This window comes from Podarcis liolepis (genome assembly GCF_965112155.1).
Source record: "Podarcis liolepis genome assembly, chromosome: 6".
NCBI lineage: Eukaryota > Metazoa > Chordata > Lepidosauria > Squamata > Lacertidae > Podarcis > Podarcis liolepis.
In genome coordinates this window covers 8,955,864-9,027,456 of record NC_139559.1, presented here as the reverse complement: position 1 = coordinate 9,027,456, position 71,593 = coordinate 8,955,864, and the positions used below count along the sequence as shown (strand labels likewise).

Genomic DNA, 71,593 nt, shown 5'->3' with positions numbered 1-71,593 from the left:
CCCAGACCCTGGGGATGTTGGTGGAACTCCAACTCCCATCAGCCCCAGCCAGTATGGCAAATGGTCAGGGATTATGGGTATCGTAGTCCGTCAGAACTGGAGGGCTCCACGTTCTGGGATGGATGACCCAGAGCCACCCTGGCTTGTAGCTGCGAATATTCTCCATCGAATATCCATCCATTCATTTGATTCTAGGATCCATCCATCTACAGGCCATTTCTCCTTCCTTCTGTTGCATTGAGGCAAGGTGTCTTAGGGGCAAATCATATGTGTGTGTGTGTGTGACCTGTTTTAGCTTGACTTGGTCTGCAAATGCATCCTTATAGCAGAACATTTTCCCCCTTCCTTTGGCTTCAATGGGTATTTCCAGAAGCGCTTCTTTAAATTTTCGCAAAATAAACTGATATCATATTTAGCTGATATCAAATAAATCATATCAATGGAAACTGGCAGACTTAAGACAGCCAAGGCCATGATATTATTGAGTCTGCCTTTCATATGATTCTGTTGAATAACATCTTAGTATTCCCCGCCCAGAGGACAGCTGAATTAGATGACACTAGAAAAACTTTCAAATACCAAATTCTTATTCATTTATTTACATTATTAATGGAAATCTGTAATTATTCCCTTGAAAGTTTATTGTTTATTGCTCTTTTGCAGCTTTAATTCATGGTGGCTTGTCTTGTACGGGATTACTGCTATTTTTTAAGGCTGTTGGTTTTTCTTTTGTGCAAAGATTGGTTATGAACAGAATTACTCTTCTGATTCCCTTTTTCCCCTAGTACGTATTTCCATGCAATTGGAAAAACCCCCAACCCCAAATAAATAAAGGCTGCTGGTTAAAGACTTATAACGTTTTAATTCTCATCTGTTGTTGTTGTTTTTCTCACAGGTGGTTTAGATGGATTTACTGACATCTTGTTCTGATCACTTGCAATTAACTCAGATTTATTTTGATCGCAGGAGTGTGCTTGCCTCCAAGTGTCCTTGCTTTGAGGCACCCGCTCCGCTGCCAAGATTTCTGTTTCCCTTTCCGCGTCACACAACCAACTTACAAAGTATACAGAGGGGTGTAGCCAATGCTAGCCCTACTCCAAGGAGACCCACTTAAATAAATGAACAAGACTGACTTAGGCCCATCTGTTCCAGTAGGTCTACTCTTGAGTAAAGCTTAGCTGGGTACAACCCATATATTTTAAAACCAGGGTACATGCTATGTGTGTATCTATGTACTTGTATTGCAATGTATTTCTGTGTACCCCAAAACTATGGGGCAGTTTAAAGACCCGCAGATACAATCCAACACAGAGTTAAGCCCGGTCTTAAACCCACTAGCTTGAATCCAGGTTTACCAGTGAGTAGATTTCCTGAAATCGGTGGGACTTAGTTAGTCATATTTAAGTCTCTTTCTGTTCACTGCGGCGGCTGCAAGCATCACTAAATCTGGATCTGGGGCATTAAAATCAATGTATTTTTTGCTTTGTTTTGTTTTTGCAGTGTAATCCTATGCACACTTACCTGCCAGTAAGAACCATCGAACCTAGTGGGGATTACTTCTGAGTAAACATATATAGGGTTGAGCTGCAAATGTGCTTAGCCCAGCACCGAGCCGTCCTTTTGTGTCACCTCCGAAACAGATGGTTACAGAACAATGCGCAATGCTTGGGCAAGATGCTAAGATCTGAAATGCAAGAATACATTACGCAGGGCTCCTCAAACCAGAACGGCAAATCTTCGAGACTGGATTACTGCAATGCGCCGTTTGGGGGGCCTTCCTTTGCCTTTGATCTGGAAGCTGCAGTCGGGGCAGAATGCTGCAGCACGATTGCTGACGGGAGTGAGGCCTTGTCGGCATAGAACGCCTGTGGCCCACAGATTGGCACTGGCTGCCGATTTGCTACCAGGTCAATTTTGACATGTTACCGTTAGCCTTTAACAACTCGGGGCCAGTTTACCTAGGAGATCACTTTGCCACTTGCCCACACAGCCACTTCAGTCGGTGGAATTGGCAGCACTATAGGTGCCAGGCCATTTCATGTTTGTAAGAACTCATAGAATCATAGAATCATAGAATCATAGAGTTGGAAGAGACCACAAGGGCCATCGAGTCCAACCCCCTGCCAAGCAGGAAACCCCATCAGAGCACTCCTGACATATGGTTGTCAAGCCTCTGCTTAAAGACCTCCAAAGTAGGAGACTCCACCACACTCCTTGGCAGCAAATTCCACTGTCAAACAGCTCTTACTGTCAGGAAGTTCTTCCTAATGTTTAGGTGGAATCTTCTTTCTTGTAGTTTGGATCCATTGCTCCGTGTCCGCTTCTCTGGAGCAGCAGAAAACAACCTTTCTTCCTCCTCTATGTGACATCCTTTTATATATTTCAACATGGCTGTCATATCACCCCTTAACCTCCTCTTCTCCAGGCTAAACATGCCCAGCTCCCTTAGCCGTTCCTCATAAGGCATCGTTTCCAGGCCTCGATCGTTCAGTGAACTTTGGAACTCCCTGTCTATAGAGATCCAGCAGGCGCTTATTCTTTTTGGAGCCTGCTAAAAACATTCCCGTTCAGACAAGCCGACTCTGGTGCTTAGAAACTTGAGGTCATTGTAATCCGTTTCAGTATTTTAACTTTTGCAGACTTGTGATTTCTCTCTCAAGTTTATTGTTTTATCTTTTCGTAACCACTTTGAGGGTTTTTACAATCAAGCGGTTTATACGTTTTATGAGATAAATGAACAATAAATGAATATTCAATATGGGGGGGGGAGAGCCCTCCTTTCAGTTGGTGCAAATGATTACTTGTTGAAATTTGCTGGCAGGGGCCGGGTGTGAGGAGGGAAACTGGTTTAAATAGTCTGGGTTAGAAAAATTCAAGGTCCGGGAGGTCTGTCAGTGGATGTCGACGGTGGAACCTTCTTGAAGAGGTGCAGTGCATCTCTGAGTGCCCCAGGCTGGGAGCAAACAGCCTTCCATCCCAGAAGGATGGGCAGAATGTGGAGTCACTGGCTTGGCCTCATCCAACAAGCCCGTTCCTATGCTGTTTCATGTGGTTAATGCCCATCCCACCCCCTACCGCCCTCCCTGTTCAGGCAAACTAATTTTCCTGAAGTTAAATTAAAATGTCAGAGCCACTAATTAATGATATCAAACTGCTATACTGATTTATTTTTATTTTATTTTCCAAGGGGGAAGGAAGCATCCTTCGAAGTTTGTGGTCCTCTCCTGCGTCAAATATCGCCATCTGCTGGCTCCATTGCTGGTAGGGCATGGGCTGGCTATTGCCTTCCAAAATTGGAGGGTTTTGCAGATAAAAATTCACGCTTAAGGTACCACAGGCCTCTTGGGAAGATTCACATTATGTGGGGGCCTTGTCCTGTCCATGGCATCATTTTGTCCCCCTTTGGCGGATTGATTTACCGTATGTTTTGCTCTATAAGACTCACTTTTTCCCTCCTAAAAAGTAAGGGGAAATGTGTGTGCGTCTTATGGAGCGAATGCAGGCTGCGCAGCTATCCCAGAAGCCAGAACAACAAGAGGGATTGCTGCTTTCACTGCGCAGCGATCCCTCTTGCTGTTCTGGCTTCTGAGATACAGTTTTTTCCCCCTTGTTTTCTTCCTCCAAAAACTAGGTTGCGTCTTGTGGTCTCGTGCATCTTATAGAGCGAAAAATGCGGTAATTATTGGAGAAAGAAAGAAAGAAAGACCACAATGGTTTTCCTCCATTCAGTTCAGGCCACAGATTTAAACAGGACACCCTGCATTTTTTTTCATATCCAGTACATCAGCTTGATTATTTGTACCAATAAGCAAAGAAATCCAAATGATACATTGCTAGTTTTGACTCACTGTGAGATTCAGAGAGGCAGTGTAGCATAGCAGCTGGATTGTCATATTAGGACCTGGAGTAACAGGGTTCAACTCCCCACTTAGCCATGAAGCTCACTGTCTCTCAGCCTAACCTACCTCTCAGGGTTGTTGTGAGAATAGAAATGGAGACCCATGCATGCCGTCTTGAGCTCACCGGGATAGGAATGTAATAACAAATAAGTACATAAAATTCAAATACTCTGCAGATGCTTCAATGTGCACCTGGAGCTCCTATCTGTGCAGAGTCCCCATTCACTTCAATAGACGGTGCAATGCGGCATGGGTCTTCGACAGCTCTACCTTCCATTGAGATGCATGGGGGAGCCTTTCGCACCCCCGCAGAACTCTGAATTCAAGCCAAGAGAATACAGTGCAGCAAAATATAACTGTCTGTACTCCCATTGAAATCAACGGGTCTTTATTAACAGCGCAAGACCATTCTGTGTTGGTTACCAAAGGGACTTAGATTCCGCTGCCTTTTGCTGGATTAGGTTCTGGAAAACAGCAGCGCTAGCTGGAGTAGCATAAAATAATGCCATATATGTGGTTTCTGGCTCAATCCAGCAGCTGGAATGGGGGGTTGCATGCATATCACCCCAACATGGACCAGCTGTTCAGGAAGAGGAAGCTGAGCTTGCATTCAGATGTTACCTGTGTCACTTTCCTCTAAACTGTAGAGTCTACAGAGATGTTCAGGGCTCTTGCCAATGATTGGTTTGGGGACTGTGTGTGTGTGTGTGTGTGTGTGTGTGTGTGTATGTATTGCAGTCCATAGACCCACAAGCCAGTTTCAAAACAAGATACAGTTAAGACAACCAAACAACAGGCAAAAGAGAACGAGGTAGTCATTTTGTTAAGTCTAGAGCGTGACGGTCTTTGTTTCTTGCGACCTCCAAAAGAAACTTTGCCACGGTCAGTGCAATATCATTTGACCTATCCTCCAGAAGGTATTTAATATGGGAGGCTTCAGTTTTTCCCAGCAAATTTGCTAGTAAAGGTTTGATCAGTTGATCTCTTGCTTGCTTGCTCATATTGAAAAAATAATAACGAACAAATTCCTTTGCCCCACAAATAACCCAGAGATGCGTTTTAAATAAAAGCACACATTCTACTCATGTAAAAACACCAGGCAGGCCCCACAAATAACCCAGAGATGCATTTTAAATAAAAGGACACATTCTACTCATGTAAAAACACGCTGATTCCCTGACTGTCCGTGGGCAGGATTTAGAAGGCGATTGGGCCGGATCCAGCCCCCAGGCCTTAGTTTGCCTACCCATGATTTAGAACTTCCGATGGAAATACATTTAATCTAGCTGGAAAATAAACGTCGATAGGTGGGTATGAACAAATTCCTAAGCTATGAGGCTAACTTTCTATATGTATGCTGTATAGCTTTCCCCAGCTGCTATATGCGCAGCCATCTTGCCTGGGGCCAATGTGTACAGGATCAGAGCGTGCTTATTACCCATCCAAATATGTGATGAATGCAAAGCAACGTGTTGCACTATCCTTGCGCAGGACACCTGGGAACACCTGTCCAGAAGTGTGCGCACTGAAGGCTGCTACTAAAACAGACGTCAAGTGCTTTCGCATAATAGGCTCGATCCTGATAATCCAGCACATGCACGCTAAGTTGAAAAATCCTATCACCTTTTTTTATGCTTTATATCTCATCTTTCCTCAGTCCTGATACTAGGTCATGGAGCAACATGAAATCAGTTATAAGTAACAAGACAGGGCATGACTGGGTTGCGCATGGTAGTGCACTAAATCCCCACAGGTTGCAGTCAGATTTAAGCATGCACTGCTATCTTTGGATTTTGCCCAAAGCTGTAAGAAGTAAAAGTATATATATTTAATTCCGACATTTAAAAAGATGCCTATCACTTCAGATTTGGGGTTCAGGGGTTAGAGCGATAACTTTAAAATATTATGCGGCACATCACCAGATATAGCTAGACTCAGAGCAGGGTATATGCCCAAATTGCAGATCTTGAAAGCTTCTGCCTAGCTAAAATTTGAGATCAAATACGAAGATTTAATCTTTTCCTTGTTTTTGTGGGGTGGGGAATACTCAGGCCCTGGAATAACTCGAGAGGAATGGCGTTATAGAAGCACCAATAACTCCTCTGTGTGGTCTCATTGCCCAGACTTGACATGCAGATGGAATAAAGGAGGTGATTAATTTTTACTTTGTAATTTTAAAAATTGATTTATTAACAAGTGCAACAGAAGTGCAAACAGGGGTGGGGGTGGGGGTGGGGAGGATCAACAACCTAAACCACAAAGCATCACTGCCTGAAAGGCCAAAAGTAAAATGACACAGCGCAGCTCCAAAGGGAAAATAAAGGTGCCTGATTTTAACAGTTCCAGTTATTCAAGGTTTGGCCAAAGATATCACAGGTTGTGTCCAGACAGCTGTTTGTTGTGGGATCAGCGCTGCTCAGGTGCACAAGTATTTCCCCAGCATCCACACGGCACCATCGTCATCAAAATGCCAGCCCATAGTTTCCCCCAATTTAACCCGGATTTACTCCTTCCAGGGAAACCCTGTTTCCAAGGTCCTGTTTGCAATATCTCAATAGCCCCTTTGCAAATTCAGCTGCCATACGGAAGCACCCTTACTTTTCAAAGGGAGAAGAATGCAAAGGAACACCACTGGTCCATCTAACTCAGCATTGTCTACCCTGACACGCAGAAGCTCCCCAGGGGTTCTGGGCACCCCATTCCAAAGTGGAGATGCCAGGGATTGAATTTGGGACATTCTGCATCCAAGCAGTTTCTCTGCCATTGAGCTACAGCCCCTGCAAAGCTAATTCAGGGGCATAGCCCCAACAGTGCAGATTCCCCTTTGAAACAAAGATATCCAAGGGCACCTCTTTCAATCTATTTTTAATGGTGCTTGTATGCTCTGGCTGAACACACAAGAATATCCAAGGTGAAGGTGAAACAGGGGTTTCAATTCATCCGGCTCATTTTGATTGATGGAAAAGGGGCTCAGCTAAACTGAAATTCTGTATGAAAGTGGTGGACTGATTTCAGTCCTGCTTTTGATCTACCTTTATCTTTCTTTCTTTTTACAACTTAAAGGTAAAGGTACCCCTGACCGTTAGGTCCAGTCGCGAATGACTCTGGGGTTGCGAGCTTATCTCACTCTATAGGCCGAGGGAGCCGGCGTTTGTCCGCAGACAGCTTCCGGGTCATGTGGCCAGCATGACTAAGCTGCTTCTGGCGAACCAGAGCAGCGCACGGAAACGCCGTTTACCTTCCCGCCGGAGTGGTACCTATTTATCTACTTGCACTTGACGTGCTTTCGAACTGCTCGGTGGGCAGGAGCTGGGACCAAACAATGGGAGCTCACCCCGTCATGGGGATTTGAACTGCCGACCTTCCAATTGGCAAGCCCTAGGCTCCGTGGTTTAGACCACAGCACCACCCGTGTCCGTTTTTACAACTTAAATTCCTGCAATTCAGCCCTGGGCTCCTGTGAGAGGAAGGGCAGGATGTGCATGTGATAAATAAACAAATATTTGCCAGACTAATTTATTCCATGCAAATGGAGCTGCAGCAAATTGTTGTTGCATGGAGAGGTTTCTGGGTACTCCATTCCACTCCCATTCTCCAGTCATCATCTATTACACACACACCCAGCCGTCAATTAACACTCTGAGACCCTCAGGGTCCCATCCAACGCTGCAATTATGATTAATCTATGATTAAGGAATCCTGATGACCACTGAGCATGCTCACTCCAGTCATCGGGCTCCTGTTTAGCCATGGCCTCTTCTCCAACACTCCATTCCGTCCTACACTCCCTTATTACAGTTTTCCATTCCCAGCTCTCTACTCAGCAGCCAGTCAACATGCCACTGAGCATGTCTGTTTGGAATACTATCCATCCTTCCAAAAAACTGAGCCCAACCTTTTGGAACAACACGACAACAATGGGGAACACAAAGCCTTGTTTGCAGCTGCAATTTGTGCTGAGAATGATCATCTGCTGCTGATGGATTCAGGTGAGTCCGGGTGATGCAAATACATTTCAGAAAGCTTTGGGGTCCCAGGGGGGTAGATGGCCATGTGTAGGGAGAGGCTAGCTCAGTTCCAGTCGTTTGCTGCCACCTTTGCATCTCCCCAAATGTCAAATGTGTAGGAATGGGTTAAACACTAGGAGAGGATATATTGTTTAGGCGTTAAACTTCCTTGCTTACATGAGTGAGATCAGCAGAGTACCATCCTAAACATGGAAGCTAAGACAAGGTTGATTTAGCCTTATAGGAACAATAATCCAGGTTGCTTTAAGGCAGATGGGATTTTCCTACTATTACCCCTTTTCTACCCCTTTAAAACAACAACCACACAGACATTGTTTTGTGAAGAAATAAAAGTAGGATTTACTTACATAACCTAGGTCTTGAAGGAGCAATTACAGTAGCAAAATGAAGGCAGGTTTATAACTACTATCCAAGCTCCAGAAGTGCAGAATTTAAGTTCAAAAATGATATCTGAGCTGCATAGCACAGACATGCACGTGTGGTCAGTTTGGAAGCATGATGAAGAAGGAAGAGGCTGCCCTGGCAGGAAGGAAGTATGTTGTGTTACAGCTTCCTGCCAGGGCAGACAAAGGGAGTGACCTCACAGAGTTCTCTCTAGCAAATTTTGTAGGAAAGCTCTGTGAGCCTCAGCCTCTTTACGTTGCTTGCCTGGCAAAACATGAATTCTTGGTCTGACTGCAATAATGCCCCACAAAATGCATCTTTACATTTGAGGCACAGGTGTTTTAAAAATGTGATTTCCATCTGTGGGGTAGGGATAATTGTTGGGGATTCTGCCAAGGTCCTAAAGTGGTGTAGGGAACATATTTCAGCCAAAGGCCTACTTAGAGATAAACTCCAATAGGAAGATAAACAAATAGCTTCCATGTTAAAAGTCACATCTCAAACATGAAGTTTGGGGTTCAAAATGGAACCTGAGAGACTTGGGGGCGAGTTGCCCAGCCAGCCAGGAACTACCCAAACCCCTTGTACAAGCCAACCTTTCCTTCCTTAGCATTGCACCAATTCTGTTGAATTCCAGTTGATGAGCTGGACGTGTTAAGAAGAAAACAACCATCAAAACCATCTCCGAACTGAATCATGCCAATGTCAATTTCCTCTTCTCAAGCATCGTCTACCTGAATGTGAATTCACAGGAAGAAAAGATTTTGCCACTGTCCCTTCTGGTGCCACTCAGCCTAGGGGAAAAAAGGGGCAGATATTTCGCTGGGATCCCAAATCTATGACATTTCCACTTGAAACATATTTTGTATGATTATCTTAAGGCTGGGTCTTCACACACTCAACCCAAGCAAATTTCTTCATATCACTGGTTACAAACAAAACAAAACAAAATAAAACCAGAAGCCAGCTGTATAAACCTGGGTTAAGAAGGACCCCCACCTCACTTTCCCAATTAAATTGGCTGTAAGACATAACTACTTCAAGTTCCTGGTCCTCAAGAACTGGGCCTGCATTGGCAAAACCATAGAAAAGACTGGTTGATCAGTCTGATAATCTCATTACATGCTCTGTACTAGAATTACCCCGAAGTCCCACTCACAGGCAATTGTGGGATTTTTGCCCTTTGCAAAAATTCCCTCTATTTGCATGGCTGCATACATGCTGATATCAGGTTTTTTCCTGTAGATGTGAGAATTTTTCAAGTGCTCTAGAGCACTTTGGTGACAGATGTATGTCCAGGGAAACATAACTTTAGGACAGAGGGTGGGGGGCTTTGCTCAATCCAAGACGCCACATTCCTATCTGGGGAAGAAGAAGAAGAAGAGTTTGGATTTGATATCCCGCTTTATCACTACCCGAAGGAGCCTCAAAGTGGCTAACATTCTCCTTTCCCTTCCTCCCCCACAATTAACACTCTGTGAGGTGAGTGGGGCTGAGAGACTTCAGAGAAGTGTGACTAGCCCAAAGTCACCCAGCAGCTGCATGTGGAAGAGCGGGGAATCGAACCCGGTTCACCAGATTACGAGTCTATCGCTCTTAACCACTACACCACACTGGCTTAACCACTACACAACCTTGCAGAGGCCACAAGGCAGTAGTGGGTGGGGCCAGAGGCAAAAGTGGGTGGAGCTATAAATATAAATTTTATCTTTGCACAATTGTCTGGTTTCTACACACACACCCAAGCACTCCTCTCTGTCCTCTGGCCAGGCAGACAAGAGACACCATCGGAGTTGAAAGGCACAATCCAGCCAGGCAAAAAAAAATACAAAACAAGGAGGGTGTGAAGCAGATGTCATAAACTGGCAGAATGACAGGGAGGAGGACAGGGTTCCTGGTGAGAGATGTAGCCAGGACTGGGACACACCAAGACAGGCAGGGAATGGGGAAGGAGTGGTTAGTGTTGGTGTAGCACCCTGCTTGTGGTTAACGCTTAGCTGGAATGAAATATTCAACGCAGCAATAGAGAATTTAAAATAATTATTTATTTGTCAGACAAATAAATGAGAGGCACAGTGGTATATGGTTACCAAGCTCTGGCCTGGCCTCCTGCCATTATGGCCAGCACTTATATTCCCTTAATCCAGCCCCCTTTGCTCCTCCTTGGGCTGCCTCTGTCCAATCAGCCTGGTTGGATTTCCTATTGGCTGATTGCTATATCCAATCCTAAAAGATACACCCACATCCTCCTGTCCTTATATGGAACACAAACAGCTATATATTGTTACATCTATAAATGACAAATAAGTAGTAATATATCTTACATGTGTCTCAACAAGGAATCTTAATTACCAGCTCACCTCTTGCCCTCCCTGCCCTATTGCCTTCTAAAACAAATGGTTAATCTTAAATTTTTATCTTAAACATATGTCAAGGATCTTGAGTTTCACATCAACATTGAAAGATATCCTTCATTTGAAGGTTTCTAAACAAATGTCTGACAGCTAATATATCAGGACAGCATTTGATGGCGTCTTCCTGTCTGGCAGGGGGGCTAAACTGCTGGCTGACTTAATTCCAGGATAAATACAACTCTTCTAGCATTTGTTAAATCCTTTGCATAATTACATTTAAGCCAATATATTTAAGCTAATATATTTCATACATTATCATAGGTAACCTTTTAAAAGGAATAAGGCCTTTTTAAAGTAGAGAGAGAAAGAAAAAAAAGAACTCAGTTTAAAACAGTTTCAGAAGAAGGCTCTTCAGTTTACATCCCCCCCCTTCAGCAAGCTGCTTTTCCCATTATCTGTTTAAGGAAGAAACAGCTTTAAAAAGACTTCCCAGCTAGATGCTTTAAAAAGACTTCCCAGCTAGATGCTTTAAAAAGACTTCCCAAAAAGCCTCTCTTTCTCTGTCAGCTAGATGTTTTTTCTCCCATTTGCCTCTGGCCTTAGAAAATACAGCTCAAGGTTTAAAAGAGGCCCATGGTATCATTTTACTATTTGCCCATTCCTAATTATATTTATCTCTGCCTTTGTTATCTTCTGTAACATGTAGGGTCAGTGTCATTACTCAGTCTGTAATTTCAGCTTTTACGACTTTGAGAATTGTTTTCTGCTATAAATCAAGGGGGGGCCCCTTGTCTTAGGAGAATGGCCAAGGTTTTCTCTGCCTGGCATGAAACATTTGAAAATCTTTTAGGCTCTCTCTAATATACAAGTCCTGATCAAACATTAATAAAATGCAGGCTTATGCCTGATGCCTCATTCCCCCCTTTCAAGCTCAAGGACCTTCGTCCCAAGTGTCCTTGATAGCTTGACCTTCATCATATTCCTGAGGTAAAGCTCTGTATAGGGCCATGATATGAGGTAGAGTTTCATTTGAAACCATCTTGCTAATTGTACTTCTAAAACATGAAATGATACATGGCATCATACATAAAACCATTACCACTACTGTCAAGAAAAACAAGCAAGACAATAGTATCCCTTTGAGTCCTGTGACATTAGGTAACCAATTGGTGAGCCATCCCATATCCCATCCTTCCCATGTTTGTACTGGGACATGTGCTATATTCTCCATCTTTGTGGCCAACACACGGATTGCCTCACCATTATCTGAAATGTTAAAGCAACAGGCATTCCCTGTCAAGTTCAAGACTCCACATAGGCCTCCCTGCTTGGCAAGTACATAATCCATTCCCATTTTCAGCTGCAAAATGGCGGCTCTACTTTCATCCAATTGTTGTGCAATAAGTCTCAAACTCCGGGCCGTTGCATTGGTTACAAGTTCCACTACTGCTTGCAATCGAATTATTCTGTTTAGATTATAAATAGGATCCCGTGCCCCTTGTATGAGCTCACCAGGATTCCAGGAGGCAGGATCATAATAGGCTATAATGCGTTCTGGTGGCCAATCATCAGTACCGCTCCAACTTTGGGTACTTCCTCCTGCTATATGAGAAATATCAGCGTTTCTTCGTGTACGCTTGGCCAAATTAGTAGGCATAATCCACATTGGTGGTAATACCCATCCCAGGAAACAAGTCCCACTCCATTTGGAGGGGAGTTTCTTGTATGCCCATTCTCCACATATCCACCACAACCATCGTGTCTGAGGTCTTTGGTACGTGGAGTACAGAAGGCGAAATAGCAAAAGAGGTAGAGAGTTCACAGTGCAGTATGTTAGATTGCCTTTTTCTGTCACAGTTATGTTCCATACCACTTTCCATGCATGAATAAAAGGAGGTGCACAGGGCAAGGCATCCCGAGTTCGATAGGTAGTATCGTGTGCCCAGGTATTCTTAATATTATCCCAAGTATAGTGACAATGAGAAGAGCCTATCATGGTAGAATCAGCTGCATCTGATGATTTATGTACACAGAATTCCCCTTGTACAGGTATAACTCGTAATGGTTTAGTTGAGTTCCATCCGGGAAAATTCTGTACTTCTGTCTGGTGTGGTATTTCGCTTACCATACCAATGGCATCTAATGGTATCGGTAATAAGGGCATACCTCCCTCTGAATCATCTGGCCCGAGAGAGCAAACAAGGCAATTGGTCCTATTTGCAACATTGGCTACCATTTCAGCTAAACCTACCCATATATTGTGGTCATGGTGGAATCCATATTTAGTCAATTTGGCCAGATTCAAGGACCCTTCCCCTTCCCAAGGGATCAGGATTAATAATAGAATCATGTTGATGTCTAGCATATGCATTCCTTCCACAAAAGATTACCTTATAGTGATAGCAAATAAATATTAGTCCCAATATAATTCCCCCAGTGACAGAAATGGGGAACCACCAAGACCAAAACATATATCCCGAGGATCCCCAATGAGTAATATCTCTGATAATTGTTCCACAAGGGGGTGGGCAGTCAATTAATTGTATAAGAGAATCTTTCCTTTCACAATCGCTGGTTCAGATGCTCCTCAAGCTTCAGGCGTGCGCAGGTCAGCCAGCTTCCAGGTTGTGGCTGCAGCAGGCCGGTCGTCTAATGTTGCCCGTGACGTAGCCCGTTCCCGGTAGGGCTAGATACAGGGGTTTTTGGAGAGAGTCAGTTTAAGAGGATTAGAGGGGTCACCTTTGCACGTCCAACTGCCTTCGGACTTCTTCAAACGAGAGTGATGAATCCAGGGGGTCACCTCAGCTACCTTCACCGCTGTTGGAGTAGAGAGCAAGACGGTGTAAGGTCCACGCCACTTAGGTGCAAGTGGATCACGTTTCCACTCTTTCACCCATACGCTATCGCCAGCCTGGAACTGATGAATCGGCTCGGCAATGCTGCACGGCGTGCGCTCGAGGACCCACCTGTTAAGAGAAACAAAAACACGGGAGAGAGATTGCACTTGTCCCTGTGTCACATGGTCTCCTATTTGTTTAAGATCAGCTGGAATATCCTGAACAAAGGAGGGCGGTCTCCCATACAGGAGCTCAAAAGGTGACAACTTAAGTCTTTTTGTGGGTGCACACCGAACACGAAACAGTGTTATGGGTAACACATCACTGCTGTGGCTAGCATCACCATCTTTTCCTTCTGCCACTTCTTCTTCTCTTGTTTCTCAGCCTCATCCCTATTCCGATAAACTCGGCGTGCAATGGCCATAATTTGGCTCATCAGCATCCCTTCCCATCCTTCTGATTTCTGAATTTTCTTACGAATGTCAGAAGCGCACTGGGCCACAAATGTAGCAGTAATCATTCTGCTGTTTTCAGGGGCTTCAGGGTCAAAAGGAGTCCATATACGATAGGCTTCTTGCAGCCTCTCTAAAAAGTCTCCTGGACTCTCATTTGGTTTCTGTTCTACTTCTGAGACTTTAGACATATTAGTGGGCTTCTGGCATGCCCTGCGGATACCTTGCACAAGCGTCTGGCGGTAGGTGGTAAGTCTGGCCAGGTGAATTACATTGTTTGGATCCCAATTAGGATCTTCCAAGGGAAAGTTGTCTTGGAGATGACGGTCAATATTAAAAATATTTCCCACTCTGGCCTGCTCACGCAAATATATCTGTGCCTTTTCAATTATGTCTCTCCTTTCCTCAGTGGTGAACAGAGTATTCAGGAGCTGGCGGCAATCTGTCCAAGTAGGACTATGAGTATTTATTATTGAAGTCACCAAGTCCATCATAGCCTGAGGTTTTTCTGCGAAAGATGGGGTGTGTGTTTTCCAATTCATCAGATCCGTAGTTGTGAATGGAATGTACTGGAGGGTCGAAGTTCGAGGTGGCCGTGGTCCGAGTTGCCCGTTAACCAGCACAGGCTCCTCAAGTGCATCAAATACTCTTCTGAGAGGGGCTACTACGTGATCTTTCTCTTCGCTTTGCTCTAAGGGCCTCAAATCATAGGGGATGGTATTTGTCCCAAGGCGTTCTTTTAGCAGCTTTATACGCCTGGCTGTATTGCTTGCTGACCGATTAAGGTCTCCCTGTAACTTCTGTAATAATTCTCTAGGATTTGGATGTACAGGAGTTTGGGGTAGGCAATCAGTTGTTTCCTTAAAAGAGACTGTAGATGGAGTTCTACTGGGACTCACAGATGGAATAACCACTTCTGCTTGGGCTTTATTATAGGCCTCCAATGCCTCCTGAAGATATTTATCATAATCTATCAAGGAATCAAGTTCTGTGACTCCAGCCCCATTATTCATTCCACTTTCTTGCCTTGGGGTTACAACTGGTGGAGGGTTTGGATTAGGCTCCCTTCGATGTGGAGCATAAGGTGGAGGTGGAAGCAGCTCTTCCTCTGGTCCCTCAAAAATGGGTTTGAGTTTATTTGGCAAGATTCCTTTTCTAGCTTCGGCTTTTACAGCCAATAATTTGCATCGTTGGACTTTGCATTCCCTTATCCATGGAGGATTTTTATTTAATGTGCTCAGCCAGGAATCTATATATGAAAATTGTTCTGGGCACCCTCCAATTTCTTTGGCGATGTTGGACCAAAGTTTGCTTACTAAATTTATATCAAAGGTTCCTTGAGATGGCCATTCAGTATTTTGCTTCGGCCACTCTAATTCACATAACGTTCTCAGGCGCTCTGGCATCATTTTGACTCCATATGCCCCTGAGAAGGCTTTCTTAAAATTATTTAACATACATTCAAGAGGTGTATTTTCCCCTTTTGAACCCCCAACTCCCATTGTATGGCCCTGTGAAGTATCCACTCAGTCACTCACACACACGCTTCGTGGGTTTCCTTGCCCAGATGGAGTCGCCTCACTGGGAACCGAAGTACTACCCACTCCACACTCAGGTCAGCTACAGATTGCTCTGTACTTTCTCACACATACAATGCGCTGGATACTTCACCACACACTACCTCCCAACTTTCCCTTTTCCCCCACCAGACCACCATCTGATGTATCCAACCACCTAGCGTACTCAGTTCCCACTTACTGAGACGCAGAAGTTTGATCAAGACTTCTCTTCCTCCCAATTAATTGGAGGGCCAAAAATCCCTTTGTGCACTTACCCCTGGTTGGTTCCGTTTCCCCCCGGTCCGTCGCCGCCAGTGAGCAGGGTATCAGACAGACGAGACTTCTGCGTTCCCCCTGGAAAAATTTACCAGTGCGCGCTTGGGTAAGCAGTTTAGAGATCCTCTCTCTTGTACCCTGCTCAGTAGAGCGAAGGGGCTGCGTTCCAGCAGACCACTTATCCGAGTCACGGCACCATAAAATGTAGCACCCTGCTTGTGGTTAACGCTTAGCTGGAATGAAATATTCAACGCAGCAATAGAGAATTTAAAATAATTATTTATTTGTCAGACAAATAAATGAGAGGCACAGTGGTATATGGTTACCAAGCTCTGGCCTGGCCTCCTGCCATTATGGCCAGCACTTATATTCCCTTAATCCAGCCCCCTTTGCTCCTCCTTGGGCTGCCTCTGTCCAATCAGCCTGGTTGGATTTCCTATTGGCTGATTGCTATATCCAATCCTAAAAGATACACCCACATCCTCCTGTCCTTATATGGAACACAAACAGCTATATATTGTTACATCTATAAATGACAAATAAGTAGTAATATATCTTACATGTGTCTCAACAAGGAATCTTAATTACCAGCTCACCTCTTGCCCTCCCTGCCCTATTGCCTTCTAAAACAAATGGTTAATCTTAAATTTTTATCTTAAACATATGTCAAGGATCTTGAGTTTCACATCAACATTGAAAGATATCCTTCATTTGAAGGTTTCTAAACAAATGTCTGACAGCTAATATATCAGGACAGCATTTGATGGCGTCTTCCTGTCTGGCAGGGGGGCTAAACTGCTGGCTGACTTAATTCCAGGATAAATACAACTCTTCTAGCATTTGTTAAATCCTTTGCATAATTACATTTAAGCCAATATATTTAAGCTAATATATTTCATACATTATCATAGGTAACCTTTTAAAAGGAATAAGGCCTTTTTAAAGTAGAGAGAGAAAGAAAAAAAAGAACTCAGTTTAAAACAGTTTCAGAAGAAGGCTCTTCAGTTTACATCCCCCCCCTTCAGCAAGCTGCTTTTCCCATTATCTGTTTAAGGAAGAAACAGCTTTAAAAAGACTTCCCAGCTAGATGCTTTAAAAAGACTTCCCAGCTAGATGCTTTAAAAAGACTTCCCAAAAAGCCTCTCTTTCTCTGTCAGCTAGATGTTTTTTCTCCCATTTGCCTCTGGCCTTAGAAAATACAGCTCAAGGTTTAAAAGAGGCCCATGGTATCATTTTACTATTTGCCCATTCCTAATTATATTTATCTCTGCCTTTGTTATCTTCTGTAACATGTAGGGTCAGTGTCATTACTCAGTCTGTAATTTCAGCTTTTACGACTTTGAGAATTGTTTTCTGCTATAAATCAAGGGGGGGCCCCTTGTCTTAGGAGAATGGCCAAGGTTTTCTCTGCCTGGCATGAAACATTTGAAAATCTTTTAGGCTCTCTCTAATATACAAGTCCTGATCAAACATTAATAAAATGCAGGCTTATGCCTGATGCCTCATTGGCAGTACTACTACTACTATTACTACGACTACTACTACTACTAATTGATTATTTATACCCCACCCATCTGACTGAGTTTCCCCAGCCACTCTGGGCGACTTGCAATCGAGTGTTAAAAACAATACAGCATTAAGTATTAAAAACTTCCCTAAACAGGGCTGCCTTCAGATGTCTTTTAAAGATAAGATAGCTGCTTATTTCCTTCACATCTGAAGGGAGGGCGTTCCACAGGGTGGGCGCCACCACCGAGAAGGCCCTCTGTCTGGTTCCCTGTAACCTCACTTCTCGCAATGAGGAAACTGCCAGAAGGCCCTCGGCGCTGGATCTCAGTGTCTGGGCTGAACGATGGGAGTGGAGACTCTCCTTCAGGTATACGGGACCGAGGCCATTTAGGGGTGATGGAGGATGGCGAGGGGATTGGGGTCAGTGCACAGGAACCAGAGCAGCAGGACCCACCACCAGAGCCAGAGGTGCTCCTGTCTCCCTGAACATGGTGCGCTCTGAGGCGTAGGAAGCAGCAGGAGGTTCACTCTAGGGGGCAGACAAGGGCTCACAGCCCAGCTCCCTAGCTGGCCAGGTGGGCTTGCTACACTAGTGGCCAAAATTGTGGAAACCTTTTGGGAAAAGTGTATTTCTGAGGTTTGATGGCTCATGACACCCCCCCCCTTTTTTTTAGTAATACCATAAAATTATATATCAATGGAAAGATAATTTAATGAAGAACATAATGCAACAAAAGTTTGTTCAATTATCTGTAGTCTATCAAAAGTTATAGCCAAATAACCAGAAAAAGGAAGCACAACTTGCTTAGGGTGATATGCAGTAGTTTTCCTTCATTTGAATGTAGCCAATGAGCAGGAGTGTTAGAGAGCCAGTCATCAAATCTCAGAAATACACTTTTCCCAAAAGGTTTCCACAATTTTGGCCACTAGTGTAGCTCTAGGAGGAGGAGTGTGATTCCTCAGCTGGGCTGGATCTAGACACATCGAAAAGGCATCTCAGGAAAACACGTTGTCAACTTCATCATGGGAAATCACATCGGTGAAAGACGGGACTCCACGGCACCATCTGGTGTCATGGTGGTATAACGCATAGAAAACGCTTTTTCTTTACTAATGTAGCTGAGTCCCTGGAACAGGCTTGGAACAGGCGAGGGTCACACGCCTCATCAAGCCGCGATGCTGCAATCAGCATGCAGAATATAAAAGGGCAGCAAAGCTAAGGTTGGACCATGGCTAAGATGTTCCCGGAAGTTCTTCAAGACTGACCTCTGGGTGCCCTGATCAGCTGCAGAGGCAGGAACCAGACTTTGGACTTGCCACCTGGTACCCTGTGGTGTTTTTGGACTACAACTCTCATTATCCCTGCCCACTGGATGGTGGGAGTTGTAGTCCAACAACAGCTACAGGCCCAAGTTTGGGGACACCCTGGTCTAGATGAATTCAAATTACAGTGGTACCTCGGGTTACAGACGCTTCAGGTTACAGAGTCCTCTAACCCAGAAATTGTACCTCGGGTTAAGAACTTTGCTTCAGGATGAGAACAGAAATCATGCAGCGGCGGCGTGGCAGCAGTGGGAGGCCCCATTAGCTAAAGTAGTACCTCAGGTTAAGAACAGTTTCAGGTTAAGAACGGACCTCCAGAACGAATTAAGTTCTTAACCTAAGGTACCACTGTATGTGCCAGAGTGGTGCATGCTCTGGTTATCTCCCGCTTGGACTACTGCAATGCGCTCTACGTGGGGCTACCTTTGAAGGTGACTCGGAAACTACAACTAATCCAGAATGCGGCAGCTAGACTGGTGACTGGGAGCGGCCGCCGAGACCACATAACACCGGTCCTGAAAGACCTACACTGGCTCCCAGTACGTTTCCGAGCACAATTCAAAGTGATGGTGCTGACCTTTAAAGCCCTAAACGGCCTCGGTCCAGTATACCTGAAGGAGCGTCTCCACCCCCATCATTCTGCCCGGACGCTGAGGTCCAGTGCCGAGGGCCTTCTGGCGCTTCCCTCATTGCGAAAAGCAAAGCTACAGTGAACCAGGCAGAGGGCCTTCTCGGTAGTGGCGCCCGCCCTGTGGAAAGCCCTTCCAGCAGATGTCAAAGCGATAAACAACTACCTGACATTCAGGAGACATCTTAAGGCAGCCCTGTTCAGGGAAGTTTTTAACGTGTGATATTTTACTGTATTTCTGTTTTCTATGGAAGCCGCCCAGAGTGGCTGGGGAGACCCAGCCAGATGGGCGGGGTATAAAAAATATATTATTATTATTATTATTATTATTATTATTATTATTATTATTATTATATGTGTGGACAGAGGAAAGAGGCCCACCCTCTTTTACCATGCTAGGGCCATCTAACGAACCTGAATGTAGGAAGAATATGGAGATATGTGATTGAAACTTGGCACAACATGCTGGCTTATTTAAAAAACCCCACACGTTACTAGCACAACACATAGTGCAATGTGAAGGGAACATTAGAAAATGAGACAGAAGCTCCAGCATTATAAAAAAGATAAAAGGTAAAGGACTCCTGGATGGTTAAGTGCAGTCAAATGTGACTAGGGGGTAATAATAATAATAATAATAATAATAATTTATTATTTATACTCCGCCCATCTGGCTGGGCTTCCCCAGCCACTCTGGGCGGCTTCCAACCAAATATTAAAATACAGTAATACATCAAACATTAAAAGCTTCCCTAAACAGGGCTGCCTTCAGAGGTCTTCTAAAAGTTTGGTAGTTGTTGATCTCTTTGACATCTGGTAGGCACTCATCTCGGTTTCAGGCCGAGGGAGCCAGCATTTGTCCACAGACAGCTTTCTGGGTCATGTGGCCAGCATGACTAAACCGCTTCTGATGCAATGGAACACCATGACGGAAACCAGAGCACACAGAAATGCCATTTACCTTCCTGCCGGAGCGGTACCTATTTATCTACTTGCACTGGTGTGCTTCCGAACTGCTAGGTTGGCAGGAGCTGGGACAGAGCAACAGGAGCTCACCCCATCATGGGGATTCGAACCGCCCACCTTCCACTCAGCAAGCCCAAGAGGCTCGGTGGTTTAGACCACAGCCGTGTCACACATATAGGATACATTTGAGCAAAGACAAGCGCAGAGAAGGGCTGGTGTGTGTATCCACATCGATTCGTGTCCAGGGAGAAGTGTGTCCTGGAGAGAGTCCTGAGGGCTCAGAAAAGTCCTGAGGAACCCACCCCAAACTGCTGCTGATGCTGACGAGTAGTGAATCTCCAGAGTTTCAGGCAGCAAACATTCCCAACCTGCCTGGAGATACCAGGAATTGAATCTGCAACCTTCTGCAAGTAGGGCAGATGGTCTCCCAGCTGGGCTGCACTCCTTCCCCAAGAAGGCAGGAAAGCTCCATCCCGCATGCCAGAGGCCTCCTGTGAATTTCAGAACCAGCCCAGAACCCAGAGGTTCGATTTCATAAACCAGCTCCGGTTTATAAGCCTGTTGACAATGAATCCCGTGCATTGTCCTCCCCTGCCTGCATTTATTAATGTGCTAAGGCAGTGTTTCCCAACCTTTGGTCTCCAGCTGTTTCAGACTACAATTCCCATCATCCCTGACCACTGGTCTTGCTAGCTAGGGATGATGGGAGTTGTAGTCCAAAAACAGCTGGAGACCAAAGGTTGGGAAACACTGTGCTAAGGAACCATTAAGCTCTGCAAGGGACAAAAATGCTGGATGGCAGTGATGATCCGTATTTATAAAGCGCTTAATGTAGTGTTGCTTTGGGAATATAGGGAAAGAAGCTCAGATTGTATAACAACATCTCCCCCATGTGGTGGAAAGAAATGAAAAGTCAGAAACCACCTACAGGCATTTTCTTTCTTTACCGTTACCGCTGGCTTGAGTTACTGGGATTTTAATGAAAATCTCTACCAAGCACTTCTTAGAGAATAGGTGGGGTACCATTTTTCAATTTCCAGGGCTCGTTCCTTTCTTTCCCTCCTCCAAGGTATACAAAGAAATAATAGAATAGTAGAGTTGGAAGGGGCCACAAGTGACATCTGGCCCAATGCCCTGCACTGCAGGAATCTTTCACCCAATGTGGGTTTCAGACCCATGACCCAGGGATTAAGAGTCTCGTGCTCAACCAACTGAGCTATCCCACCCTTTTGGTGGGCTGCAAGCACAAATGATTAATAAATGAATAAAATTTCTAAGGCATTTGCAGAGGGCCTTCTCAGTAGTGGCACCCGCCCTGTGGAACACCCTCCCACCAGATGTCAAGGAATAATAATAATAATAATAATAACAATAATAATAATAATAATAATAAAATTATTTATACCCCGCCCATATAGCTGCTTATTTCCTTCACATCTGAAGGGAGGGTGTTCCACAGGGCGGGTGCCACTACCGAGAAGGCCCTCTGTCTGGTTCCCTGTAACCTCACTTCTCGCAATGAGGGAACCGCCAAAAGGCCCTCAGCGCTGGATCTCAGCTGATTTTTAGAAGACATCTGAAGGCAGCCCTGTTTAGGGAAGTTTTTAATGTTTGATTTTGTTTTTAATATTCTGTTGGAAGCTGTCCAGAGTGGCTGGGGAAACCCAGCCAGATGGGTGGGGTATAAATACCGTCTTTTCCCTTGTATAAGACTCCCCCATGTATAAGAAGCCCCCTATTTTGGGGGACTAAATTATAAGAAAACAAGGGAAGATGGCTCAGAGTTGTTGAGCTTTTTTTTGGGGGGGGGGGATTGCCGGAAATCACTCACACACAGCACCAATGCTGATGATCTCTGGCAGCCGCCAATCCACCACCTACTTGCCGCAGCAACAGCCGATCGCCAACAGACCCTTCCCAAGCAGAAAATCACTAACCCAACTGAGAAAAGCTGTCCGCTGACTGTTGCACATTTCCCAGAACAGCAGCCACCAATCGCGGCAGCGACAGCCAACCCACAGCATTCCTTGCTGCAGAAACCAATCACCAACCCAATTAGAGCAGCAGCAGCCAATCCAAAGTTCCCTTTCTAGCAGCCAACAATCAGCCACCAAATCTCCTGCTCACAGCTGCAGCCAATCACCTGTCCCCCCCCCCCATTCACTATCCATGTATAAGATGAGGCACATTTTTAAACATTATTTTAGAGAAAGAAAACCTCGTCTTGTACACAGAAAAGTACGGTAATAAATGATGGTGGTGGTGATGATCATTGCCTGATTTCTCATGGTACGCTAGCAGGGTTTGCTCAGCACAGGGTGCAACAGGAGCCGGCCTGGCATGATCCAGTCCCATTCCCGTAAAAATCAAGCACCCTTCCTTTGCTTAGGAACAACTTATTTGACCATCTTACCCTTGTGCTGACTCTTTTCCTTCACCACAGATTTGGTCCCCAGAAGCTCTCACGCTGAGCCCGTTTCGTGGCCTGCAGTGATGACGTCTGTTGACATCATATTTCTGCCGGTTTGCATGGAACGTGACAAGAGAGAGGCAACTGGATAGCTAATGTTCACTGAAGACAAGAATATTTTCCCGCACTCCCTGGTTGCGGTTTTCTCAAGACATTTCGAAGGTTTAAAATATACATACAAGTACCAAAACTTTGTTTGCTTTCAGAGAATTAAATCTGCACCTTAAGGGAAGGCTGTTTGATGTCTGGTAAAACTGATAAACAAGTGGGGGAAATGCTTATCAAATGACTAATACAACATTATGGGGTTGTACCCCTTGTACAGGGACGCATGTGGCACTGTGGGTTAAACCACAGAGCCTAGCGCTTGCCGATCAGAAGGTTGGCAGTTTGAATCCCCACGACGGAGTGAGCTCCCATTGCTCGGTCCCTGCTCCTGCCAACCTAGCAGTTCGAAAGCGTGAAGCGCAACTAGATAAATAGGTACCACTCCGGCGGGAAGGTAAACGGTGTTTCCGTGTGCTGCTCTGGTTCACCAGAAGCGGCTTAGTCATGCTGGCCACATGACCTGGAAACTGTACGCCGGCTCCCTCGGCCAGTAAAGCGAGATGAGGGCCGCAACCCCAGAGTCGTCTGTGACTGGACTTAATTGTCAGGGGTCCCTTTACCCCTTGTACAGGCAGAGGGTCTCCTCGGCAGTGGTGCCCGCCCTGTGGAACACCCTCCTATCAGATGTCAAGGAAATAAACAACTACTAGACTTTTAGAAGACATCTGAAGGCAGCCCTGTTTAGGGAAGTTTTAAATATTTGATGTTTTGTTGTGTTTTTAATATTCTGTTGGGAGCCCCCAGAGTGGCTGGGGGAAACCCAGGCAGATGAGCAATATTATAATAAATATTATTAAGAGATGGCTCTCCCAACACTCTGGAATCGTAGAACTGTAGAGTTGGAGTACTGTGTCCAGTTCTGGGCACCACAGTTCAAGAAGGACACTGACAAACTGGAACGTGTCCAGAGGAGGGCAACCAAAATGGTCAAAGGCCTGGAAACGATGCCTTATGAGGAACGGCTAAGGGAGCTGGGCATGTTTAGCCTGGAGAAGAGGAGGTTAAGGGGTGATATGATAGCCATGTTCAAATATATAAAAGGATGTCACATAGAGGAGGGAGAAGGGTTGTTTTCTGCTGCTCCAGAGAAGCGGACACGGAGCAATGGATCCAAACTACAAGAAAGAAGATTCCACCTAAACATTAGGAAGAACTTCCTGACAGTAAGAGCTGTTTGACAGTGGAATTTGCTGCCAAGGAGTGTGGTGGAGTCTCCTCCTTTGGAGGTCTTTAAGCAGAGGCTTGACAACCATATGCCAGGAGTGCTCTGGTGGTGTTTCCTGCTTGGCAGGGGGTTGGACTCGATGGCCCTTGTGGTCTCTTCCAACTCTATGATTCTATGATTCTATGGAAGGGACCATGAAGGTACAACCCCCTGCAGTGCAGAAATCACAGCTAAAGAATCCCTGACAAGTGGCCATCCAACTTTTGCAGTTTTGTAGTTTAACGAAGCCACGTGGAGGGGTTGCAGTGCCAAGGGAGGGGCATAACTCCACTGGCAGATTATATGTAGGCCACAAATTGCTTCTCCTATTCGCTACCTATCCAAAGTTAATTCTTCCCCAGTCCAGCCAGAGAGGAGTGACTGAAAAGCACTGTTGTCTCCACTGACACATAATTTACAAAGTCACAGCAGCAGAAACACCAGGGATGGGGGATTGGAGCATCCTTACCTGGTGCTCAGGTGTAGAGCAGTGTCCTTCAGCTTTGGAGCCCCAGATACTGCTGGACTCCAGTTCCCATCATCCCTGAAAATTCGCTAAGCTGCCCGGGGAAGATGGGAGTCTTAGACTAGAAATATCTGAAGGCTCTGGGTTGTAGAACACCAGTCTACAATATCAGCCCACTGGCCACACTATTTCCCCTGGTTCTCTCTGTGGGCAAAACCACCATATGTGAACTATGAAGAGACCCTTCGAATTTCCACGGACTTGGACAGATCAGCACACATGTTTCTGCAGCCCAAATGGCCAAGGAAGAGCTTAGCAGCTACTGGAAAAACACTCCCCGGCCCAGGCTTATCTACCTCCAGTTGCCTCAAAACGGCAAGGGAAAAGAATCTGGAGGAAACAATGTCTCCCTGGCTTACCAATGATGATATTTTGATTGCTTGCCTTGGATTCAGCATTCATCACTCATCTTTCCTCATCACAGCTAGACTAACACTCCCTTAGGATCTCATTAGACATCGCTGCTCAAATTTAGCACCACGAAATGTTTGCAAGATGAACTTTCAATCCACCTGGCACGCTACCCGTCTCCTCTTTTATTTCCCTCCTCCCACATATTTTCATCGCCATTGATTCTGAAGCAGTTGTGTAAGATCCAGGGATCTGCGAAATCTCGGTACTCAAGCGCTTGGGAGCATGAATGGTGGAGTTTTTACACTTTGAAGCTATCTCAGTGGTCTCCACTCCTCCCCCCATTAACTTACATCAAAGGTCTATTGAGTGACATACAGCAGGGGTGGGGGGACTTTTTGAGGGCCACATCACCTTCTGGAGAACCTTTCAGGGGCCACATGGCAGTGGGAGGCAGGGCAAAAGTAGGCAGAGCAACTGATGTAAATGTTTTACCTTTTCACAGTAGGCTAGTTTCTGCTCACACTTCCACACCCATGTCTATCCTCCCTGGGTACAGGGTGGGAACGAAAGGAGGATAAATTACCACCCCACACTCCGTAGAAGCTCTCACTTGTGGCTCCTGGAATCTAACAACACGAGACAGCAGCCACGCTCTGGGAATGGCTTCAACTGGCTGGCTAAACCAAGAGAGGGTAGTTGATGGGTCTTAAACTGCCAGGGACTGTGTTGAGGAGGGCTGCACAGATGAGGAATGCTGGGAGCCTCCCCCTCCCCCTCCACCCAGAGTGGAGCCCCTAATAGGTATCCTCCTTCCAGCAACTCCTGCAGCCAAGCTCTGGAGGATGAGTTTTGGGAAGCAAGATGGCCCAAAAAAGTTTGGGAAACACTGGAATAGACAGACCTTTGCATGCTTACAGAGGAGGCCGCCACCCAGGCCATTTCTCCAGACCCAGAGCAGGGACTTGAGTATCTCACTGACACAGGGGGACCTGCCTTATACCAAGCCACTTTGCTTGGTCACCTACTGTGGCATTGCCTACTTCAGGGCATTCCAAAGTGCAAGTGCCGTTAGTAATTTCATTCTCTCATTGCTGCTGGATCTCGTGATCCACTGTTTGCATTCCACTGTGATAGGAATGTGGGAATGGAACTCAGACACTGTACTTCCATTCTATGTGCTTTTGTACTTTCTCTTCATTCTCTGCTTTCAAACGGAGAAGACATGTGTGAAGCTGCTGCTCACACTAGCTATATTTGTTGTTTTGATTTGAAGAAAATAGAGCAGCTTTTGCGATGCCAAATGCCTCCACAGCCTCGCTTCTTCCTGGTTCTCTGCTACTGCATTAGCATGCCCACAGCTCCATTGGACGTGGGTCGCTGGACACCTGCGTGCGCGAAAGGGAGGTACGCACAAGCACTACCACGCTGAAAGGTCAATTACTTACAAGCGCGGAGCAAATATTCCAGGGCACTTGCAACAGCGCCAGTTCCACAGATCAGAGCAGCTGCGTGGGCATATATAAAGTCAGGCGATCCAGGTAAACTGGTCCCAAGGTGCTATATAAGGCATACTAACCAGTGGCTGGGACACGGGTGGTGCTGTGGGTTAAACCACAGAGCCTAGGACTTGCCGATCAGAAGGTCGGTGATGGGGTGAGCTCCCATTGCTCGGTCCCTGCTCCTGCCAACCTAGCAGTTTGAAAGCACATCAAAGTGCAAGTAGATAAATAGGTACCGCTCCGACGGGAAGGTAAACAGCATTTCCATGCGCTGCTCTGGTTTGCCAGAAGCGGCTTAGTCATGCTGGCCACATGACCCAGAAGCTGTATGCCGGCTCCCTCGGCCAATAAAGCGTGATGAGCGCCGCAACCCCAGAGTCGGTCACGACTGGACCTAATGGTCAGGGGTCCCTTTACCTTGACCTTTAACCAGTGGCTGGTGAAACTCAGCCAGATGGGTGGGATATAATTAATAAAATTATCAATAACCAGGGCTGGCCCACCCATGAGGCAAGGTGAGGAGCCTGCCTTAGGCAGCTGGATCCACAGGGGAAACAGATCCAACTTCTAAGGAGTGCATTGCTTGCTGATGCTGCCAACCAGTGGCGTAGCGTGGGTTCTCAGCACCCGGGGCAAGGCAAGTAATTTGCACCCCCTAACCCGGGGCAAGGCAAGTAGTTTGCGCCCCCTAACCCGTGGATTTTAGCACTCGAGTCTCTTCCGCGCCCCCCCAGATGTTGCGCCAGGTGCAGCAGGCCCCCCTGCACCCCCCACGCTACGCCACTGCTCCCACCACAAGTCTTCAGGACAGCCATCCGAAGGCTGGCGCGGGGAGAAGGTCTCTCCACCCCACCGCAGGCTTCGGAGCAGCCTTCCGAAGGCTGGCGCGGGGAGAAGGTCTCTCCGCCCCACCGCCAGGCTTCGGAGCATTCTTCCGAAGGCTGGCGCGGGGAGAAGGTCTCTCCGCCCCACCGCCAGCCTTCGGAGGAGGTCCGAGGACAGTGGGGTTCCTGCTTCCTCCAGGAGGGCCGCCCAAACGCGCCCCCCCAAATGTTGTGCCCGGTGCGGCCGGCACCCCTGGCACCCCCCACGCTACACCACTGCTGCCAACAGCTGTGGTGTGCTCCTTGGCAGCCGCACCCATGCTGCCTCTACAGCTGCCTCTTGGTGAGGAGATGCTGCTGGTCTTTTCCCACTCCTTGGGTGGAAATGGCAGGGGCTGCCCTCTGGGGTCTCCTGGGGTCTGCACCCACCCGCCACGCTCCTTTCCCCCACCATGATGGCTTTGCTTCCCACTTCAACCGTCGTATAACGTTGATTTGATTCTCCCCACCCTTGTTCCCAATACAGTGGTACCTCAGGTTAAGTACTTAATTCGTTCCGGAGGTCTGTTCTTAACCTGAAACTGTTCCTAACCTGGAACACCACTTTAGCTAATGGCGCCTCCTGCTGCTGCTGCACCGCCAGAGCACGATTTCTGTTCTTATCCTGAAGCAAAGTTCTTAACCTGAAGCACTATTTCTGGGTCAGCGGAGTATGTAACCTGAAGCATATGTAACCTGAGGTACCACTGTATAGATGTTTATTCCCTTTTTCCTGGTGTAGATCTTTCCTTACTCCTTCTTCCCTGGCCGCCATTTTGTGGTTTGCCTCAGGTGCCAAAGGGTTTGGGTCGGCCCTGATGCTAACAGCAACGCCTTGAGCTTAGAACTGGAGCAGGAACAGGCCATGCAGATCTCTGAGCAGAGGAGTTAAGAGGTTGACAGGGTCCCACTCCTGCCAGCAACTGCGCTGCAGGATTCTGTGCTAGCTGCAGCTTCTGGGTCAAGTGCAAGGGGAGCCCCACATCGAGTGCATGCCAGTAATCCAATCTGGAAGTCAGCTGAATATACTGTGGGCAGTTATCTGCTGAAATCTGAGCCCCCAAACAGGTTGCAGAACAAGAATCCCAGTTGGGTCTGTTGTCACTCCGGCAGAATACCATACATTTTAATCGTTTAAAATAGATTCCAATTATGCAGAAAGGGAAAAAAATACGTATGCAAAATTCTTTGCAAAACCCGGTATATCTTGGTGCTAAATTTGTATTTCCTTGGTGTGTTTTTAGTTTAGCATGAAGTACCTCTGCACAGCTCTGCCTCTATCTTTGATTGGGAGGGAGAACTGAAACCCTTCTCCAATAAATATGCAATGATTTCGTTTTCCTCTTATTTTTGTTTCCCTCCTTCCTACAGTTTTCTTACCTTTCCAACTACCTCACCACCTAAACCCCTTTCAATATCTAAGTTGAGCTGTACTAGCTCTGCACAAAATTCTTCTCCCAGGTACAAAACAATCCGAACTGTAGGAGGCCTTGGAGAGAAGAGATCTGGGAAGGCAAATATTTGCCGCCCAAGGAGGACGCCTCCATTACTGAAAGTTGTATGTAGCATTATTGACCCTTATTGATTTAGCAGTTACTGCATGATAATTGGGCACGGCTGTGGCATTAAATAAAAATAAAAGAAATGGAGCGGCAATCTGTTGTCATGGGAACGTTCCAGGTACAAAATCCTCTGACAGGTTATAAAACAAGTCTTCTTAAAACTGTGTGCATCTCTCTCCCCCTCCACCCTTCCATCTCCAAATGCAAACAGTGGTAAAACCCCGTGTGGCCCACTGACTGCACACTGCAAGGTCAGGAATTAGGAACTAAAGACTGTCTTTTGCTGAACAATGAAAAGGAAAGATTTAGAAACAATAACCATTAACTTTCTGCACACTGCAGGGTTTCAGGGTTTTTTTGAAGGAAGTATTTAGATGAACATGGAACGCGGGTAGCGCTGTGGGTTAAACCACAGAGCCTAGGACTTGCCGATCAGAAGGTCAGCGGTTCGAATCCCCACGACGAGGTGAGCTCCCGTTGCTCGGTCCCTGCTCCTGCCAACCTAGTAGTTCAAAAGCACACCAAAGTGCAAGTAGATAAATAGGTACCACTCCGGCGGGAAGGTAAACGGAGTTACCGTGCGCTGCTCTGGTTCGCCAGAATCGGCTTAGTCCTGCTGGCCACATGACCCGGAAGCTGTACGCCGGCTTCCTTGGCCAATAAAGCGAGAGTCTGTCACAACTGGACCTAATGGTCAGGGGTCCTTTTACCTTTATTTAGATGAACACAGGATGCTGCCCTATTCAGAGTCACACCATTTATTGGCAAACGCCCCAACCTTGCCAGGAAATGTTGAGGACGGACTCCGAGACCTTCTGTAGGCAGAGAAAGTGCTCATCGTTTGGGGAGTTCTGAGTGATCTTGTTTTGTTTCCAATGTGTTTGGGGTGCCCCAGGGCCAACTCCAGGGTTGAGGACGCAAGAAGAGGCTGCTGGATGAGGCCAAAGGCCCATCTAATCCAGCACCCTGTTTTTACAGGGGCAATCAGATGCCTGTGAGAAAAACCAGGCAGATGAACAAGAATACAAAAGCAACTCTCCTTTCCCATGGTTTCCAGGAACTGGTATTCAGAAGCACTGCTCCCACCAAATGTGGGTTGGGTGGGGGCTCCCAGAAAGGTTCCATCCTGCAGCTTACTAGTTGACAAGATAGGGCACCTCTTCTTCGCCTGCACACAGTGGCGCCTGTTAGGATATTTCCGTTCCACCTTAAAAGGGAGCAGGATGTTTGTGTCACAGCCTGCGTATTTCCTGTTCACAGGATGTTTATGTTTGCTGTTGCTTTCGATTTCTCTCTCGGTCGGAGACACTGACGCAGAACAGTCATGTCTTTCCTTGTTCTGATCAACGCTGAATAAAGTCTGTAAATAATGCTCTTCTGAGTGCAACTTTCTGGCTGTGCATTATCTGCTGATAAAGAGTGTGCACGAGCCCTGGAATGTGGCAAGGTATTTCCAGGAAACTCGTGTCGCTAAAAGCTCATACTGCGTGACTACAGAGATCGAGGGATCGTCCGGCAGCCGGCTTGGGGCCATGATGGACTATATCTCCCTGGCAGTATCCCAACAGCGCCAACCATAGCATTTGGGCTCAGAAATGGGAGATGCCATTGTTGCCATTTTACCTAAACTGACCATCTCCCATTACACAAACTTGCCATTACTTTTAAGTTGACCCAGTCTCTCTGAACCTCCGCTGTATGCAAGTGGAGAACTCACGTCTTCTGAGTGGCGAAATGAACGAAACAAAAACGCCTCTTGCGATTCACCGCAACTACTGTGTTCGCCCTAGTTAGACACTGTAAAAACAGCTTTATGCCAAATGCTGCGGTGGAAGACCAAATATTTGCAACTATTTATAGGGGGAATGGATTCCAGCTCTATTGTTGACTCCTTTAAGTGATGGCAACCAATAATAATAATAATAATAATAATAATAATAATAATAATAATAAATTTTATTTATATCCCGCCCTCCCCAGCCGAAGCTGGGCTCAGGGCGGCTAACAACAATCAAATAATCAAACAGTCAAATAGTCACACAATCTAAAAATATTTCATTATAAAAATTAATTAAAATCAAATTGATGGCAACCAATTAAGCAAAATTCTGTGCAGGCTGCCAGAGGAGGGAGTCAGGCTGCGCCCTGACCAAAGGCCTGGTGGAACAACTCTGTAGCGCTGCAGCAACAGACGTTGGTATAAGCTTAAAGGACTAGGCTCTAGAAATGAACTTTCAAAGGTTAAGCAGAGGAAAGGTTTGCTACAGATAGCGTGAGGAAGAAATCGCAGCGGCAGGATCAGCACGAAAGCCATGTGTGCTGTAGTACTTAACGATTGTTCCTGTAGCTTTTCAACAACCAGAATCTTGATGGAGAATTTGCTGCCCTCTGGATATTGATGGACTACTAGCAGTTCAAAAGGACACCCCAAAACTGCAAGTTTTTCCGGGGGTGGGGTGGGGGAGGTAAATGGCATTTCTGTGCGCTGCTCCGGTTTCGGTGTTCTGTTTGCACTGGGAATGGCTTAGTCATGTTGGCCACATGACTGAGAAAATCTGTCTGTGGACAAACGCCAGCTCCCTCAGCCTGTAAAGCGAGATGAGTGCCGCAACCCCAGTCGTGTGTGGCTGGACTTAACTGCCAGGGGTCCTTTACCAGTACGCTCCCAGTACGTTTCCGAGCACAATTCAAAGTGTTGGTGCTGACCTTTAAAGCCCTAAACGGCCTCGGTCCAGTATACCTGAAGGAGCGTCTCCACCCCCATCATTCTGCTTGGATGCTGAGGTCCAGCGCCGAGGGCCTTCTGGCGGTTCCCTCATTGCGAGAAGCAAAGCTACAGGGAACCAGGCAGAGGGCCTTCTCGGTAGCGGCGCCCGGCCTGTGGAACGCCCTTCCAGCAGATGTCAAAGCGATAAACAACTACGGTACCTGACATTCAGAAGACATCTTAAGGCAGCCCTGTTCAGGGAAGTTTTTAATGTGTGATATTTTACTGTATTTTTGGTTTCTATGGAAGCCGCCCAGAGTGGCTGGGGAGGCCCAGCCAGATGGGCGGGGTATAAAAAATAAATTATTATTATTATTATTACCTTTTTACAATTCTCATCTTCCCTGACTCATTGGTTGTGGTGGTTGAGGATGGGATTTGTAGTCCATCAACATCTGGGCGGTCACAGGTTCCCACCCATGGTTCAAAAGCTTGCTTTCCCCTCAGCCAAATGTTTAAATTTGTGTTTCAAGACTACAGAGCATTCACAATGGAGTCAACAACGTTGGGGGTAAAATCCTAAAAAAGGCTCAACAATCTTGGTCGGCCCTCACATGTACACTTCATCAAATCTGGCCCTTTTTTGAAAAAAGTTTGGGCACCCCTGGTCTATGGAGTACCTCGAAGCTTGATTCACACACACACACATCTGCGTTTCCCTATTAATGCCTGAAACTTCACGAGAGCGGTTTGGCCCTTACGGCAACAGCTGCTGCACTCAAGATTCTTGGAAAAGATGTGGGAGACCAGGATCAACTGCAATCCTTTTAAGCACGTGGAATGCTTTGCTGCCACATGACAAGTTAAAAGCAGGGGTTCTGCCATAACCGAGGCAGTAATTTCAAGGACTGTACCACTTTAGGCCTCTGGAAGGGGCTCATGATTAAACTCTTCTCCATATATAGGTAAAGGTACCCCTGCCCGTACGGGCCAGTCTTGACAGACTCTAGGGTTGTGCGCTCATCTCACTCTATAGGCCGGGAGCCAGCGCTGTCCGCAGACACTTCCGGGTCACGTGGCCAGCGTGACAAAGCTACTCTGGTGAGCCAGAGCCGCACACGGAAACGCCGTTTACCTTCCCGCTAGTAAGCGATCCCTATTTATCTACTTGCACCCGGGGGTGCTTTCGAACTGCTAGGTTGGCAGGCGCTGGGACCGAGCAACGGGAGTGCACCCCGCCGCGGGGATTCGAACCGCCGACCATGCGATCGGCAAGTCCTAGGCGCTGAGGTTTTACCCACAGCGCCACCCGCGTCCCTCTCCATATATGCCTCACCCCAAATCACTTCACAATCAAAAGTAGGGTGGTAGGGAGAAAAGGCTGGGATCCTTTTGCTATACCAGTTCTCTATGTGGTGGAATTTTTATATAGAACATTCAGTCTTATGAACATGCACTTGCAACCTTAAACCATACAGCCCAGAGACAGGTTTTTACTGTATCTGTATTACCAGGAAAAATGCCAAAGTTAAAGAAAATATCAAAAGAGTGAGCCCAGGCACCTAAGGGTAGGCTTTTGAACCTGAACTCAAAAGCAAGGAAAGAAATGAGTAACCTTATGTTTTGAAACCGAGATCAAAAATCAGAGTTGCAATTCTTAATTGAAGGATCCATCTACTAAAGAATTAACTGCTGGAAGCTAGTCTTCATTGGGCAAACACTTAATCAACAGGCTGGCAGAACCTCCAAAGCAGATTTGGAGGTCATGGGAGACAGGGGATGGGAAAGAATTGCTGTAGCTTCTCTCTCCTCCCATTCTGCTGGAGTCCACACCCACACCCCGCCCATCCCATTAAAGACAGAAGGAAGTTTTAACAAATTATAGAAAGTTTAAAATAAGTTAAAGACGGCTCCTCTCAAACTATATGAGTAATAACCCTAGCTGCAACGCTGGAGGAAAGAGGTGATGTAAATGATTTAATGTAATTTAAGTAGGCTTTATGATTTTTCTAAGTAAGTGCAGGCTTTGTGGCTGCAGGCCTCTTTTGGTCTCAAAGCCATACAGAGTTTAAAAGCTGGCAACACATTGCATCATGATTATTTTCTCAGGACCGTAACACTCTTTTGGACTGAATCCAACTAAGTCATCTCAGTGCAGACTAATCAAAATCAATGGGTAGGATAAACTTACACCCACTGATTTCAGTGAGTTGACACTATTATTAGTTGGATCCAGCCCACTTTCCACATATGCACTCATACTCAACAAGTGGCAGCATAATGAAACAGAGGAAGACTATTCCTTGCTCACATTAATTGACACTTCCTCCTTGGAGGCACCACTTGTGATCCATCAAAGTGGGCTTTGATCCATCAATAAGGCCATGTCAGCAGCTATGAAGCCCTCAAGGCAACCTCTATGGCAAGGCTCCACCATGTTTCCCTCCCCGCGGTGTTTGACCAGCAGAGGGCAAACAAGCCAGAGCTTCCAAGTGCAAAGGGGGAAGAAATGAGATGACATCACACTTGCGAAGTAGGTATTATTTATTAAGGCTTGTATTCTCCTAGAGGAAAAAAGTTAATCTGATGCTGTCCCATTACTCCTTACATCGGAAGCAACAGTCCAGAGACAAAGCTATATGTTCTAAATACAAGTCTAAATGATACAGCTTAAACTTTCATTTAAATCGGAGGTCCTCTTGAGTAAGTAGATTTCAGAAGATATTTGCTTTCTAATATAAGTAAAAGATCCTCTACAATAAACACGTGCAGGTTCGGTGTGCTAGAGCAACAGGCATGAGCATCAAGAATTCATGCTTAATTTTGAAACTCCGGTTGGTGGCCATTTCTTCAATAGCTTCCTCATTCCACAAAAACATGACAGCAAATTCCGTTTCTTAAAACAGTTGTTTTTACTCATCCAACAGAAAAAAAAATAGACACATACACACAGTTTTAAACATCTGAAGCATAATCCATCATATGAGTCTGTACTAAGATTCTATATTAAAGCTCACCATTATTGGTATAAAATTTTAAATGACATTTTAGAGAAGGTGGGTGAAGAACAAAAACAGGGGACAGATTAAAAATGATTTAATGGGTATTAGAAAGCTGAAAAAAGCCTTTAAAAGCCACATTGCCCCCAAGCCCCTGCGATGCTGAAAACATTTAAACCATTAAAAAACTATAACACAAAAAAAAGATGGCAGAGAAAATTTCATCTTTTTGTTGCAGGATATGATATAGCAGGTGCACACAAAATTCATCAGATATGAATGAAAGGCTGTTTTTAGACTGCATGAGGAAGCACCCAAAGGGAACATTTCTCATGCAAACTTCACTGAAAAGGACTGAAAATTATGCAAGTGCAAAATTGCATTTGTACAATTTTCATCTATGCAGCCCATGCAAGATGTGATACTTGTGAATTGTTCCCTTTTCATTTTCTACAAGACAGAAAAGTGCTTTCAGGATTTTTTTTTTTTAAAAAAACCAATCAACAAAACAGATAAAAAGTGAACTATACAAAGAGATCTGAACTTGCTGCATTGTCAATGCTTTTGACTTGGATGTTATTTCGCCAAATAAATGACAAAAAAGTAAAACACACACAAGGTTTTTTTGTATGCTTGCCATGAAGGAGCAAGACAATTTTGGAGACTGTTGAAACAAGAGGATCTGCACTACATAAATATAAAATTATAGTGAATTTTCAGATTAGAAACATAATTTGTGTTGAAGGTAAAAAGTCTTTGGGAAATACTAATATTTATCAGAAACTTCAATTATAGATGAACTTCTTTAACCATTAAAAAAACCCCAGCAAAACACCTTTATTTGTGGATTCTACAGCATTTTACATAGAAAAGGTACAAATTAATGCATATTCACTAGGGCAAAAAAGAAACAAAAACAAAACCAAAAAACCAAAAACCAAACACACACTACAATGTACTTAAAAGATGCAACAATTTAATTTCCCCTGCACAAAAAGATATTGGAGCTGAAAGTTTTACAGTCTCCTGATGCCAGAATACAGCATCAGAGCAAATTTTTAAAAAGATTCAATTTTTCATAATCAAATTTAATATCAGTTCTAGTATATATATATATATTTATATATATATTTATAGCAAACCATATATATGTTTATTCTTATTGTTTATTTCGATTCTGACGTTCCTGTAAAGAAAAAAACATCGTATTAGATCATTTATTTGTACCTGTACCTTAGATACACTGCCATGACCACAGATTTATAGTATCGGAACATATAATTCTCTCCGTATTTCAGTTTTGTTCTGTGTGCACAACGGACAAGGATGCAACAAAATTCCCTCATTAAGGGGACACAACTTGGGTTCTACTGTTATGCCACAAACGTTTTTTAAAACTTACTACTGTATGTCTCTCTCGGGAGACAATGGAGTGTGCCTTGGTAAGACCTCAATGTGTTCTTATAAATGAGAACTCAAGCGTTTAGTGTGGTAGCACCTGAACTATGGAACTCCCTGCCTATGGAGATCAAGCAGGACCCTCCACTGTACTCTTTGTGGCGCCAGCTAAAAAACAGTAAGCAGTGAACTAAGTGAACAAATAAAGCCAAACGCGAGTGGTTGTGTGCCCATCAGCCTCAAAGCAAAACTGGGCCACCCAAAAACAAGAGAATGGCTTCTATATTCTCAGCAGACTTCCCAGTACGGAGGAAAGTGTTTGCTTGCAAATTAAAACAGAAAATACCTTGTAAAGAACTTCACAGTAGACAATGGCCAGCACTTTTTTCACTAGCTTGCTAGTGAGTGGTAGAAAAAGCAAAGTCCACCCCTTCCTGGTAGCTACCGGTACCTTACCTTTTATGTTGGGCACAGCCTAGTAGTGACCAGTGGCACAGTTTCTCTGTCTTTCCAAAAGTGCATGCCACTTCTGGTCACCAAGACAGAGAGGGGTGAAGGAGTAGGGAGCGCAGTGAGCAAAATGGTGGACCCAATCTTGCGCCCTTGCTGCTGTGCCAGCACACTTCCCCACTGCCTCTCCAACTCCCTGTTTTGGTAACTGGCAGTAATGCACATCTTTGGGAAGCCAGGCAAGGAATGCAGCCCTTCCCATGCTGCTACTGGCACAGAGCCAGCCCCCTAATTTGTAGACATGAAACCCCATGCACTTTCCAAGAAGCCTGCAGCTTGGAGCTACTGAGCTTAACCACAAGTCCCAGTTTAGATGATACATAGAAAACAGACATTGGCTTCGCATGGTCTTGCCAAGCCAAGGGGTGGTTTAGCATGTCATGTGAATGCAGCCAACGTCGTGAAATCAGACACCCTCTTTTATGATTCTGCAACTGCTTTTTTAAGCTGGTCTGGGGCCGATATGCTTTGGCTGCTCTGTTCATTTTCCTGTTGTTTTTATCACTTTTAAATCTTTGTCAGCCACTCTTGAGAGTCCTTTGGCTGAAAAGCAGGAGAAGAACTATTGCAAAGTCTCACAAGCATGCAGAAGGGGACTTGGGACTTGTGTTTCTTTGACCACAGTCCACCCCACATCATGACACTGGGACCATGCAAGCCCCTAGGCTTTCTGAAAGAGGCTCACTGGATCCCAGCCTGCTACTTTTCTTTAGAAGGGAACTACGGCAGCCTTACTGATCACCTAAACAGGCCTGCTCTCCGAGTTTGAAGGCACACTTTTATGTCATGAAGAAACAACTCCAAAACTATGGCCCAAAGTAGTATTTTAAACTTGACAGCAGCTTGTTGTTTCGGGAACAGGAGTTGCTGCTCAGAAAACAACAGCAAAGGCTGCAAGAAACAGTGACCTTGCTCACACCAATTACTTTCTGGAAAGTGGCCTGAGAATTTTGCTTTTGCATTATCAGTCACTAGAATGTTTTAATACAAGCATTAAACTAAGTCTACAATGCTGGAATTTGTTCTGTATATTATTCCGATATACTTAAGTGGTGTAAAAAATTCCACTGCTGTATTTTCTAAAGCACTACTCATAAAACCAGATCCCACACTTCCTTAGGGAAACAGTACTTTATTCCCTACTCCCCAGGGAATTGTAAAATGGAGGCATTTCAGGTAAGTCAAGGGAAACTCATTCAGCCTTACTTTTTCCCTAGGAAGCATTACATATACAGCACATTCCCAGGTTTATCAGCAATTTATGGACGAGAAGCTCTCTTTAAAAAAATGGATAAACCTGGAACCTGAAGCAACCAGCAGCTGAGACAGCCTCCTCATCAGGTAGGAGCAAGGGCAAGTGGAGCAGCTGAAAGGAGCGCATCTGACCTGAGAGGCCAACTTGCTGCCTATACTTGGTAGAGATGTACAAGGAGCATTCTCCAGACTGAAGCTGAGGCCACTATCCCCAATGCCTGAACCACGTGCCCTTTTGCCCAGGCTAGATCCTTGGCCTAGTTGTCCCTCCAGTTCTCCTACATTCTTGGCTCCTTTAAATCCATGTTGATTACTGCTATTATGCTTATCTTTGTTCTATTAGTAGTAGTAGTATACTGCCCTTTATCCGTAGATCTCAGGACTGTTCACATCAAAAAAGTACAATATATTCCCAATGAACTGCATTTTGCAATTTTTGAGGGCAATTATTTGAACAGATTTTAATTTTCTGCCTTGTATTATTGTTGTACTGTGCATGTAAAGTAGAAGGAGGGGTTATACCAGTAAAGAACCATTTACTTCAAAGTCAAAGCTCATTTACTGTTCAACCCCGCATTCCTGGGCCTTCCCTCGTGGCGTTCAGTTGAAAAAAATCCCTCTGTAAATTTTGCAAGTTACTTAACGGCTGACTTCTCAGGCTTACATATGACCTGTAATGTTTTATTAGAAGGGTACAAATTCAATTGCAATGGGTATCAAAATATTTGGTGCAGCTGATGAGTACTAACAATGACACCAATTTTACTGAATACAGGTCAAGATCCAGCTGTTTGTTCCACTCACACAGTGAGGCTTTTAAGCTTCCTCAAATTGGACCTCCAATATTGTGGGATGCAGGGAAACTTCCCCAGAAGGACATCTCATAAGACACAAGAGATTGTCTTCAGAATGCATTCCTGCCCCTGCCCGCAAGCAGACATGGCAAGTGGTAGTGGATGGGCTTGGATTCCACCCATACTACTTCTAGGATGAAAACCAAATCTGACATCTTAGACCAGTGGTGGCCAAATCTGGCTCTCCAGCTGTTTTTGGGACTACAATTCCCATAATCCCTGACCACTGGTCCTGTTAGCTAGGGATGATGGGATTTGTAGTCCCAAAACAGCTGGTGGGCCAAGTTTGGCCACCACTGTCTTAGACCAACTAGCAGAGATTATGTATGGATGCTGTGGATCTCTGGAAAAACCACAAGATGTGAAGCATAGGCATTTGCTTTTTAAAACAAATCAGAAGCCCCTTTCAAGTCCTTAGGTCTCTCTCCCCCTGCCCTCCCATATTTCCCCAAGTTCAGTAAGACATTCTAGAGCCAGTTTACCTTCCGTACCACCTCTTCCTCCTCCTGGCGCTTTTCGTAATGGGAAAAGTCATCGAAGATAGAAGTTGTGTGCTTGTACGTAGCAATAATTTTAAGCACTTGTTTTGCTTTTTCTAAGGGCACCTCCTGAGTGTCACGGGAGTTTGTAACTGGTTTGTTGTCATTGTTCTCCAGCCTGATGTGTCGGAGTTGGTTGTTGGGCACATCTTTCACAAAGAGCCACTTGACATCAAACTTCCCCTTCCATTTGTCCTGAGACCAGACACCAGCACTGGTGCCGTAATCTACTGGCGACCTCATTTCTGCCACTCCACAGAAATGTCCACTGCCGTTGACACTGAATAATAAGTAGACTGGACCCTTACTATTCATAGAGCGGAAAGCACTGTCCAAACGCTTGTTGCCATGTTCTGTGCTACACCAAATGGAATATTTAATGGAACGATGAATATCGTCCTCAGAATAGCTCTTTATTATGAACACGCGTCCATTTTTAAGGTTCCATTCGAAATCCTTAGGGTTATAACTGTGAGCAGCTTTCAGTTTTTCAAGGACAGGGTGGGATTCGCTGCCTGGGATGGAGTTTGCTGGGGTATTGCCAGGCGAGTTGTTCTCATTACCAGTTCCTCCACTTTGGCCAAAAGCTGCATTTCTGTTACGAGGCGCCACCCACCGGTTTTGAGATGGCGGCGGCTGAGGGTTCTGGTATGGCAGCTGGGCCAGTGGAGGTGGCTGGGCAGGAATAGGCTGAATGATTTGTGGCTGTGGGACTGATTGAGGGGAAGGGATCTGCTGAGGAGTTGGAACTTTGGCCACAGGTCCCTTATTGTCCCAGGTACCAATGTCCATGTTATGTTTAATAGGTGGCGGAGGTAAAGCCCCTCCTATCACAGGCCCACTTTTTGCTTTCATCTTGGGCTGAGGCTTTGCGGGTTTGCTAGCAATTGCGGCCCAGGAGGTTGGCTTAGATACCGGCAAGTTTATACTTGATCCCCCATTGCCAGACAAAGCGCCTGTCATCCCAGCACTGTTGACCACAGAACCTACTGTTTTCACTGCAGAAGCTGTGACGTCCCCACCAATCTTCAGTCCAACCATTCCCTGCTCGATGCTGTTCATTCCAGGAGCTTTGTTTAGAGTATCATTATGAAATCCTGTCTGCCCGTCCACCATAGTACCACCGAGGGAACTGGGCGGGTAGCTGTAGCTGCTTCCGTAAGCTGAGTTCTGAGTCTGCTGCCCTTGGGATCCACTTGTTCCCCATGCTGAGAAAGGTGGGTTTTCAGGGAAAAAATTGAATCTGTGCGGGTAAATGTTGTTCCCCAGTCCACCAGGCTGTCCAAAAACAGCATCATGCATGAAATGATGATCACCATTACTGAGCTGTCCATAGGGAGTGAGGTATGGAATGGGAGGGTCTCCTCCAGTTGACCATGGTGCTTCACTGAGAGAGTAGGGATAGCTAATAGAATGCGGGTAATAACTGGACAGGTAGGGATCTGTCATTGATGGATAACTGTTATTCTGTTAAAGACAAGAAAAGTAATTTCAGATTCAGATATTCAGTGTTATTCAAACCAGAAGAGATGCTTCAGAAAAGTACAAATCTTATGTGCTGCTGTAACTGAAAGAGCTATCAAATGCCCTCAATGTTTATTAGTGTCCCCTTTCTTAACAACTGTTTCAGCCTCTCAGATGAAAACAGGTTTAGTATTAGTTCACAAGCTTTACAACAAACAGTTTCATGGGTGAATCTTGGAGACATGGAGAGGTTTTTGTTTTCCCGGGCAGCCCCACTATCATTTTATTATACGCAGAAAACTGTTTTTCATCTGCTTTCGTAATTCTGTTACTGTATTTTACTTGCTTGTAAATCACTTTGAGACTTTAGAAACACAAAACTTTTTGAAAAACAAAATTAATAAACCTAAACCATAAGCCTTGTCTTCTCTGCCTTCAGGGGGCATGTTAAGCCAACTAGTGAGCTGTGACTAAAGTAGTTTCACAAGACGCCAATGTTACAATATTAGAAATGGGTTACTTATGACTGACAACTTTTATGAACACTCTCAAACACAGTATTTCAGCACATGAAGTTAGTTGGTAAAATCTAAGTGTATGAAAAATGTGATACTGTGCAAGCAAATCACAAACATTCCTAGAGAGAAAATATAATATAAATGCAAGTTCTAATAACATTTCCACCCCCAATTATTGCAAATGCACAACTCTCATATTTGACTATCTTCTTTCTCTCTCAGTTTTAACTACCTGCTAGAACATGTCACTTCTGCCTCCCTGAAAAGTCCTGGCACTTTGCAATCTTCTCCGTTGCTCTTCGGCCCATGGCTCTGGTTATTTTGCACACTCATTAATCTAACTAGCATTTCTCACTCAGATTAATTCAGTTTGTCTATTCAGAATTGTTCTCATCATTCTTCATCTTGCCAGCTATTTCAACCACATTTTACAACTCACTGGTTCTACTTCACATCTCTCAGTCTTCTTGTCCTTTTACTCTACTGGCCGGCTACAGTGAATGTCATCATTGGATCTAGAAAGGGAGTTCTTCAGTTCATTTTAATTTATTTATTATGTTTATATCTACCCTTCCACCCAAAGGAGCCCAGGAAGACAAATTTGTTCTCAAGGCAGGGATGGGGAACCTGTGTCTCTTTGGATATTGTTGACATAAGTCCCAACCACCATGGCCAACAGCCAGGGATTATAGAGTTTTAGTCCAAGAACAGCTGGTGGGCCATAACTCGCCATTCCAGTCCTAAGGTATCATGCCTCCTTACCTACATTGCCCAGTTTCCTGTTATGTTCCCCTCTCTCACAACCCTGACTTCTTTCAACCTCAGTAATAGACTCTCCCACTCTAAGTTGTCTTCGCTCCTGAACCTTGAAAACCTTTCTCCATGTCATTTCTACAACAGCAACCTTTTATCACTCTTTTTTATTTAGCCTTTACATAGCTCCTTTTCTCCTAGGCCAGTCATAACAGCCCAGCTGGACCATATCAAAGGCCCACCCAGTTTAGAATCGTATTCTCACAGCGGCCACTCAAGATGCCCATTGGAAGATCCCCAGCAGGGCATGAGTGCAACTGTACTACCATCACTTGTTCTTCTTGGCAACTGAGGTTAAAAGGCATACTGCATACAAGTACAAATAGTACTCCCCTCTTGACTAGTAGTCTCTATGAATTTGTTTAAACATCTTTTAAAGCAAAGCTGGTGACCATTACTCTTGGAGTACCAAACTACACAGCTTAGTGATATGGGCATATTGAAATCGAGAATTTACATAGGGTAATTTGCATCATAATATTTTCAGATTCCCTACTTGTAAACTGAACACTTTGAAACTTGCCAAGCTCTTCTCATATTCTCATAAGCAAGGCTTCCTCCAGGCCATTTATTAACAAGCTTAAAAGGACAAGTGCCAACATTAGTCCCAAAGAACCCCACTTCTTACATCCCTCCAGTGTGATAAGGGCGAATTCATCCCTACTCCCTGTTTTCTGTTACTTAACCAGCCCTCTTATGCCATGACTTTGGCTTTTTGAAAATCTTTAGCTTTTTGAAAATCTAAGTAAATAATGTCTACTAGATCACCATTATCTATGATGGTTGGCACCCTCAAAGAACTATAAAAATTAGATGGAATTTATCCTTGCAGGAGTTATGCTGGTTTCTCGTCAAGATTTATTATTCTAGACGCTTGGTAATATACCTTTAATAATGTTTTCCACCAGTTATCCTAGAACAGTTGTTAACCTGCCTGGCCTGTAATTTATCTGATGCCCCTGAATTCCCTTTTAAAAAATTGGTTTCAGAGTTTCCTGTCCTCAAGTATGAAGGCTGATCTTAATGACAACTTACTTGTCAGAAGGTTAGCAATTTCACACCCAAGTTATTTAATAGCTCTCTGCTAGTCCTTCTAGTGCCAGTGATTTGTCGGTTCGCCAATAAGGCCTAGAGCTTACTTTGTCACCACTGCTGGCCTCAGTTCCTTGGATTCCCAAGTTAGTTCAGGCACCAGGATCTACCTTACCTCTTCGACAACAAAGACAGGTGCAAATAATTCACTCAGGGGTGTATCCAACTAAGTTCTACTCAGAGTAGGACCTTAGCTGGATATAATCATCAGCTTTGCTGAACTTCCTTTAGCACATCTTTGGACTCCCTTGTCATCTAAAGGTCCAGCCAACAGCCTAGTCAGTTTTCTTCTTCTTCTTCTAATGTATTAAAATAAACATTATTCCGGAGTTAACAATATTATAAAGTTATCTTCCCTTTCCTCCCATTCACCCTGCAGTAGATTAACCCCTTTTCAGGCACCAACCAAATACACCGTTCCTACAGTCCCATGACTGATACTTCAGAAATAATAAAGATACCGTAAGTTCTCAATTTACGCATGGGTTTTTACGTTCTGGAGATTGCACTTGAAGCCAAAATTATGCTTTGGCACATTGGGTGTAATGGCAGGTGTGATTGCCAAAGTCTTCTTTCCCAGACACCAGTCTGCTTTCTGTTCCCTTTTTAAACATTTTTTTGCCATTCACCCTGCAGTAGATTAACCCCCTTAAAATTCACATAAGTTGCGGGCATAATGTGGGCTTACTGTACTTTACAATTGTAAAATATAGAACCAAAAAGCCAAAACTTAATCAATTTAACTCTCTACACACAGTTGACAAAACAAATACTTTTTCAACAGGCAAAAAACTATCAGGATTGTAGGCACCTGTCTGATTTCAACAGGAGCAGTGTTCCAAATTACTAAAAGAGATGCATTTTATTCGGTGCCATTGGATACAACAAATGCAAAAGGTAAGCATTAATAATTCATAGGAAGAAACAGTGATTCCTACCTAACAGGTGATGCTTTTGCACTTTGACACCCTAACTTTGCACTACATCAAACCGTGGAGACTTTGGCTATCTTACAAGACCACACACCATTCAAGTTAAAAGGATCCGTAATTCCAAGTGACCTAGCATACCTTCAACCTCAGGTATTTTTGATATCCTAACCTTTTTAGCACAACTTCGTGACCTGACGCTATCTCGTAACTCCAAGTCTAACATTTCCATGTGCAGCCGTAGCGGAATAAAGCCGTTTTACTCATCTTTGGTAAATTTCCCCACGACAAGTCGTATCTTGGTTTTCGAACGCCTTGGTACTCGGATGCTTTGGCTCCCGAATGCCACAAACCCAGAAGTGACATTCTGGTTTGCAAACTATTTTTGGAAGCCGAACATTCAACATGACTTCTGATTGGCTGCAGGAGCTTCCTGCAGACAGTCAGAAGCTGCACTTTGGTTTCCAAACATTTTAGAAGTCAAACGGACTTCCGGAACGGATTCCATTTGACTTCCAAGGTAAGACTGTATTTTGCTTGCCCTCTGTCACATGATCCCTTAATAAGTGTTTGACTATTAAGTTGCATTTCAACAAATTTCATCTTAACTTTCTGGGTTGCTGTTGTTTATACAAACTTGCGGGTTTCTTGAAATTAAAATCCTAATTGGTCAATTTCACCTTTTTCACCTGTTATGGGTTTCTGATGTTGTATTACAAATGTGCAGCTTGATAGTTAAGAGTGTATGAAAGATTGTAGCACGGCAAACCAACTTTATTGAAGATATTTATTTACAAGCTTTTCACAAAGAAGTTTTAAAAGTAACAATTATACCTATTTAACAAAACAGCATGGCCTGTCCACCCCAGCAACAAGCTTCACCTATGTGAATGCCACACAGCATATAGACAGCGCTTTAGACCCGGTTTAGACCACATGGGTGGTGCTGTGGTCTAAACCGCAAAGCCTAGGGCTTGCCCATTAGAAGGTCAGTGGTTCGAATCCCCGCGACGGGGTGAGTTCCTGTTGCTCGGTCCCTGCTCCTGCCAACCTAGCAGTTCGAAAGCACATCAAAGTGCAAATAGTTAAATAGGTACCGCTTTGGCGGGAAGGTAAACGGCATTTCCGTGTGCTGCTCTGGTTCACCAGAAGCGGCTTTGTCATGGTGGCCACAAGACCCAGAAGCTGTACGCTGGCTCCCTCAGCCAGTAAAGTGAGATGAGCACCGCAACCCCAAAGTTGTCCGCGACTGGACCTAACAGTCAGGGGTCCCTATACCTTCTGCTGAAAAAGTCGCCAGGGTCTCATCGGCAGGCATTGCCTCATCAAGCTTTGCTGAAAATTCCAGTACAGTTACATGGAAGGACTGTAGCACAGTAAAGGACCATGCAAATAGCTACCAGCTCATACTGGACTTCTTCCAAATTACTCTTACCCCCAAAAATGATGGATCAGTTCAGATTATTCAATCAAATTACTCAAGCACTGTCAATGTTGATACACATGCCTACACTGGAAGCTATTTTCTGAGTTGATTCCACTGTTAAAATATTTCACTGATAAAAATATTCTGCCTTTGGGTGGTCTGTTAAAATTTGAGCATGTCATTTGTTCAAGGTAATACCTATACATTTTTAAACTCAGACTTTAAAACTCTTTAATACAAGGTAATACCTATACATTTTTAAACTCAGACTTTAAAACTCTTTAATACAAATATGATATTTTTATTAAAAATGAATTTCTACAGGCCATCAAGAATATGCACCATATAAGTTCCAGTATTTCTTTTCAGCAATTAGTTACCATGAGTTACCATCCTTAAAAAGCAGAACAGTAAGGTAACCTAGTTCATTACCCTGTAATAAAGCATGATTCTCCATATCTAACTATTTCTGGGAGAACTCTATATCGCATAAGTTATAGCATTGTAGTTAACAGAAAGGAGCAAACCATGATATGCCCAACTACCTAAAAGATAAGGAATAAATTCAGCTGACAAGCGAAGTGTGTCAAGCATCACTTTACTGGGGAAGATAAAATTTTCCAAAGTCACTACCACGACTGAGAAGGAAAAAGGTGTTTAGAATCCTATACAAACTAGTTATTTAATTAAGATGATGGGCAACTGCTCAGCAGCAGTGCCATACAAGTAACATTATTATTATTATTTGGCCTTTCTTAGTTGCTTTATACAGAAAGAAGCACCTCAGGACAACTTTACAACAAAATAAAACTCTCATCATGAAAAAGAAACCCCCAAACAACTTGCCTATTTCAAGTGTTGGGCTAGCATGATGTGTTGAACATAGGCAGCTGGGCTGAAGTGTGTACCAACTAAGTTAAATATCAGTTCAACTATTTTCACAGGGTGGCCTTTGGGGAGCCAGTACCTCTCATACAGATTTAACTCACAGGGCTATCATGACGGTTAAATACTTTTATACTTCCATTATAATCATTCATCGATGCAACTGAGGATCAAACTACACGTGATGGAAAATGGTTGAACCCTTTACCTCCGATTCAAACTACACCCCTGAAGCTGCCATTATCCCCAGAGGGAAAACTCTGCATCAAATAGCAGCTTTGGGATAACTTAAGCTGAAGGATCAATGAAGGGGTAAAAGGGTCAGAACACCTTCTCAACAGCCCCCAAATTCATTTATGGTGCTGATGCTGCTGATTAGGGGCGTGGGTGGCGCTGTAGTCTAAACCACTGAGCCTCTTGGGCTTGCCAATCGTAAGTTTGGCAGTTTGAATGCGTTCAACAGTGTGAGCTCCCATTGCTCTGTCCCACCTCCTGCCAATCTAGCAGTTTGAAAGCATACCAGTGTGAGTAGATAAATAGGTACCACTGCAGTGGGAAGGTAAACGGCATTTGCATGCACTCTGGCTTCTGTCACAGTCTTCTGTGTGCCAGAAGCAGTTTAGTCATGCTGGCCACATGACCCGGAAAAAGCTGTCTGCAGACAAACACCAGCTCCCTCGGCCTGAAAAAGTTTGGCTCTCTCTACCATATATTACAATGATTTCCTTAAAAAAAAATACACAACTTTCTGATTATCTTCACTCTCGCCCTTTTTTGAAAAAAAGAAACAAATAATATTTTCAGCAGTGCTAACTAACCTGATTTGACTGTCCAGAAAGGTAAGGCTCAAAATCGTTGTCGTGAACTGTATCTTTCTGATGAAGAGAACCATTTTGCACTGAAACAAAAGAGCTGAAGTTATAGCCGTGTACATTCTTGAAGTTTCAGTAAGAACCATTTCCTAAAGCACAGTGACAGCATATGTAAACAAAGCAGTTTTTATCCTATGGCACTGTAAATTCAGAGAAGGCAGAGGGGTCAGATTACAACAAGATGGGAAAAAAATCTTTCACAGGAACGCTAAATGCCATTGTTGCCTATAAGACTAGTTTGAATGACATTTACTGAGCAGCTTGCAAGCAGGTTTTTCAACAACCTGCAACACAGCTTTGGCAAGAACAGGAGTAACATTCATACAATGTACTAACATACTCTTCGCCTGAGAACGAAGACTAGAGAAGCTTAGCAAGCAAGAGCAGAAATCTGAGAGGCCTCCAAGTCAGCATGGCATGCCAGGAAGAGGTCAATAAAATGCTAGCTGAATGGTCTTTAAAGTTCAAGTCTTGGTATCTTTTATGTAGAATGGAGACTCTATACTTTCTCATAACAATCTGGATTATTATAGGTATTGCTCTTTATTAATGTATAATAACTAGCAAAAATATCTGTTTTTTTTAAGCCAGCTTTTCAGACCGCAGTCTAAGGAACCCTGGGATTCTTGCTTATCACAGGTTCCTCACTGAGAAGACCTTCAATACACACAAGTATCCCTGAAAGACAGATTGACAGTTATTATAATTTCCATTCTAATGTGCAGCTTCAGGGGAGTGCTAGGTATGGTCTTAGGTGCACTCAGTTGACACAGGGATACACTGAAGCCCAACAAGCCTGGCCAGTACTTCATGTCTGCTGCAGGAAGCCTACAGCAACCCTCCATATCCAGAACTGTTCACAGTGTGCAGGTATTTGATGGCAGACCAGATGATATGAAACAAACTCCATGAAGATAGGTTTCAAAGTCACTAACTAGTTAACATGTGTATTTAAGTTACCAGAAGAGTTTTATAAGTAAAACATAATAAATGTTCAAATACCACCTTAGATAGATATCAAAAGGATAACTTTTAGGGGGGAAACCCTCTCCTCTTTTATGTGCACAAAATCAGAAGTCTTCCTTAAGCGATGCAAAAATAAATGAATTAAGCCTTTATGAAACTACAAACCCCCAACTGGAAACAAATACGATAGCTTAGGGCAATTACAAGTTTTAAACGGCTTAGCGTAACAAAATAAGAGAAAGCATTTATACTTAATTGTTGGGGAGGGATTAACCACAGTGCGAACAATTAAAACACTATAGAAGGGCACTTTGAGAACACAAGACAGAAGATGCCAAAGCCAAGGACTACTGAAATCTATGGGCTCTAGCATGCCTAACTCTGTTCTGGGTTGTACTCAGGGATCCAGCAAACAACAGGAAACTGACGGCATGGCATAGAATGGCGAAGTTTTCCACCTTGTCTACCATGCTTACTTTTTAAAGCTGTTTTTAAACCCCTCTTAATTTTGTTGAAAATATATAGGCTTAAATAACTTCCCACCAGATTTAAAATTCCAAATACTAAACTAGTATGAAGAAAAGATCTGGAAGATGATGCTAAACGATTCCATAATTGCTGGTGGAAACAAGAACGACTCATCTGAACATGCAAATTATACTTTTGATTTTGATGCATTGTGGTCCACCTTTAAATTTCAGAATTGGGTGGACTATAAATCTAAATAAAATATGTAACAGCATAATGCAAATGTGATGGTGACTATTTGCTCTCCTACATTCAGCTGTGTCAAATGTTGCTATTTTATACATAATCTCTGCATCTTGCAGTCAAGAGGAGTTTGAACTTTGGGATGAGTGCTCCAAAAATAGTTTCAGTGGAAAAAAGAGCAGTGATGTGTCAACTCCCATGACCTATAATCCCATAACTACCAATAATACTCAGGTGACAGAAGAGGAAGTTGCCTAACTGCAATACAAAATTAATACATTCTTGTAAAATTTACCTATTTTATCTTTTCTTTTATACAAATGAAAACAATGCTGGTGCAAAAATAAATAGGTATGCATCGTTTTTAAACAAAAACTGAGACAGATGTCTGCACAGAAACAATGGTGTGAAAACATACAAGTAGTTTAACACATTGATCCTAATCAAACATCCTGAGTAAATGCCACTGAAATTCAGTAAGACTTACTTCTACACAGGATCTTGTTGCAACAAGATCTGTTTCAACAGTGAAAGCCAAGTTTCATCCAGTATATTCAGTCTAGATCTACTTTCTGAACCATCTATTTTAAATTAAAAATTTCCTTACCTTTATTATCTTGTCCTTTCGGTCTCTGTGATGTCATAAGCACATGTTCAGATAAAGAAGAGAGATAGAGCAGATAATATGTCACTTCCTGAGCCACAATAAAGCAAAAGATCATTCCAATTTAGATATATATATATATATATATAGTAATCCATGATATATAAAGAATATATAATACTGTAACCTCCACTGAGTGGCATGGCAAAGCCATGTAAAGTCCTACAGTTCCCAACCACAGCCCTTTCTTTCTGATCTTAGGTTTCTGCATCGGTTACCAGTTTAGTCAGTCAGTATGTACAGTGAACCATCTCAAAGTATTTCTTGCTAGTTCCAGCTAGAAATGGTCAAGGGCACTGCATGAACAGTATTCAATGACTCCCAAGAAATGAGTACAAAATGAACACTCAGTAGTAGAGCACAATGACAGCCAAGTATTCAGCATGGTATTTTTTAAGAGAGGGAGAGGAGAGACTCCTGTTGCATTCAGGTCCTACATTTAGGATTTCCAGAGGCATATGGTAGGCCAATGTGAGAACAGGATGCTGGACTATGTGGGACATTATCCTGATCCAGAAGGCTCTTTGATGTTTTTAGAAACCCCTCACCACCTCATGAGACAAGGCTGGGGACTGCAAGGCAGAAACACACTGGAAAAGCACTCTGACTCAAGAGCAAAGGCAGAAACAAAGAGAAACAGATAAGGGAAACAGCACCTAGCTTTAGCATGTGTATGAAATGCCAAGGGAGGAATTGCTAGGGAGAGATAACAAAGAAAAGAGCAGTTGACTTCTTTGGGACCTTCAGGAGTATGTAAAAACCTGCAGGGGGACAGAGTAGCTGCAACAGTTTACACAGGGGTCACTGGGGGCACATGTGTATACAAGGGCCTTCCCTGGTACCTACAGGGTCCCACTCTCCTGCTAAAATTAGACTTCAAAGAAACATCCTATTGCATGCAATAGAAAAGTTTGCTGTGTGTGTTTTGCACCCATGATAGTTTCTGTGATTTGCAGATATGCCATTGGGCCACAAAGATTGATAAACAAAGATGTGGGAAATGTTGGCTGTTAAGAAAGACATACGAAGAGGAGCACTAAAGTTTTGGGCATCCCAAGCACAAAGAGAAAGGTGGAAGGGAAGGTAGCCACATTTCCAAATTTAAGAAATAAGTAAAGCAAAAAAACAAAAACAAAGTTAAGTCTTGTGGAAACCAGAGAAACACCCCCCTTCAGAAACAAATCAAGAAGTAGCACATCAAAGAATGACATATACACAGGGTAAGAAAGCATGAAATAGGTGCGAAATAAAATTGAACACCATAACAAAGGGCACTTACAGTAAGCATCATAAAGGCTATCTAGGAACCTTATCAAATTTATTATGGCATGAGCTTTTGCAGGCAAAGCTGATGAAGTAAATTAGTTAGTCTTTCAAGATGCCACAGGTCTCTTTGCAGTTTTTACTGCAACAAACATAGTTACACCTCTGGAAAATACATAGCCTTGATACAGTTTTGTGGCTATGACTGTGAGGTTGCTGGTCCAAACCTTGTATCAGTCATGGTATCACAAGGTAGCCTTAAGCAAGCCACTACTTCTCAGCCACAGACTGAGACATAAATATATACTATTTACCTACTTTACAGTACTATTGTTAAGAATTACTGAGATAATAGAAGACCATTTGAAAATCCTACAGAATTGTCATGTATGAATAAAGGGAGAAGCAGTTCCCCACAAAATCCAAGACAGCAAAGAGAAAAGTTCCTCCAGAAGAGGGATGTGGAGCATGTATCTCAAAGGAGGAGGAAAGATCCAGAAAGTGGAAGGGGAGCTGAAGATAATACAGGCCCTACACTGTAATAGGTAGCTTGCGGCCTTCCAGATGCTGTTGGGACTCCAATTCTCCTTATTCCTGACCTTGCTAGCTGGGGCAATGGAAACTGTAGTCTAGCAACATCTGGAAGACCACGTTTCCCATCACTACCCTACACAGTATAGCTTTAGTGGGGAAGAGATGTGAAGCGCTTGGTACATGAAGTGCATCCCAAGGCATGTGTGCATGTACATCTTTCAGAATAACTTCCTGAATCTGATGACATGGACCATAGTCCATGCAAGCTTGCGCCATAATACATTTATTAGCCTTTAAGTCGCAAGACTTTATTGCAACATCATCTTTCCTCAAAAAGGACCCATACAACGACTGCAGTTCACACATTGCACAAATGCAAACCCTGGTTTGGCACCAAGTACTCAACAAAATCACGGCTAATTGCAGCTCCCGTCAGAGGCACATATGTGTTTATCTCGCCCTCACATTAAGCGTGCACTTAGTGTACACAACCTTCGGATGCACAACGCTTGTAACAGCCCCTGCGAGGGCCTAGTAGTGCGTGTGACACAGCCAAACTCTTACGGGACCGAACAAAGGCCCGGAGGAGGGGGAAAGGAAGAGGCGGAAGAAATAAAGGAAAAACCTCATCCCTACCGCCCCTAAAAAAAAAAAAAAAAAGGACAGGGCTTGATTTGCATAAAACGGGAAAGAGAAACAAGGGCGAGTGTGGATAAGGCAGGCTGGGTGGGTTGCTTAGGCCCAGGAAGGAGAATTAAAGGGAGCTCGAGGTTTAAATTGCGAACAGAAGGAAATGCAGGGAGGGGGAAAAGGGGGCGAGCGCTGCCCGTTCTTCCCTCTCCCCACCGCCCACCCTTGATCCGCTTACCTGGGGGTCAACGCTGGTGGCAGACATCTCTCATGCGCGCCCTGAAGTGGTGGTGGCAGCGAGGGGGGGGAGGGACCGGGGAGGGAGGAGGAAGGAGGAGGGGGCGGGGGCAGAGGCCAGGCGCGGGTGAGGAGGGCAGGGGAGCAGGAGGGTAGGAGTGGGTGTCCAGAGACCCAGGCAGAGAGAAAGGGAGATGGCTGGAATGTGGGTGGGTGGGCGCGCTCCCCCCTCTCGCTTCTCCCAGAGGTGGGGGGGAAGGGAGGGAGAGTGGTGGGGGCGGGGGCGCGCTGCGCACGCGCGTGGCAGGGAAGACGAAGAGGGGTGTGTATGTGTGGTGAGGGGGGGAGTCTGAGGTCAAGGGAAGGAGGGGAGGGGGGAAGGAGGGCTGCCGCCGCCCCCCCGCCCTCGTGCGTGCGCGCCCTCGCCGGCCCGGTCGTGCGCGCGCCCGTTCCTCCCCGCTCCCCTCACATCGCGGGCCGCCTCCTCCTCCTCCTCCTCGCGCAGGGCTGAGGGAGCCGCTGTTGCCGTTGCCTCCGCTCGCCTCCCTCTGGGCCTGAGGGAGACGGGAGAAGCCTTTCTCCGGCCGCTCTTTCCTTATCCCCTCTCCCCCAATTGGACCGCGGCTCCCTCAGAGAAAGAGGCAGCGGTGCCGGAGAGATATATAGATATGTATCTATATATTTATTTTATATATATATATATTTGCCTGCCGGAGGAGCCTTCCAACTCCAATGGCGGCGGGGACCGGGCGGCGGTGACGTCAGCGCCACTGCCGCGCGGGGCATGCCGGGAGGGGACGAGAAGAAAAAAAAAGAACCGCCCCCAGCCTCTCACGCTAACCCGAGAGGGAAGGGGAGGAGGGGGAAATGAGCAAACGTATCATCTGCCGCGCATGCGCTCCGACCGTGGCAGCGGCCGTTCCGCGGTTCAGGCTCCGCCCATTTTTCACCCGGGCCCCGTTTTTTTTTTAGATGCCGTCGTCCGATTGCAGGGGGGACGTGATTGACAGGAGGCGGGCCTTATTGTAATCGAGGAGCCAATAAGAACGAGGGAAAACGCTGAGGAGAGGCGGGATGGCCGGTTGTTGATTTACCTCATGAGGGCGGCCGGGAACGGCCTGCCCGCGGGCATGGCTGGTTGTTCCTTTGACACACAGTGGGCAGGGGGTTGCCGACCCCTTAAGTCTTCGTATGCCGCTGCTGCCCCATGGCGTGGCTCGGGCGGTTTCTCCCCGCAGGCAGAAATCCAACAGGTGCTGCTCGGGCGGGGAGGAAGCGGCAGCCTCCCCGTTCCCCTCGCCCCGCTTCACGTGTAACGAGGGGCTCTTCACACGTTGCACCGCGAAGGGAAGAAAGGCGGGCGAGACACGGCAGACGGCGATATTTAAGGAACGGGAGCCATGACGCAGCCACCGACTTCTGGGTACGTTCCCTGGCAGGGAGCGGGGTTTTGGCGCACCCAAAATGGCAGAAGTAAATGCACGTCGACTGGTCCCTCCTTGGTGGGACTGGAGATGGTTCTCCAAGGGTCTGGCAGGAGGAGAGGATGCCAAGTGGGGCGGGGAGATTCCAGGGCACTCAGAAAAGCATTTAAACGTTTCACTGTATAGGGCCCCACTCTCTTGGTGGCCCCCCAAAAAATTAAAGGAAAAAAACCCTGGATGTACATTTCCAAAATACAAGCTAAAAAACAAATAAAATAAAACCTACATACAGCAACAGTGTTTTGTGTTGTGTAGGCTCCTATTTGTTATGTGCAAATGGCTTTGGATACCTATTAGGTCCATAAATTACCATATAGCATATATTCAACACAGAAGAACAGCCAACAGTTTGTTGTTGACACAGCTGGACATTACCTTCAGTAGCTTAAGGCCTCATCAAACCTAAATCCAGCCCTGCTCTACAAACACACACACACACACACACACACACACATTTTTACTTTTAAAATGATGCTGCAAGTTCACCCCTCCTGTTGAATGTTTCTATACATAAGTAAGGTACCTATGTAAAAGGCTCATTTGTAATTATATATTTGGGAACAATGCATGTTCTTGTGCAGCTGTGTTGCTTTACACTTTCTGGGTGTTCCACGATCATACTACAAAATACCGCATTTACTCGAATCTCACGCTCACCCTTTCTTGGCCACATTACATTGCGGAAATGAAGGGGTGCATTAGATCCGATGGCACGTTTGCCAGCAAATACTTTCTTTGGTGTCAAGGTGCTGAAAATGAAGGTCTGCATTAGGCCCAGTGGTGCATTAGACTCATGTCAAGCATTGCTAGGAGTTGTTGTGTCCGTCCCCCAATGTATTTGTAATCCATTTTAAAAAATGGTTGTGGTGCTATCAAATTTTTATTCCTAGAGAAAAATGTTTGAGAACCACTGCTTTAAGGTGTTGCTGGATTACAACTCCCATCATCCCTGACCATTGGGCCCTTCTGTTCAGGGCTGATGTGAGTTGGAGCCCCAGAGCATCTGGAAGGCTGCAAGCTCTCCTGCTTAAGGAGACCTCTGAAGAAAGCCTAAGAACCAATTCCTGGCACTAACTGGGAAATTAAAGACATAGCACCAAACATCTGGTTCTTCTGTATCACAACAAATTAATTGCAATTATACACACCTGGGAGTGAATTCCATTTAACTTAATGGGACTTGCTTCTGAATAAAGGTCTCCATGGGAATAGAAGGGTGATGCATCAAACCTTCAACAAATTCTTTACTATAGGGATTCTTTACAGACCCAATGTTGGTAGCAAGGGATTATTATTATTATTATTATTTGTTATTGAATGAATAGAAAAGAACTGATTCTTCTGAGACACACAGTAGAAGCAAGCTGACTCCTGCCACAAAGGGCTCAATGGATGTAACACAGAAACCTCATCAATCTCCAAAAAGCCCACTTTCGAAAGCCTGTCAAATGCAACTAAATGAAGAGTACTTTGTATACGTGAGTTGCAATAAGGCAGGATGATGTGTTTGGGCTGAGGCCACAGACGGCCCTTCGCTTCACCCACCACCAGTCAGTTCACAACAGGCTTTGTTACACTTCCCTGAGTTTCAGGGAGCTTTCCTCCCCTTGGTGATTCCATTGCATCCTACCCTGGGCTTTCTTGTCAACGTGTGACATACACAAAGCTTCAGTGAAGGTTTTGCAGAGCTCCTAATGGTTCAAAGCACAAGCAGGGAGTTCAGAGCTCCTATCTACACTAGGGGACAGACGAGAGTGCCACAGTTTGGAGAATCCAGAGGAAACCTTTGCACAAAAGCACTGCATGGCCTTCTATTTCCCTGCAGTCTTAACTAGGCTTGTTTGTTTCAATTTTATATACTGCTGTTTATCCAAAAGGTCCCAGGGCAGGTTTATAACATAGCAAATAAAAACAGCAACATAAAAAAGCCAATAAATGTCATAACTGGAAGATGGGGCTGAAAAATACCTACAAGACTGCCTGCCACCTAAAGGATAAATCTATTTGGGGAAAGACGGGTGAGGGATGTTTTGGGATATATTTTTTTTCCAACCTGAGGACCGCATTCCATTTTGGGCAACAATTTGTGGAGTGTCTTGCCAAATGCAAAGTGGTTGTTTTAAAAAAGATTCAGAAACAATACACAACGTGAGAGAGAAGAAGATGATTTCATTCCTAAGCACCAAGCAATATATGCATACCAGGCATGCACTTCTATCTGCCACTTGGAAGCCCTCAAGGAATGGTGAAGTGATTCCCCCTGGTAGCCTTAGATTGCATAGCCCTGCGGCCGATCAGTCCATGCACGAGCTTCTAAATCACTCTGCCCAAACCTTCTGATTGTCAGAGACCAGGCTGAGGAGTACAACTATATGAGGAATGGTGGGAGCCTACCTCTCCCCCTGCTCATGGCCAGGATCCTGAAACTCCACAGGAGCAGGGGAGTAGTGTTGATTTGGAACAATGGTTTGCTGAGGGGCACAGTTCGGAAGATGATAGTTGGGCAGAACTGGGAGGTGAACAGCAAGAAGAAGAATGGGAAGAGAGTGAGCTAGCCGATTCTCTCTCACTGGAAGATGTGCAGCCTCTCAGTCCCACGGCTAGGGGATTAGTTAAGGTGGCTTCGCAAAAGGCTCAGTTGTTGAGAGAACAGGTGGCTAGGAGATGAGAGGACGGACGTGACTAGAGGGAAGTGGGCAGAACCTTAATTGGGAGCATCTGCACTCCGAGAATGGCCGCTTGTGCTTTTGCTGCATTCATTAAACATTTCTGTTACTGGTAAAAGACTGCTTTCTCTTTGTACTGCTTATCTACTACCGGGGGGGGGGGGGAGCCAAGCCCCCGAAGCCTGAAACTGATTTTATAGATGTCTAGGGAGGTTGATGTGGGAGGAGGCCTTCCTTTAATTACCTGGATCCCAACCAATACAGAGTTTAATAGGTACTTGTTATCACCTTAAACCAGTGAATCCATATGGGTTTTTTTTAAAAAAAAATAGGGGTCTTTTAAAGGCAATCCTGATCATATGAGTATTGCTTGCTTTTGGAGCACATTTTAAAACCTGGTCATTTAACAAGTCTAATAGTGAATGCACATAGTGTGGCTGGTACACAAAAACCTTGTGTGAGAGTAACGGATTTTTTTTTTTAATAAATAAATCACCACACCCATTTGTTCTTTAATTGTTAAAGGAGCCCCCCTGATGAGGGGCGAGGAGGGCATTCGTAGAATTGTAGAGTTGGAAGGGATCCTGGGGATCATTTAGCCCAACCCCCTGCAATGCAGGAACATGCAGCTGTCCCATACAGGGATCGAATTTGCAACCCTGGCATTATCACCCCATTCTCTAACCAACTTGAGCACACTTCTTGCTACATCCAAATATCTGCCCTCCGACTGGTCTCCTCCAACAGAGGTTCGAAGTTTGGGCATCTGGATGGCACTGCTACTAAACTTATTCAGAATAAGGCCAACACAAATGAGAGATCGAGCTCTGAACTGGCAAGCAATGGGAATGAGCATCTTATTTATCACATTTCTGTTCTGCCCTCCCTCCAAGGGGCTCGGAGCATGACACTCATCCTTCTGCCTCCCACTCCCCTTTTTGTGTCCAAAGCTACTTCACTGAGCTGCTTGCTCGAGTGAAGAGCTGGACCCACGTCTCCACGGGATGGTGATTTCTACACTCCAGTGTCTGTCTGTGCACCGCACTGGCTTATCAGGTTTTTTGCTTCGGTCAGGTTACAAACTGCTTGCAGCTTTAAATGTTTGATTCGAAGCACAAATTGGTTAATTGCTTGGGTGGAGATTGGAAGGTAAAGGGGCCCCAGAAGCCAGTGTTAGACACTTGTTCTCTGCTTTGTGGTTGAGTGATCTTCCAGTTTGTTCTGGTTAAGTAAGTACCCTGCATGCATACAGAACAAAATGTATTGAGGTCTAGTTGTAATAATGCTGTTGAATATTTAGAGGCTTTAAGTATAGTAGTGGATATTAACTTGGTCCTGAGGTTTGGTTTATTTGCTTGAGCTCTACAGAGCTTATTTATTGTGTAGATATGTTTTGCCTATCTGAGTATACGCCATGATACATTTTACCATGTTAATGGGAAAAGGAGGGGTAGAAATGGCTGGCAATCTTCAGGTAGCAACTGAGGTTGAAGATGTGCTGTGCTATGCTGTGCTGGTCTGGCTTCTCTCATTTTACGAGCCCGGCTTCGGCTGGGGAGGGCGGGATATAAATAAAAATTATTATTATTATTATTATTATTATTATTTATTATTATTATTTTATTATATTACACAGGGTGCTAACCCTCAAATAATCCCCTATCATAGTGGTTCCCATTTAGGGGTCTGCAGAACACACCCAGGGGGTCCATGTCCCCATTCTTTGCCTCCCCCCAACTTTTTTTTTGTCATTTTTGCATGGTAATATCTTAAATTTTTGGTCTGTTTTAGTGCTGCCCCACATTTTGTTTAAAAAAATGCTTTGTTAGAGGTAACTAGCATAGAATTATCAAAACTTTCAAAAGTGGCTTGGCTTTTTAAAAATAGGGGGTACTCAGTAATTATCTAATTGGGAAACACTGCCTTATGTTCATTGGGAAGCTCGGCTACTTGTTGTAATCCCCTCCCTTAAAAAAAAAGGAAGTGAATTAGAAAGCAAAGGAATCATAACTCAGTTACTTATCACATATACAGAAACAAAATGGATAATGAAAACCTATGTAACACTAAACCCTACAAGGCAGGAGTTTGCATAGTTTCTCTGATGTGGGTTGATTGAATGGTCATGCAATTCTTCTTAAAATCTTGTTCCTATCCTCTACAGTCTATAAAACAGGATTGCTATACCTGCAAACAACAATGAACCCTTAAGATGTAGGGTGCAATGATTAGTGTGTCTCACTAGGAGCTGGGAGACCAGGCTTCAAATTCCCACTTGGTCATGAAACTCACTGGGTGACCTGGACCAGTTGCTGCCTCCCAGCCTAACTTGCCTCACAGGATTGTTGTGGAGATTAATTGAGGCAGTGGGGGAACCATGTATTCTGCCTTGAAAAAGAATGTGGGATATAACTAATAAATAAAAAGTCTACAAAACCTGCAACTATAGATTTGTGTGGTTGCATGACTGTGAAGAGAGTGAGCTCTGAGCTGCTAAGCTGCATAATCTGATACGGCACTATAACTACTATGCACTGCACTAAATGCATTCCTGTATAGGCATGCGAAATTAGGGAGATTCCTCATTTAAGGACCTGCTGCACTGTACACTTACAGACCTTTGAGCTGCGGGGGATAACCTCTGGCCCTCCAGATGTTGCCACAGCCCACATCAGTCTCAGACAGCCTGGTTAATGTTCAAGGGTGATGGGAGCTGTGGTCCAGTAATATCTGAAAGGTCACAGATTATCTCCCCCTGCCCTTTAAAGAAAGAAAAAGCATGTGCGCTTTCAGAATTATCGTTTTGTTTTGTATTCACATTTATTCTGGTTTAATTGGCTCATTGTTCTTGTACAAATCATTAGTATTTGATGGCGGAAAGCCCTCTTAACACTTTCATCATTGACTTGAACCTCTGTTTTGGGTGGGTGTGGGAACAAAATAATCTTGGAACTGCAGATTGGGTGATCTCATCCTGCCCCCACAAACAGAGTTGACTTCCTTGACAATTGCCTGCAAGAGATTATAAGTCGATTGCCTTTCTCCCCAAGCATCTCTAGCTTCCCTGTGTGATGTTGGCTGGAGCAAGTCCATTAACGCATCCCACCTAATTATCAGCTATACTTAAGGGGAAATGGCACTGTAGATGACAATTTGGCTGCGACAAATGTAACTTGTAACAGAGAGGTTTTTGTAAATGGGACCAGTGAGTTGGAGGCTTTGATATTTAAAATTGATCTTTTGCATTTCTTGTCTCTGCAAATAGAACAAAATGTTAAAATTTGTTTAGTCATCAAATAAGTCACTGACTCCTCCTTTTTGTCCTGCTGTTGCAATGCCCAGAATTAATGGATGCATTCAGTCTTAAAAAAGAGTTATTGCACAAATTTGTTGCCTCCACTTTAAGCCACTGCTGAATTCTTCTGTCCCTCTTTTTCACCAAAACTCACAAATGTCTCCCCACCCCCCTTGTCTTCCTGTAAAACTTTTTGTTCTCTGTCCAGGTGGAAGGGCAGCGATTGTACTGCAGCAACTACCAAATCAGCAGGCTGTAGAAAAACCGGAACCTTGTGCCTGCCTGCTGTTTGGGACCCTGTGTGGCTTTTCTGAGTTCAAGAGCTTTCCAGAATTCGCAGGAGGCTGAGCCAGAGAGAGCTAAGGGATGCAGGCTACTTATTGGAGGCAGACTGCCATTGAAATCAACCAGCTTGTCGATAATATAATGGCTAATATCGTTTCAATGAAGAGGGACATGGAAGACAGCTCATCTGCAAGAGCATCTAGGAACAGACGTTCCTGGCTGTCCCGGTCCAGCATGCAATTTGAGGAGACGCGCCTACAGACTTTCCAGCATTGGCCGGAGAGCTTTCCTACTTCCCCAGCTGACCTGGCCGCTGCTGGCTTCTTTTTCGTTGGGCCTGAGGACAGAGTGAAATGTTTTTGCTGTGGTGGGGTGTTGTTTGACTGGGTTGCTGAGGATGACCCCATGGCAGAGCACAAGAAGTTCTTCCCAAGCTGCTCTTTCATCCAGGGGAAGGATGTAGGAAACAAAGAAATGCCTCAGACTGAGGGCCTCCAGGATGCTGTGGATGGACAGTTCCTTGGCATGTTGCAAAACTTAAGCATGGAAGAGGCTACTGTAGACTTTCAACCAGAATACCCAGATATGGAGATGGAAGGAGATCGCCTGGTGACTTTTGAAAATTGGCCAGCTTCTGCTCGGGTGACTCCAGAGTCGCTCGCCAGAGCAGGATTTTTCTACACAGGTATGTAAGCTCGAAAGAACTGGGGGGGAAAGGGTTATGCTGTTTTATATTATTATTATTATTGGCGTAATGAAATTTATATACAGCTTGCTAGAATGAAGCCATTCCCCCTAAGCAGTTTGCAAACAAAAGATACCAAATGTTAAAAAAAGTTATATGAAAAATGAATAAATAAAACCAGAGCTGAAAAAGCGTTTAACTTTCAGAAGTTTTGGGAGGCTCAAACAAGAGTGGTGGCAGCCTGAAATTCCTTTGTGAAAGTGCTGCTCTGGTTTGAGATGGGTGCAGTTTTTGATACTATGGGGTGGTGCTTCACAAGAGCTTTTCCCAAATGCAAAAGCAGCACCTGCAGGATCGAAACCCCATGCTCCTCATTGAAGGTGGGATGAGTGTCTCTGGCTGGAGTATGTGGGGGCTTTTGGTGCTGTGGGGCTCTTGGTTGGGTTGGGTGGAGGAACATCTCTGCAGAGCAGCTATTCCTCTTTCCTGTCCCTGTCTCCAGTCCCAACGAGGGAGCGCTGCCAGTTTGGATTCTCCCTCCCCCATTTTATCCCCTGCAAAAATGGGCGAGGGGCAAACCTCCCATTTAACAGCACTTGTGACTTCAAAGCACTCTGCAAATGTTGTCATTGTGACATCATGTGATGGACTGTTGGTCAACTCCATCCACTTGCCAAATTTGGCCAACCAGGCTGATCTTGAGAAGGATCTGGCCCATGGGGCTAGAAAGGTTCCCTTGCCCTGCTGTAAGGTATCAGCATCGCCATGGAGTGTCAGTGTGCAGCTAATATGAACTATGCACATTCTCTGTGGTGGTTGCCAATGTGGTGCCCACAAGTGCCAGTTTGCCCAGCAGTATCCCCTATGGTGCCCACAAAAAGCCTCCATAAATATCTCCTTGGAAAGCCACAATACAAGAGAGACCAATCTCCTTGCTTCACTTCTGTTTGCATTGGGTTAACCTCTTGCACTTTGGAAGACAATCCTTTTGCAGCCAGTGCCCATGTCACTTTCTCAAAATTTTAAATGTGTCCCCTGGCCCCAAAAGATTGGTGGGCCTCTGCAGTGGTTTCAGCTTTTAAGTGATTAACGTGAGACCTCTTGCCATGGCTGTTTTCAGGCCAGGGGGATTTTGTGCGGTGTTTCTACTGTGATGGTGCTTTGAGGAACTGGGAGCGTGGAGATGACCCATGGATGGAGCATGCTGTTTGGTTTCCAAGGTAACACATCCCTATTGTCCCTCACACCCCTCTTTCAGGAACAGGGAACAATTGATATGTGGATTCACAAACCTCCTGCGTATAGCTAGTAACGTCTCACAGGACAATAGCAAGTTGACCCACCTAACTGGTGATGCCAACTTTCCCAGATTCAACTTGGAAACTCTTGTTAAACAATAACCTTGCATGTTCAGGAAACCTGTGCCCAGAAGTAGATATTCAGTGTTTACAAGGATAGGATTTTCCAATTGTTTGCTTAAGCGTTCAGATGCTAGCGTTCTTTTCCTGCTTTGAAAACAGAGAGACCTAGCTTAATTGCACATGATTTCTGCTAGAAAGGCACAGACCCCCTGACTATCTAGTGAACACACTGGACTGAATGGATGCGCATTGCAGTTCCGCACTGAATACTCACCAGCTTGCTATTCTGCATCCTTTTTGCATTCTGTGCAAGAGGTCACTGCTGGCTGTCTTTTTTTATGTAGAAGTGTAGCAACAAGTTCCTAAACCATTTCACATATTTGCAGCTGCAAACACAGGTATTTTTTTCCCTTTCTGATCAACACTACTACTATTATTATTATAGTAATATTATTATTATGGCTGGGGCTTTTTTTCTTTGATCCTCACACACCCTCCCCTCCTCCTGTGTGGCAAGCGACTTCTGGAAAATAGTGAGAATTCCCAAAGCATTTTGTTATACAGTCTGATTCAACAGTTCAAAGGGAGGACAGAAGGCCAAAATGTCACAGTCTGAGCACGAGTGAAATCCACTTTGGTGATGTGCTATGACTGATGGCAATAACTGATGACTTGCAATAAAAGTAAACGCTATCTGTGATTCTTCGAGTATCACTGCTATTCCTATGAGAGTTTAGATTTTAGATTCTTTCTACATGACCGTCACAGTATTGGGACTGTTTCATCTTCTCTTCTCCCATCCCACATCTATAGGTGTAAATTCTTGCAGCAGTCCAGAGGGAGTGACTTCATCAACAGTGTTCAAGAAGCACATATCAATCCTATACTCCCGGTGAGTGTGTGTGCTTGTGCATGTGTCTGTTTGTATGTGCAAGTATGCACATGAATGCAGTTATTCCAAAATGATGCATATCATTTGTTTCTAGGAGGACAACTTACATTGGCCTGAACAACATCCCACCAGCTCCCAAGGTAAGTACTTCTGTAATTTTGAGCTCTTGCTCAGCAGGAGGTCTGTCTTACCTCTGTTGATATTGTTCCAAAGGCTGGATGCCACTTCCAATCTCTGCCAAGCTGTGGCAAGCATCCAGGAGGGGTTCCAAGTGCTCACTCCAGGGTCTGTGTTCCTTTGATAATCATAGACACAGTGGAGGCTTCCTTAGCTTTAAGAAATATGATTTATTCACATATTTACACCTGAATTTGGATGGAGGGAGTCCAGATCTTACAGCAGGGTCATCTCAAAAGGGGCTTGCTCCCCACAGCAGTGCCACAGTGAAGCCCAAGGCTTCTTTCCCACCTTTTCTATATCCAGGCACCCAATATCGTTCTGCCCTTTTTTTCAACTATTGCAAGGCTCATGCCAAAAGCCCCATTTTGGTACAAAATAACTCCTTCACACATGTGTTAAGATGCTATAGGTTCTCATGTAAACACTTGAACTTCTTAAAATCTATTTTGGGCTTCTAAATATATTTGGAGGAGGGAAACCGACCTTGTGAATGGGGACTCCCAATACACGTCATATTCTCTGTGTGTTTTATGCACAGAGCCTGCTCAGAGGCAAGCAGATTCTCAGAGAGTGAGGAGAGAGGCAGAAACAGGACGTCCAAATGAACCAGGTAAGGTTGGTGGAAGAGAGTGAAGCAGAGCAGCCAGGTGGGATAGGAGCAGGTAGCCTATTTCTTGGCTAAGCAAAACAACTCATTTCTCTGTAACACATCTAAAGACTGGCAAAAGCGTTCGGAGACCAAGGTGTCTTCACATTACCATCTTGGAGCACAATGGAGAGGTTTGTTGTGTTCCCTGTTGGTTTCCACAGTGCTTCCCCAGCTGTTCACATCAGTACAGTTTAAGTAGTTTCTGATTCATTTCTCTTTGAGTATTGGCAGGGTGAGGATGTCTTCTTCACCTCCTGCAAATGTGTCCCCACCTTGGCTGGAGACGAATTAGGAGTGGCTTAAGGACTTCAATCAGTGTGAAGCTAGTTTAGGAAACAATGCATCAAATAGCAATATTTCACAACAAAGCACAGGATGCATATGCATTTGGGAGCAATGTTGTGAGAACAAAAATTAAGAACCCAGTCCTGGAAATGCAGTGAGGGCACAGAAAACAGAAGTTGTGAATGCAGCTCTATAAACATGTGTCCCATAACACATTAGTTGGGGAATGTTTTTGGATGCTAAAGGGCTTGGACACAACTGTTAGGAATTACCAGCATGAAACTAAAATCTACTCTGAGTAGACCCACTAAAACCAGATGGCCCTGCCCATTAATTTCAATGATTATGACTAACAATGGATACAACTCTGAATATCTGAGTTTATTTTGATGGCTGGTTTGTGGCTTTAACATGGTTTTTGTGGAACTGACCTTGGTAGAAAGCTGTGGCAGGGATAGTCTGTGGGGTTTGAGAGTTTCTCATACTCTTGACCCAATTACTTCAAGAGTATGAAAAATTTCAGCTGATAGAATTAAGAGGTTATAGTACTAATGGCTACAAAGTAGAGGCAACTTGACGTGACATATTTCTTAGGGGGATTGTTGCCAAGCAAGTCTAGTCTGTTGGTGTTAGCTTGGTATCAACATAGTTCCTATTTTTTTTTAAAAAAAAACCCCACGTAATTTGTTCCGCTATATGCAACACAGCAAGATAAAAACTACTCACAAAACAGTGCACTGAGCACCATCCAAAAGAGCCGTGTTGTGGAATGTATATTGCTTAAGTAGGGGGCTTTGTCCATTTGTCAAGGGTTAGTTGGCTCTTAAAATATTCCAGTGTTTGGGTTCATATGACCAATTTTCACCGTGGGAGAATGTTGACTGAAGGTGCTAATTTCCCTTGACAAATAAATCAGTATAAACTTAAAGAAGAACAGGGATTTCCCCCAGATTTTCTGGGTTCTAGCCCAACCCCTTTCCCCCGCAACATAGAAACTCTGGACTGCAAGATTGTCGTGTGGCACCGAGCAATCAAAACGGCTCTTTTGGCTGCTCCTGAACCTTTCTCCTTCCTCTTGCTAGAGTCTCCTGTGAGCACGGAGGAGGAGCTGCGCCGGCTGCGGGAGGAGCGCATGTGCAAAGTGTGCATGGACAAAGATGTGTCCATCGTGTTGGTGCCTTGTGGCCACTTAGTGGTTTGCACAGAATGCGCTCCTAATCTAAGACGCTGCCCCATCTGCAGAGGGGTCATCCATGACAGTATGAAGGCATTCCTCTCTTGAACTGGGAAGGTGGGTAAAAAAGGTACTACAGGAAATATTGCCGAACTGAGGACATTGTCCAAGCCCTATTGCACAAGCAATAATCCTTATGCTTACTTAATGGTGCATGTTATAGAAGCCAAAGTAACTTTTGCAGCCTTGGTCTGCCATACCTAACCATAATGGCAGGTTCAGGTATGTTCTCAACCACCCTGCCCAGAATACCTCACCCTTCCTCAAAGCAAGGCAGTGTGTGTGTGTGTGTGTGTGTGTGTGTGTGTGTGTGTGTGTAGGGGGTGACAGATACACTCACTGAGTGGTCAGAAGAGGTGCCAGGTTGCCCCCAAGACTGAGGGGGCTCAGCATGTATCACACATGTATGATGTCATGTGTGTGACATCACATTGTCTGGACGAAGCTGAGTGTTCTGGAGGAGCCGGCTATTGATACTGCGACGCACAATATGTGATGCATGTGATGTCATGCGTGCGACGTAGCCAGCTCCCCTCAATATTGAGGGGGGCCTAGCCCACTTCCAACAAATATTCAAGGGGCTGCAGACCTCTTGACCCTCTAGAATTGGTATGCCTGGTGGTTAGCCAAGGGTGCTGGCAGCAGGTTCAGCAGCCAATAATGAGGTATGCAGGGCCTCCAGTACAGTGGTGCCTCGCAAGACAAAATTAATTCGTTCTGCGAATTTTTTCGTCTAGCGAATTTTTCGTCTTGCGAAGCACGGTTTCCCATAGGAATGCATTGAAAATCAATTAATGCGTTCCTATGGTCAAAAAAAGTCCAAACAAAGCCAAATTTGGTACAACAAGAGTTTATTAAGTTCTCTTTAAAGTCACACATACTGTAAAGAGCATTTCAAAATTCAAACCCAGATTTTTTTTAAAAAAACAGCAGAGTGGCCCAATGGTCACAGAAAATCAGAAAAATGCAGAAAAAAACCACAAGCTTCCAGATTCTTGCAAACCCCTCCCCAACTGTTCCCCCAGCCACCCAGCACACAGAAATTCAAATCCAGAATTTTTTAAAAAATATAGCAGAGTGGCCCAATGGTCACAGAAAATCATAAAAATGCAGAAAAAACACACACAAGCTTCCAGATTCTTGCAAACCCCTTCCCAACACCAAGTCCTTGAATTCCAAACGCCCCAACCCAAAATCCAACCCCCCCCCAAAAAAAGTTTTAAAAGCTTAACTTACCAAATGGCTGCAAAAGAAATTTTGGAAAAGCTTCAAAAATCACCAAAGTCTTTAAAAACCTCAAAAAAGGCTACTATGTACACTGCGTTCTATGAGTTGCTCCTCGAAGTCAAGTCGCAACTGTATTAACGGTGTTAAGAAAAAGGAAACAAACTTGCAAGACGTTTTCATCTTGCGAAGCAAGCCCATAGGGAAATTCGTCTTGCGAAGCAGCTCAAAAACGGAAAACCCTTTCGTCTAGTGAGTTTTCCGTCTTGCGAGGCATTCGTCTTGTGGGGCACCACTGTAAGGGGAGAATTGCCAGTTGTGTCATTTCTCCTTATGATGCAGCTGGCCATGCAGATCTACAGAGCCATTTCGCACAAACCTTTGTGTGTCCAGCTGCCAGCAGAGAGATGTTTTGAAGACTCGTCTGCCATTTGTTCGCTGGAGAGGCTTCATGTTGGCAGTACTCCTGTATTGAAGCACTCCTTATGTATCCATTGGAATAGTCTGCTCAGAATGCCAGAATAGCAACTGAACACAAGAGCTTTCTGGATGAGGCCAGTGACCCATCTGGTCCAGCACCCTGTTCTCACAGCGGCCAGCAGGACCCTGAGTGAGTCCTCTCCCCGCTTGTGATTCCTCAGTAGCTGATCCTGGGAAGAATGCTGCAACTGTGCACAGAAAGGTGGGAGACAAACAGCCACTCATTCATGCATGAGAGGAATTGGCAAGTAGCAATTCCTATGGGAAAGATTGCCGGAAGAAAGCGTTCCTGAATTGCAAGGAAATGGTTTGCATGAGGAAGGCACAACATCTGCTTTGCATGAAGGTCCCAGGTTCAAACATTGGTATTTCTAGGAAGGGACTCTTGCCTGAAATCCTGGAGAGCTGCTACCCATCACTATAGACAGTACTGAGGGAGATGGACCAATGGTCTGACTCTGTATGATGACATAGCTCCCTCTGTTGTTTCAGAATCTTCAGAGGCCAGATACTTGCTGCTTGATGGACCCGTTTTGGCCCACAATGACCCAGCCTGAGGGGACATCAACTGAAGGAGCTTTGGAATGGGTGCTGGCACCCCGAGGGACCTCCTTCCCAGCCGAAATGGTCTTGCAGGACTTCTCCATGTGTGCTGTTTGGGGCTGTTGGGAATTCCCTTATAGCAGTATAAAAAAAGATCAAGGACAAAATAATCCCAAAGGACTTTCTGGTCTGTGAAACTATTGACTTTTCTCTTTTTTTTTAAGGGATTACTTCAGATTTGAAAGATGGTTCCTTCCTTGCTGATGTAATGTCTTGGAGCAGAAAACTTTGTCTAGGTTCTTTAGTAACTTGGTGGTTTATTTCTATTTTTTTACCACTTATTTTTTTCCTTGGAACATACTTTGTTTGAATAAAGGTACCTTTAACCCTTGGGAACTGCTCTGTAACAAATTCTTGCAAGGCACTTTCACCGAATAATAAACTTAATATTTCAGATGCTATGGCTTTTCCTATACAGAAGCTGTAACACTTATTATTATATAACATTTATTTAACTATACTGTCATTGTGCCCCCACCCAATTAATGCACCCCTCCACTTACAAACAAATTAACCTAACTTTGCCTATTTAAAATTAAAATAAGAAAATTCCTTCCAGTAGCACCTTAAAGACCAACTAAGTTAGTTCTTGGTATGAGCTGAAGTGTATCTGAAGAAGTGTGCATGCACACGAAAGCTCATACCAAGAACTAACTTAGTTGGTCTTTAAGGTGCTACTGGAAGGAATTTTCTTATTTTGACTATGGCAGACCAACACGGCTACCTATCTGTATTTAAAATTAGTTCCTAGTATTGTTACAACCTACTTTTTAGCTGAATAAAATGCAGGCTCTTGCCACGCAGCTAGCAACTGGTATAATGCTGATTGGCTGGAATCACCAAAATTGGGCTTAGCATTTGACCTCCTGCTATCCCTACTAGGAATGGGCAAGTCTGTCAATTTCACTTTCTCATTTTTCCATCCTTAAGTTCAGTTCTTCATATTTTCCACATCCGTTCCTGATACACTTTTCAAAGTTTCATGGAAAATTAACCAGCATTTTCATACAAATTTCTCCAAATATGCACATGCTTGCATAGCAATTTTCCCTAAAGGAATGCATTTCACAAAGATGCATCTTTTGTGCACACTTAACCATAGTATGCACTTTTTATCATCTTCTTTGGTGATCCACACATAGCTGAGTAAGATTGTCTTCCATAAACACGGTTTTAACAATGAGTCTGTAAGTGGTTGTGGAGGCCAAGTCTGGATCCATACGTCTTTCCACAATAGGGATATTGGTTTCCGGGCGGGAGTTGATCACGGTGTGGATTTGCCAAGTGTGCTTTCCTCTTACCATGTTTCTCCCTTGCGCCTGAGTTCGAGTGTCTTCAAAGCCCATGACACCTTTGGTAAAGGCTGTTCTCCAATTGGAGCGCTTGCAGGCCAGTGTTTCCCAATTGTCAGTGTTTATACTACATTTTTTTAGATTTGCCTTGAGACAGTCTTTAAGTCTCTTTTGTTGACCCACCAGCATTACACTTTCCATTTTTAAGTTCGGAATAGAGTAGTAGCTTTGGAAGATGACAATCAGGCATCCGCACAACATGACCAGTCCTACGAAGCTGATGTTGAAGAATCATTGCTTCAACACTGGTGATCTTTGCTTCTTCCAATACACTGGCATTAGTTTGCCTGTCTTCCCAAGTGATGTGTCAAATTTTTTGGAGACACTGTTGATGGAATCTTTTGAGGAGTTGGAGATAGCGTTGATAAGTGGTCCATGTTTCACAAGCATGCAGTAAGGTTGGTAGTACAACAGCTTTGTAAACAAGCATTTGGGTTTCCCTGCGAATATCCCGGTTCTCAAACACTGCGCTTCAATCGGGAGAAAGCTTTCTGTGGCTTTCTTTTATACATAATACTTGGCACTGCATTGCAAAATTAGGAGGCGTGTGAATTTCAAAGGATGGTTGTGTATATTGTTGAGGAAAGTGAATTGGCTTAGGGTTGCTTTGAAAGGCACACTGAGTATGGCGTGTCAGATTAAGACCTGGGAGACTAGGGTTCAAGAACTTCCACTTGGCCATGAATCTCACACTTGGGATTACTTTGGGCCAGTCGCTTCTAACCCACCTCACAGGGTGGTTGTTGGTATTAAATGGGGGGGGGGGGGACTTAGAGGAAAAGGTGGGACAGAAATGGAATAAATAAATAATCTGATTCCCACTGCATTCTTTTAACTTCTCCTGTATTGGTGAAGAGTTGCCAATCACTGCTTTAGGATAAACTAAAGCATGGAATTAAATAATGCAGGATCAGGCTTCAGTGAGAAGGAGCCTGTGCGGGCTGTACATAGCATGTGTTTACATGCACAGCGCCACTCCACTCCCTACAACCCATGCTTCCACAGTGGGGCACAGGACTGCAAACATGGCACTTTGCTATAACGGGGGGGGGGGGGGCGGGCGGGCGGGCATGAGTACATTTAATCTGCTTTTTTCCAGGAGAGGGCAGCATCAGCCTAGTAATAAGCCTCCTCTGTAGATAATGAACTTGGTCCAGAAGAGAGAGAGAGAAAGAAATGGTTGTATATACAATCATTGCCTTAGATAAAACCACTATTGGTTTTACGATGTAGCTCAGGGTAGAGCAGCCGAGGTGCATGCAGAAGTCCCAGGTTTGACCCTTGACATTTTCAGGTAGAACTGGCAGTGTCACCCTGTCTGAAAGTTTGGGAGAGCTGCTCCTGGTCACTGTTGATCATACTGAGATAGATGGGCCAGTATTCTGACTTGGTGTAAGGCAGATTACTATGTGCCACTTGGGCAAAACTGCATTCTGTTCTGGTAAGATGCCCCCAAAGCTAAATTAAGAAGGCAAGGGTATAGAGGCTGCCTGTAGGTGGAGAAAATAGGAGCTAGGGTCTTAGTACACCACAAGCTTAACATGAGTCAACAGTGTGATGTGACAGCTGTTCTAGGCTGCATCAACAAAAGTCTAGTGTCCACATCAAGGGAAGTAATAGCACCACTCTATTCTGCCTTGGTCAGACCACACCTGGAGTACTGTGTCCAATTCTGGGCACCACAATTTAAGAAGGATGTTAACAAGTTGGAACATGTGCAGAGGAGGGCAACCAAGATGAGCAGAGGTCTAGAAACTAAGCCTTGCGAAGAAGGGTTGGGGGAATTGGTTAGGGAATGTGACTAACATACACATTTTTGCAAGCAATTTCTCCTAATCTAATTTGTTTTTGTATCTTGTTTTCATGAATATAATCATTTTTATGCACATCTAATATATGCATGTTTGTAATCATTGTTTGGTTTGAGAACTGCATCTCAAATTCAGACAACTGCAAATTTTGAAGAATGATTGTGTTTCAATTCTCATGTTTTGGAAAGTGCATTTTTTTAATCGATTTGCATTTAAATGTGATCAGAATCGAATTTCATCTCCATCCCTATGTGCTTACAGTGAACACTTCTCTACCACAATGATAGAGCAATTTTGTGACTTTATTTGTGTGTGAGCGCGCTCATGATGCTGTCTGCTGAAAAACATTCATTCGGCACAATTTCTTTTTGGTACCAAAGTAACAAGACTAGCGCCTTTACCTGAGCAGCCTCATTCATGGCTTGTTACTGCCTGGTTCAGAATACGAATTCGTCTAGCTTCAAATGCTTGGGTGCATTACAGATCAAGTGCCATTTCCCCAGGGAGATATTTCCTGGCTCAACATTCAGGATGGGTTGATCTGCTAATGTTGGTTTCTCTCAGTTTCTCCTTTTGCCAATGTTTATGTTCAGTCCTCCACAGTTCTGCTTCATTTTGCGATATATTTTCAAGAAAAGCCCTCATGTCCCACACTTTAATTCATATTTATCCTGCTACACACAATTTTATACCGTATTTAATGGAGTCTAATGCGCCATCGAATCTAATACGTACCTCCAATTTCAGAACCTTGAAACCAAAAAAATACTTGCTGGCGAATGTAAATGTGCCACCAAATCTAATGCACACCTTAATTTTTGCAACATAATTTGACCAAAAAAGCTGAGCATTAGATTTGAGTAAATACGGTATGCAGTTTCCCTTAATACATTTTTTCCAAAGCAATTTCCCGCAACTTAGTCTGTTATGTTTGTATGCATGCTTCCCCCTAATGCACACATCATTCTGTGTATCGTTGGGTTGGCGAACCGTACAGTAAAATTAGAAGTGCAAAATTGGAAGCATGTCTGCGTTTGCATA

The 71,593-nt window shown here is 44.6% G+C and overlaps 2 protein-coding genes across 4 annotated transcripts; one reads left to right on the top strand and one right to left on the bottom strand.

The window, feature by feature from the left end:
• Positions 1 to 34,034: 34,034 nt before the first annotated feature.
• Positions 34,035 to 52,341, bottom strand: YTHDF1 (YTH N6-methyladenosine RNA binding protein F1). 2 transcript variants are annotated; one of them, XM_083507474.1, is made up of 5 exons: positions 52,068 to 52,341; positions 49,346 to 49,370; positions 47,008 to 47,087; positions 39,006 to 40,529; positions 34,035 to 35,693 (listed from the first exon to the last, which is right to left on the bottom strand). In XM_083507474.1, the coding sequence occupies exons 1-5, from the start codon at positions 52,092 to 52,094 to the stop codon at positions 35,667 to 35,669; spliced, it is 1,683 nt and encodes a 560-aa protein (XP_083363600.1). In that variant the 5' UTR covers positions 52,095 to 52,341; the 3' UTR covers positions 34,035 to 35,666. The 2 variants fall into 2 exon arrangements, with proteins under 2 accessions (XP_083363600.1, XP_083363599.1); XM_083507473.1 differs by lacking the exon at positions 52,068 to 52,341 and having other exon boundaries at positions 49,346 to 51,799.
• A 635-nt stretch (positions 52,342 to 52,976) lies between these two features.
• Positions 52,977 to 67,719, top strand: BIRC7 (baculoviral IAP repeat containing 7). Of its 2 annotated transcripts, none has more exons than XM_083507673.1 (8): positions 52,977 to 53,489; positions 59,720 to 60,481; positions 61,602 to 61,701; positions 62,656 to 62,734; positions 62,829 to 62,874; positions 63,453 to 63,524; positions 64,931 to 65,139; positions 67,279 to 67,719. In XM_083507673.1, the coding sequence occupies exons 2-7, from the start codon at positions 59,878 to 59,880 to the stop codon at positions 65,128 to 65,130; spliced, it is 1,101 nt and encodes a 366-aa protein (XP_083363799.1). In that variant the 5' UTR covers positions 52,977 to 53,489; positions 59,720 to 59,877; the 3' UTR covers positions 65,131 to 65,139; positions 67,279 to 67,719. The 2 variants fall into 2 exon arrangements, with proteins under 2 accessions (XP_083363799.1, XP_083363800.1); XM_083507674.1 differs by having other exon boundaries at positions 53,080 to 53,489; positions 64,931 to 65,152.
• The last annotated feature ends 3,874 nt before the right edge of the window (positions 67,720 to 71,593 follow it).

Bases quoted from the DNA above. Each gene is read 5' to 3' on its own strand.
- YTHDF1 (XM_083507473.1), bottom strand. From the start codon at position 49,460: ATGATCTTTTGCTTTATTGTGGCTCAGGAAGTGACATATTATCTGCTC. The intron at 47,088-49,345 runs GTAAGGAAATTT...CTTTTGTTTCAG, and splicing joins GAAAGGACAAGATAATAAAG to TGCAAAATGGTTCTCTTCAT. The intron at 35,694-39,005 runs GTAAACTGGCTC...TTTTCTTTACAG, and splicing joins AGGAAGAGGTGGTACGGAAG to GAACGTCAGAATCGAAATAA.
- BIRC7 (XM_083507673.1), top strand. From the start codon at position 59,878: ATGCAGGCTACTTATTGGAGGCAGACTGCCATTGAAATCAACCAGCTT. The intron at 60,482-61,601 runs GTATGTAAGCTC...GGCTGTTTTCAG, and splicing joins AGCAGGATTTTTCTACACAG to GCCAGGGGGATTTTGTGCGG. The intron at 63,525-64,930 runs GTAAGGTTGGTG...TCCTCTTGCTAG, and splicing joins AGGACGTCCAAATGAACCAG to AGTCTCCTGTGAGCACGGAG.